We start from the raw sequence: 61,607 nt of genomic DNA on the forward strand, positions 1-61,607 counted from the left end.
TTACTGTATAATATCCCAGCAGTGTCACCTCTCCAGTCATCACCAGACCCCTCCATTACTGTATAATGTTCCAGCATTCCCAGCAGTGTCACCTCTTCAGTCATCACCAGACCCCTCCATTACTGTATAATGTCCCAGCAGTGTCACCTCTCCAGTCATCACCAGACCCCTCCATTACTGTATAATGTCCCAGCAGTGTCACCTCTCCAGTCATCACCAGACCCCTCCATTACTGTATAATGTCCCAGCAGTGTCACCTCTCCAGTCATCACCAGACCCCTCCATTACTGTATAATGTCCCATCAGTGTCACCTCTCCAGTCATCACCAGACCCCTCCATTACTGTATAATGTCCCAGCAGTGTCACCTCTCCAGTCATCACCAGACCCCTCCATTACTGTATAATGTCCCAGCAGTGTCACCTCTACAGACATTACCAGACCCCTCCATTACTGTATAATGTCCCAGCAGTGTCACCTCTCCAGTCATCACCAGACCCCTCCATTACTGTATAATGTCCCAGCAGTGTCACCTCTCCAGTCATCACCAGACTCCTCCATTACTGTAAAATGTCCCAGCAGTGTCACCTCTCCAGTCATCACCAGACCCCTCCATTACTGTATAATGTCCCAGCAGTGTCACCTCTCCAGTCATCACCAGACCCCTCCATTACTGTATAATATCCCAGCAGTGTCACCTCTCCAGTCATCACCAGACCCCTCCATTACTGTATAATGTCCCAGCAGTGTCACCTCTGCAGTCATCACCAGACCCCTCCATTACTGTATAATGTCCCAGCATTCCCAGCAGTGTCACCTCTCCAGTCATCACCAGACCCCTCCATTACTGTATAATGTCCAGCAGTGTCACCTCTCCAGTCATCACCAGACCCCTCCATTACTGTATAATGTCCCAGCAGTGTCACCTGTCCAGTCATCACCAGACCCCTCCATTACTGTATAATGTCCCAGCAGTGTCACCTCTCCAGTCATCACCAGACCCCTCCATTACTGTATAATATCCCAGCAGTGTCACCTCTCCAGTCATCACCAGACCCCTCCATTACTGTATAATGTCCCAGCAGTGTCACCTCTCCAGTCAGCACCAGACCCCTCCATTACTGTATAATGTCCCAGCATTCCGAGCAGTATCACCTCTCCGGTCATCACCAGACTCCTCCATTACTGTATAATGTCCCAGCAGTGTCACCTCTCCAGTCATCACCAGACCCCTCCATTACTGTATAATGTCCCAGCAGTGTCACCTCTCCAGTCATCACCAGACCCCTCCATTACTGTATAATGTCCCAGCAGGGTCACCTCTCCAGTCAGCAGCTCCATCATCTTGATCGTTGATGAGTTCTCGGATCTTCTGTTCATCCATTTCCTCATGTATCAGGGAGTGAGGTGGGGGCCCCGGGATTTGGCTCAGGGTTCTTCCCCATCCTTCACACACAGGGGCCCGACAGCGCCCACTAGAGAACTTCTTCACTACTGTGTAATCCTGTGTATGGAGAGACACATTAATATCACTACATACATTCCCAGAATCCCTCACCTCTCCAGTCATATCCATCTGTTATTACATAGATAAGAATGAGGTCATGTGACATCACTCCCAGAATCCCTCACCTCTCCAGTCATATCCATCTGTTATTACATAGATAGGAATGAGGTCATGTGACATCACTCCCAGAATCCCTCACCTCTCCAGTCATATCCATCTGTTATTACATAGATAAGAATGAGGTCATGTGACATCACTCCCAGAATCCCTCACCTCTCCAGTCATATCCATCTGTTATTACATAGATAAGAATGAGGTCATGTGACATCACTCCCAGAATCCCTCACCTCTCCAGTCATATCCATCTGTTATTACATAGATAAAAATGAGGTCATGTGACATCACTCCCAGAATCCCTCACCTCTCCAGTAAGCCGGAAGAGTATCTGTAGGGTGAGGTTTATGATCCTGTCGGCCATCTTGTTCCTGTCTCTCTCCATGGTTGATGGGTCATCCAGGAGAATTCTCTTATATAGAAGATATCAGCAGAGGATCCTGGATTGGAGAAACCTGAAGGGAAGAAGAGGAGACGATGATAAACCGCACCAGATTCTATGGAGAAATAAAATCCATTTCCTGGAGATAATCTGGGGAAACATCTGAGGAGACATTATAGTTACAATCATGGAGGCTGTAAACCTAGTCAGTGGATCCATCATAGTCTGGGGTGGAGTCATGGGAGATGGACAAAAAAAAAATTAGACAGCAATCCAACACTGTTTAGTTCTTACTGACGTGTCTATGGGGGTAGGTTTTTGGATTTTTAACTATATTTTTTCCTGGGAGCTGGAACTTTCACTTTCTATTTCCTGCATTCTATACAGGATCCGGCCCGTTGTCTTCTCCGAGCTCCAGGAACAGGACCTCACTTTCTCTGTTGGACGGTGATCACATGTGGGATGAGAAGGGATTAATGGACTTTTTCGATTAAAATCAATATTGGTAATCGCTGTCGACGATTTCCTTTACCGATAAATCGCGCATCGATTAGTTGTTTCAGAAATCCTCAAAAGTAGAGCGCAGCATACCACGGTGACATCATCATTACGGATGACCATTCGGGCCGTACGGCTGGGCTTATGATCTAGAAGAAATGCCAAATCAGGGTTAATGACTATTTCCCGGTTTCGGAAGGCGTCTCCACTCCCCCCTCAATGTCCTCTATCTCACCAGGATACAGAGTACGATCATAATCCTGGAGTTACGGGAGACGGTCGGGTGATGACTTTCATCAGGACTTGATCATTGGATATAACGGTCATATTGGGTAAACGGCGCTGACATCTGTCCTGTATTATAACAGCGTTTACCACATTGTCCTCCTCAGTTATTGACGCGGTCACATGACACATTTCTGCGCTTTTCATACTTGGATTCACATAAAGCGTTGGTGGGATCATAGGTGAATGGATCCGCGTCACACTGGGAATTATTGTCCCGGAATGTTACGTAATTGTCCAGAAATGGGGCAGAAAGCCAATCGGGTCTCCAGGGTTGGTACGACACTATGTCGGGAGTTTGAATCCTGACGTGGATGTTGTCCCTCCAGGTGCCCACGTTATGGATCCTTCTAATCTGGAACACATTGTTTTTGGTAACGAAGGGAGGTGGGGAGATCCACCAGGACCACAGTGGCGGCCATCTTAGATTAATATCTGGAGGCCGCTCAGGATCGTAGCCTCCAAAAGAAGTGTCCGATACCGGAGGAAGAAGACTGATCAGGTGACAGGATGGGCGGGGAGGTGACCTGCAGCCCTTCACCATCCAGACATCCTCTGGGGGGCAGTATAGGCAGGAGATCAGGTAAATGAGTGCTGGCCAGTACAGAGCTTCCACAGAGCTTTGATTATGAGATCTAAAGGGTTAATGATGATGACCAAAACTAGTGGTGAGTGCTGGCGGCTTATAGCTCCTGAGCTCACCTCAAAGTCCTATAGAGGGTGCAGAGTGTTATTATATACTGTGTCCTTAAGGGGTTAATAATAAACATCCCCAATAATCCTGAAAGGGAGAGAACACACATACCTGTATCTGTAGAGGAGACGCGTGCTTACAGGACCTGCGATGATGTCACCGTCATGTGATCAGTCACATGGAGGAGGAGGAGTCACATGATCAGGGGCTGCAGCTCTAGGCTCATCTGCTCAGTGTATGCAGGACTCTGCTGTCACATGACCATTATCACAGGTCCTTCAATCACAATCTTTTCTATACAGGCTGTGGAGGTGTCTGTATTCTTAGAGCACCGAACCGCCCACTCCTGTCACATGATCCTCCCCACAGGTCCTTCAGCCACAGTCACATCTATACTGCTAAATTTTCCTCCAAATGTACTGGTCACATGATTATGACATCATCACAGGACCTACACCTCCAGCATGTAGCAGATACAGAGCAGGTCCTGGTGGGGCAGTCACTGCTGTTGTGTTGTGTGTGGAGATCTCTCAGAGCAGCAGCCCCTGATCATGTGACTCCTCCTCCTCCATGTGACTGATCACATGACGGTGACATCATCGCAGGTCCTGTAAGCACACGGCTCCTCTACAGATACAGGTATGTGTGTGCGGTCACCATCAGATCAGGATTATTGGGGATGATTATTATTAACCCTTAAGGACACGATGTATATTTACATTCTGTGCCCCATATGGGACTTTGAGGTGAGCTCAGGAGCTATAAGCAGCCAGGACTAATGACGCTCATTGCCATTAACCCTTTAGATTCCATGATCAAAGTCGATTGCAGGATCTAAAATGAGTAAAATGCAGTTGTTGGGGGGCGGAGTCTAGATCAGCTGAGATGATGGCCGGAGGGCCCCTTACCGTGCTCTGTGCTCAGTTCGGTGCTCTAAGAATACAGACACCTCCACAGCCTGTATAAGCCGAGCACCGATAACACTGATCACTATGGCAGAGCGTTATTCAGGGTTTGTAATAGAAGCCCCTCCCCTAATAAGTTTATATCCCATTTTTGTAATAAAATAATGTAGGTGGGCGTGGCTTAGACATGGCGCTGTACGGTTGTTTTTCTAGGGAGCGCCGTGCCGACCAGCGGTTGTTTCCTGATTTCCTGCCTATACTGCCCCCCAGGGGATGTCTGGATGGTGAAGGTATCAGGTCACTTACCCGCCCATCCTGTCACCTGATCAGTCTCTTTTCTCAGGGTATCAGCCACTTCTTCCATACAGGACTATGTAAGCATCAGGTTTTTTAAGTTTCTCCCGCACCCTTATTATTACTTAAGACAGTGTTTCCAATCCAGCGTGCCTCCAGCTGTTGTAACACTACAACTCCCAGCATGCCCTGACAGCCAAATGCTGTAACAGCTGGAGGCACCCTGCTTGGGAAACACTGACTCCGGTGGTGGCCCAGACCCTGCGTGTGTAACGGTATATGATGCTCGGCCTCTGCTGCAGGTAATAGCAGGTTCTTCCGGGGGGACATATCACAATTCACATAAAATCCTGATGTAATTGTGATGTATATTGTGCCCCCTAGTGGACACATTTCAGTATTCTTCATTGGACAATGTCATATTGAATCCCTCTATTCTTCTCCCTGCTCTGATGAAGACGTTCTGAATACACCGCAGCCTCAGAGATTAGGAGAAATGGATTCACAACGTCTTCAGCAGAGCAGGGAGAGCGACCTCAGAAGACCTGGAGGACCAGAGCGCCACCACTGGACGGGAGAGGGGAGTGCGCTCTAGTCTCTTATTTTACAGCCCTCGGACAATGGATTTTGTTTTATAGAGAAATCTGAAAACTCCTATAATGTCTCCTCAGATGTTTCCCCAGATTATCTCCAGGAAATGGATTTTATTTCTCCATAGAATCTGGTGCGGTTTATCATCGTCTCCTCTTCTTCCCTTCAGGTTTCTCCAATCCAGGATCCTCTGCTGATATCTTCTATATAAGAGAATTCTCCTGGATGACCCATCAACCATGGAGAGAGACAGGAACAAGATGGCCGACAGGATCATAAACCTCACCCTACAGATACTCTTCCGGCTTACTGGAGAGGTGAGGGATTCTGGGAGTGATGTCACATGACCTCATTCTTATCTATGCAATAACAGATGGATATGACTGGAGAGGTGAGGGATTCTGGGAGTGATGTCACATGACCTCATTCTTATCTATGTAATAACAGATGGATATGACTGGAGAGGTGAGGGATTCTGGGAGTAATGTCACATGACCTCATTCTTATCTATGTAATAACAGATGGATATGACTGGAGAGGTGAGGGATTCTGTGAGTGATGTCACATGACCTCATTCTTATCTATATAATAACAGATGGATATGACTGGAGAGGTGAGGGATTCTGGGAGTGATGTCACATGACCTCATTCTTATCTATATAATAACAGATGGATATGACTGGAAATGTGAGGGATTCTGGGAGTGATGTCACATGACCTCATTCTTATCTATGTAATAACAGATGGATATGACTGGAGAGGTGAGGGATTCTGGGAATGTATGTAGTGATATTAATGTGTCTCTCCATACACAGGATTACACAGTAGTGAAGAAGTCTTCTAGTGGAAGAACCCTGAGCCCAATACCGGGGCCCCCACCTCACTCCCTAATACATGAGGAAATGGATGAACAGAAGATCCTAGAACTCATCAACAAGATGATGGAGCTGCTGACTGGAGAGGTGACCCTGCTGGGACATTATACAGTAATGGAGGGGTCTGGTGATGACTGGAGAGGTGACACTGCTGGGACATTATACAGTAATGGAGGGGTCTGATGATGACTGGAGAGGTGACACTGCTGGACATTATACAGTAATGGAGGAGTCTGGTGATGACTGGAGAGGTGACACTGCTGGACATTATACAGTAATGGAGGAGTCTGGTGATGACTGGAGAGGTGACACTGCTGGGACATTATACAGTAATGGAAGGGTCTGGTGATGACTGGAGAGGTGACACTGCTGGGACATTATACAGTAATGGAGGGGTCTGGTGATGACTGGAGAGGTGACACTGCTGGGACATTATACAGTAATGGAGGGGTCTGGTGATGACTGGAGAGGTGACACTGCTGGGAATGCTGGGACATTATACAGTAATGGAGGGGTCTGGTGATGACTGGAGAGGTGACACTGCTGGGACATTATACAGTAATGGAGGGGTCTGGTGATGACTGGAGAGGTGACACTGCTGGGACATTATACAGTAATGGAGGGGTCTGGTGATGACTGGAGAGGTGACACTGCTGGGACATTATACAGTAATGGAGGGGTCTGGTGATGACTGGAGAGGTGACACTGCTGGGACATTATACAGTAATGGAGGGGTCTGGTGATGACTGGAGAGGTGACACTGCTGGGACATTATACAGTAATGGAGGGGTCTGGTGATCACTGGAGAGGTGACACTGCTGGGAATGCTGGGACATTATACAGTAATGGAGGGGTCTGGTGATGACTGGAGAGGTGACAATGCTGGGACATTATACAGTAATGGAGGGGTCTGGTGATGACTGGAGAGGTGACACTGCTGGGACATTATACAGTAATGGAGGGGTCTGGTGATGACTGGAGAGGTGACCCTGCTGGGATATTATACAGTAATGGAGGGGTCTGGTGATGACTGGAGAGGTGACACTGCTGGGACATTATACAGTAATGGAGGGGTCTGGTGATGACTGGAAAGGTGACACTGCTGGGAATGCTGGGACATTATACAGTAATGGAGGGATCTGGTGATGACTGGAGAGGTGACACTGCTGGGACATTATACAGTAATGGAGGGGTCTGGTGATGACTGGAGAGGTGACACTGCTGGGAATGCTGGGACATTATACAGTAATGGAGGGGTCTGGTGATGACTGGAGAGGTGACACTGCTGGGACATTATACAGTAATGGAGGGGTCTGGTGATGACTAGAGGTGACACTGCTGGGAATGCTGGGACATTATACAGTAACACCACTGGAGGGGTCGGGGTGATGACTGTATCATTGTGTGTCAGGTTCCTATAAGGTGTCAGGACGTGGCGGTCTATTTCTCCATGGAGGAGTGGGAGTATGTAGAAAGACACAAGGATCAGTACAAGGATCAGGTCATGATGGAGGATCAGCAGCCCCTCACATCACCAGGTAATAGACATGACTATATACACACGTCCTCTCATTATTTGTATGTAAAGAATGAATTCAGTCTCTGTATGTGTTCCCTACAGTCAGATCCAGTAAGAGAACAGCACCAGAGAGGTGTCCCCGTCCTCTTCTTCCACAGGATGATCAGGTAGATGGAGATATTCCCTATGATCTGTAGAAGGGCTGTGAAGCTCTTGTCGTCAGTCCCCTCACCCTCCATGACTCCTCATCTATAACATTCCACGTGACTTCTCCTACTGTCTGATGACTTTTACAATATTTCTTCCACATCTTATGAATCAGGGAGAAGATCTGAACAATATTAATGCTCCAGAGACAGATATGGGCGGTGATCAGCAGTATAAGGAGAACATTGCTACAGAGAAAGATCTGAACAATATTAATGCTACAGACATAAAGGAAGAAGAAGAGACAGATGTGAGCGGCGATGAGCAGTATAAGGAGAACATTCCTACAGGGAAAGATCTGATCTATATTAATGCTACAGACATAAAGAAAGAAGAAGAGACAGATGTGAGCGGCGATGAGCAGTATAAGGAGAACATTCGTACAGGGAAAGATCTGATCTATATTAATGCTACAGACATAAAGGAAGAAGAAGAGGCAGATGTGAGCGGTAATGAGCAGCATAAAGATGACATTCCTACAAGTAACCTCTCAGGTGAGTATTGCCTACTAAATGCAGAGAAGAGTCACGGCCGGGTGCACAAAGTACCAGTGTGGGGGAGAGGGTGATTGGACCTCTAAACACCAGAAATGCCCAGCAAAACAGTTTAAGGCCTGCGGTCATTAGTGAATGCGGTATTTAAACATTTAAATGAAAACTGGCACTGGAGTGATGTTCCATGTCGGTCTTTACCGGCAGATCGCTATCTCCGCCCATACTTCCTCACCCGACCTATTATGTAAATGTATGTCAATGGTCACGAACGAGTTAGGGGAGGACCCAATAGTAGAATTTCAAGAAGAATTGTCATTTATTAGGGAAAGTTGAAGGGTCGGGTGTTTATTACCTCAAAACATTGAAAATATTAGAGAGTAAAAAAAATACCTTTAACCCCTTATAATGCAAAAACAACAATTTCCGCCTCCTAATTTTCCTGTAAACACGATTATCAGATCCGACCGTGGTGGTGGTGTGGGGGGGGGGGGGGGTACACAGGGAGAGTGAGCCCTAAACTGACCCTAAAAAGCAAACACTCTCCCTGCCTACTTGCCCATCTATTCTAAACGATGGATCGACAACTGGGCGCTGGTCCCTTCCTGCGCTAAAGTGCAGTGGCTAAAAAACACATAATAATACACAGTCGGTCACTAGCCAGAAACCTTTCAGGAACATGGAACACTATAAATACTGGACTCAGATAACTAACATAAACAGATAAAGTTCAGAGGACACAGATCAGACAGTAAGCACAGAGGACACTATAGACCAATGGTAAAGCACAGAGGAAACACTAATCAAGTGACCATGAACTCTATGAACAGTGCATGTACTAACAAACTCTAAAGGTCATATCAACCAAACAGGATACAAATATAGGACACTGTTCACACTGGACACAGATAACCTACAAACAGATTAGGTACAGAACACAAGACTGGGAAACGGATGAGTCTGCACAAACTCCAGGAACAAACAGGAATTATAACTCAATCTCTTAGATAACCTCCAGTAGACACAGGAATGTCTTGATACCAGAACGCAATCTCCCCAAGTCCGCCATGGAGCACGGAGATCTCTTGTCCTAATTTTCAATTCCCCGGATACCCCATGAAAAGGTAACAGGGATGTCTTGTTACAATAACTCAGAAAACGGATACAAGAAAACACACAGTGTGACACAGCTACTTAGCAGAAAGGACTAATCCTAAAAACCGACTAATCAAACACAGATTAAAATCTACTATGAGCATGCTACATAACCATGGCTAAAACCCAGAACATATCAAAGATAAATACAAAGTGCATGCTTTGGCGAAAATAGTAGATTTAAAGACTCAAACAAAGGGTGTTTCACCAACAGCTTCACAGCAGCATGTCAATCACCATCATGTCCGAACTATTAAAATATAATGTTAATGATCCCGTACGGTTAACGGCGTGAACGAAAAAAAAAAAAAAAGTCCAAAATTCCTACTTTTTTAATACATTTTATTAAAAAAAATTATAAAAAATGTATTAAAAGTTTTTTATATGCAAATGTGGTATCAAAAAAAAGTACAGATCATGGCGCAAAAAATGAGCCCCCATACCGCCACTTATACGGAAAAATAAAAAAGTTAGGGGTCATCAAAATAAAGTGATTATAAACGTACTAATTTGGTTAAAAAGTTTGTGATTTTTTTTTAAGCGCAACAATAATATAAAAGTATATAATAATGGGTATCATTTTAATCGTATTGACCCTCAGAATAAAGAACACACGTAATTTTTACCAGAAATTGTACGGCTTGAAAAGAAAACCTTCCAAAATTAGCAAAATTGCGTTTTTCGTTTTAATTTCCCCACAAAAATAGTGTTTTTTGGTTGCGCCATACATTTTATGATATAATGAGTTATGTCACTACAAAGGAGAACTGGTCGCGCAAAAAAGGAGGAAAAAATGAAAACGTAAAAATTCAATTGTCTGAGTCCTTAAGGCCAAAATGGGCTGAGTCCTTAAGGGGTTAAAGGGGTACTCCAGTGGAAAACAATTTTTTTTTTTTTTTAATCAACTGGTGTCAGAAAGTTAAACAGATTTGTAAATTACTTCTATTTAAAAATCTTAATCCTTCCAGTTCTTATCAGCTGCTGTATACTACAGAGGAAGTTGTTGTTCTTTCCAATCTGACTACAGTGCTCTCTGCTGACACCTCTGTCCATGACAGGAACTGTCCAGAGCAGGAGCAAACCCCCATAGCAAACCTATTCTTTCTGGACAGTTCCTGATATGGGCAGAGGTGTCAGCAGAGAGCACTGTAATCAGACAGAAAAGAACAACTCAACTTCCTCTGTAGTGTACAGCAGCGGATAAGTACTGGAAGGATTAAGATATTTTAAGAGAAGCAATTTTGAAATCTGTTTAACTTTCTTGAGCCAGTTGTTAGGGAAATAAAATAATAAAATCTTAACAATATATATATATCTGGGAAAAGATGAGGCATTCATCATTGTAAGTGAAGCATTTGTGCCAAAATAGCGCCAAATATAGACGGAACAAAGGGTAAACACAATGATAAACGCCGTCCAAAATCCTTCCCCAAAAGAGAAGCGTCCAAAACAGGGACAGTAACAAAAGGCCGACTACATAGGACAAAATAAACTGTAGGGAGGTGGTTTACTGGAGCTTTATATCCCCTATGGGAGCCTCCTATAAAGGGGTACTCCACCCACAGACCTCTTATCCCCTATCCTTTGGATCGAGGGATTCTGCATTCTTAACAGTACGTTTATACCGCTGGGTTATGGCGGCCGGAGACATCACAGCACGGCCCCTCCCATAGACATGAATGGAGGGGGCGTGGTGTGACGAAGGGGCGTGGCGTCTCTGGACGCCCAAACCCAGCGTTCTAACCCCAGCGGTGGGACCCCCGCGACCAGACATCTTACCCCCGATCCTTTGGGTAGAGGATAAGATTTCTGTGGGTGGAGTAACACTTTAATTATTCTAAGGTCCTGCTAGTACACAGGGGCGGAGTTACCCCATCATTGTACTAGGTAATAGGGAACCTATATTATTTGTGCATTAACTATTTAGTATCTGGAGGACGGTGAGAAGGTTCCATGATGTCACATGCTGCACTTATAATGTTCTACTAAAAAGACTATAAATATGGGCGCAGTTATTAATATAATCTGTGTTATTCTCTGCAGATTCTTGTAGCAGGAGATCAGAGGAGAATCTTATATCTTCAGATTATAAAGCAGATGATGATATCACACAAGATACATATGAAGAACATTCCATTATCCCAGATACACCCTCAGCCCTTCACAGCCAAGATCTGTCATCTCATCCTTATATACAGGTCCTGTCTTCTCAGTCATCACAGGATGTTCAGCAAAATAAAGGTCACAGAAGGGGTGTTGGACATCAAAAAGATTGTGCAAGGGGGAAGCAATATTCATGTTCAGTATGTGGGAAATGTTTTATCTATAAATCATATCTTGTTAAACATCAAAGAACTCACACAGGAGAGAAACCATTTTCATGTTCAGAATGTGGAAAATGTTATACTCATCAGCCAAGTCTTATTAGGCATCTAAGAACTCACACAGGGGAGAAGCCATTTTCATGTTCAGAATGTGAGAAATGTTTTGCTTGGAAATCAGATCTTGTGCAGCATCAAAAAATTCACACAGGAGAGAAACCATTTGTATGTTCAGAATGTGGAAAATGTTTTACTCAGCAATCAAATCTTTTCAAACATCACAGAACTCACACAAGGGACAAGCCATTTTCATGCCCAGAATGTGGGAAATGTTTTTTTAGTAACTCGCAGGTTGTTAAACACCAGAGAACTCACTCAGAGGAGAAGCCTTTTTCATGTTCATAATGTGGAAAAGGTTTTACTCAAAAATCATATCTTGTTGAACTTCATTTCCTCGTTCAGTATGTGGAAAATGTTTTATGTGGAAATCGGATCTTGTTGAACATCAAAGAACTCACACAGGAGAGAAGCCATTTCCATGTTCAGAATGTGGGAAATGTTTTACTCGGAAAGCAGAGCTCACACTGGAAAGTAACCTTCCATCTTGTGAAATAGAACAAATACTTCAACCATTGCAGTCAGAGTCACAAGAGAGAGCAATAAACTAACATTGAAAAAGTATAATTATAAAAAAAATACTCAACCAGGTACTAGAATATTCTACCTTAATGTATATAAACTGGTCCCAAACCTTGTTACAAATATTAAATAAAAATTTGCTTTTGAATATTAGTTTCTTCTCCATCCAATGGTTCTATTCCATGGGGAGCTGCTGCTGATTCCTGATCTCAATAAGGTGGTCATGGCAGTGTGTAAGGCAATGTTTCCCAACAAGGGTGCCTCATAGTGATGGATGTTTACAGTGGGGAATCCACCATGGAGGGGGTGGGGTGTGACGGCACGATAGGGCGTGGAGTTACATCACATCTCCCGCCGCGGGAACCTAACATATTAGCCCTCGTTTACTATGAGTGTCGGGTTTATCTCTGAGTGTTTCTAGATTTACTCCATGTATTTTTCTCCCTGATTTACTAATGTGTCGCACGGGAAAATTGATTGTGTTGCCTGGTAAATTGTATATTTTCCCCCGGCACAGCACAATCATAGACACGCCGCAGCGCATGTGTGTGTGTGTATGTGTATATATATATATATATATATATATATATATATATATATATATACACACCGTATTTATCGGGGTATACCACGCACCGGCCTATAACACGCACCCTCATTTTACCAAGGATATTTGGGTAAAAAAGTTTTTTCCCCAAATATCCTTGGTAAAATGAGGGTGCGTGTGTGTGCGTGTATACCCCGATACACTGTTTCTGACCTCACAGAAGCCCCCAGGAAAGGCAGGGTGAGAGAGGCTGTCACTACCCGCTTCTCTTCTTACCTGTTGCCGGGGTCGGGTCCGCGCTGCTTAAGGCCTCCAGTGTGCGTCCCCTGCGTCGTTGCTATGCACTGCGCGGTGCAATGACGAGTGACGTCATTGCGTCTCGCAGTGCATAGCAACGACGCAGGGGACGCACACCGGAGGTCTGAAGCAGCGCGGACCCGACCCCGGCAACAGGTAATTATACAACCGGGGATGGGGGAGGCAACAGGGCAGCGGCGCCGGCAATGGGTGCCGCTGCCCCTTTTCTCCCCCTGTCTGTTGGCGCCACTGCCCCATTGCCGCCACCGCTTCTCTCCCCCTGGCTATCGGCGCCGGCAATGGGGCGCCTGCACCGATAGCCAGGGGGAGAGAACGGGCAGCGGCACCGATAGCCAGGGGGAGAGAAGGGCCGGCAGCAGGGCTCTAAACCCCAGGACAGGCAGGGGCAGAGAAGCCGGCAGCGATGGCAGGTCTTTGCACCTGCAAAGCCGCTGCAGTTCATTGATTTAAAGCGCATGCTTTAAATCATTGAACTGCAGCGGCTTATCGGCGTATAACAGACTTTAGGCTAAAAATTTTAGCCTAAAAAGTGTGTGTTATACGCCGATAAATACGGTATATACATATACAGTATATATCCCCCCCCGGTGCTATCCTATATATATGCCGCCCGCAGCACATGTGTATATATATAAATGCCCCCCGCACAGCGCAATCATATACACACCGCAGCGCATGTAGATATATATTACATATGCTCTCCGCACAGCGCAATCATATACACACCGCAGCACATGTAGATCTATATTATATATATGCTCTCCGCACAGCGCAATCATATACACACCGCAGCGCATGTAGATATATATAATATATGCTCTCCGCACAGCGCAATCATATACACACCGCAGCGCATGTAGATCTATATTATATATATGCTCTCCGCACAGCGCAATCATATACACACCGCAGCGCATGTAGATATATATAATATATGCTCTCCGCACAGCGCAATCATATACACACCGCAGCGCATGTAGATATATATTACATATGCTCTCCGCACAGCGCAATCATATACACACCGCAGCGCATGTAGATATATATTACATATGCTCTCCGCACAGCGCAATCATATACACACCGCAGCGCATGTAGATATATATTACATATGCTCTCCGCACAGCGCAATCATATACACACCGCAGCGCATGTAGATATATATAATATATGCTCTCCGCACAGCGCAATCATATACACACCGCAGCGCATGTAGATATATATAATATATGCTCTCCGCACAGCGCAATCATATACACACCGCAGCGCATGTAGATATATATATGATTGCGCTGTGCGGAGAGCATATATTATATATATCTACATGCGCTGCGGTGTGTATATGATTGCGCTGTGCGGAGAGCATATATTATATATATCTACATGCGCTGCGGTGTGTATATGATTGCGCTGTGCGGAGAGCATATATATAATATAGATCTACATGTGCTGCGGTGTGTATATGATTGCGCTGTGCGGAGAGCATATATTATATATATCTACATGCGCTGCGGTGTGTATATGATTGCGCTGTGCGGAGAGCATATATTATATATATCTACATGCGCTGCGGTGTGTATATGATTGCGCTGTGCGGAGAGCATATATATAATATAGATCTACATGTGCTGCGGTGTGTATATGATTGCGCTGTGCGGAGAGCATATATATAATATAGATCTACATGTGCTGCGGTGTGTATATGATTGCGCTGTGCGGAGAGCATATATATAATATATATATCTACATGCGCTGCGGTGTGTATATGATTGCGCTGTGCGGAGAGCATATATTATATATATCTACATGCGCTGCGGTGTGTATATGATTGCGCTGTGCGGAGAGCATATATTATATATATCTACATGCGCTGCGGTGTGTATAATATATGCTCTCCGCACAGCGCAATCATATACACACCGCAGCGCATGTAGATATATATAATATATGCTCCCCGCACAGCGCAATCATATACACACCGCAGCGCATGTAGATATATATTACATATGCTCTCCGCACAGCGCAATCATATACACACCGCAGCGCATGTAGATATATATATTATATATATGCTCTCCGCACAGCACAATCATATACACACCGCAGCACATGTAGATCTATATTATATATATGCTCTCCGCACAGCGCAATCATATACACACCGCAGCGCATGTAGATATATATTACATATGCTCTCCGCACAGCGCAATGATATACACACCGCAGCGCATGTAGATATATATATTATATATATGCTCTCCGCACAGCGCAATCATATACACACCGCAGCACATGTAGATATATATAATATATGCTCTCCGCACAGCGCAATCATATACACACCGCAGCGCATGTAGATATATATAATATATGCTCTCCGCACAGCGCAATCATATACACACCGCAGCACATGTAGATCTATATTATATATATGCTCTCCGCACAGCGCAATCATATACACACCGCAGCGCATGTAGATATATATAATATATGCTCTCCGCACAGCGCAATCATATACACACCGCAGCGCATGTAGATCTATATTATATATATGCTCTCCGCACAGCGCAATCATATACACACCGCAGCGCATGTAGATATATATAATATATGCTCTCCGCACAGCGCAATCATATACACACCGCAGCGCATGTAGATATATATAATATATGCTCTCCGCACAGCGCAATCATATACACACCGCAGCGCATGTAGATATATATAATATATGCTCTCCGCACAGCGCAATCATATACACACCGCAGCGCATGTAGATATATATAATATATGCTCTCCGCACAGCGCAATCATATACACACCGCAGCGCATGTAGATATATATAATATATGCTCTCCGCACAGCGCAATCATATACACACCGCAGCGCATGTAGATATATATAATATATGCTCTCCGCACAGCGCAATCATATACACACCGCAGCACATGTAGATATATATAATATATGCTCTCCGCACAGCGCAATCATATACACACCGCAGCGCATGTAGATATATATTATATATACATGCTCTCCGCACAGCGTATATACACATATGCCTCTGAAGCGCTATCAATGACTATTGCTTGTGAGTGACAGCACTTCAGAGGCATGTGTATAGAAGCGAAGTGGGGAGCAGACATATAGCGTTATCTGGTCCCCACTTCGCTTCTATACACAATCCTCCTGAGTACAAACACCACAGCTGCCCCATCACCTCCCCCATCCCCGGTGTTATAATTACCTGTTCCCGAGGTCCACGATCCTTCTGGCTCCGGCACTGTCACTGTGCGCACTGACGGTGACGTCGCGTTGGGGACGTCGCGTTGGGGACGTCGCTCATCATTGCACAGCGCACAGCAACAGCACCGGAGCCAGAAGGATCGCGGACCTCGGGAACAGGTAATTATAACACCGGGGATGGGGGAGGTGATGGGGCAGCTGTGGTGTTTGTACTCAGGAGGTGTATAGAAGAGAAGTGGGGACCAGATAACGCTATATGTCTGCTCCCCACTTCGCTTCTATACACATGCCTCTGAAGCGCTATCACTCATGTTAAAGAAATCAATGAATTTCTACCACTTTTCTTATTTTTAATATTAAGTTAATGCTTAAGAGGAAATGAAACAATTACATTTTTGTTTGTCATGAATAGTTGTTTTCTTACAAAATATATTCTGCTTACGTGTGTGTAAAATACTCATGTCATCACGCCCTACCAAGGAGCATCTGGAGTCAAGATAAAGAAGATGAATGCGCACATACTTTCTTTGTCTCCGGATTGGCTGAACTATGGACAAATGACATTATATATAGTTACATAGTTACATAGTTAGTATGGTTGAAAAAAGACAAACGTCCATCAAGTCCAACCAGGGAATTGAAGGGAAGGGTGTAAGGGGATAAGGGGAAGGGATGTAGTTTTATAATTCTGCATAAGCATTAATGTTATTTTGTTCCAGGAATGTATCTAACCCTGTTTTAAAGCTGTTAATTGTTCCTGCTGTGACCAGTTCCTGAGGTAGACCGTTCCATAAATTCACAGTCCTCACAGTAAAGAAGGCGTGTCGCCCCTTTAGACTAAACCTTTTCTTCTCCAGACGGAGGGAGTGCCCCCTCGTCCTTTGGGGGGGTTTAACCTGGAACAGTTTTTCTCCATATTTTTTGTATGGGCCATTAATATACTTATATACGTTTATCATATCCCCCCTTAAACGTCTCTTCTCAAGACTAAACAATTGTAACTCCTTTAATCGCTCCTCATAGCTAAGATGTCCCAGGCCCCATAGTAGTTTAGTCGCGCGTCTCTGCACCCTTTCCAACTCTGCAGTGTCCCTTTTATGGACAGGTGCCCAAAACTGAACAGCATATTCCAGGTAAGGCCGTACCAATGATTTATAAAGGGGGAGTATTATGTCCCTGTCCCTTGAGTCCATGCCTCTTTTTATACATGACAATATCCTGCCGGCTTTGGAAGCAGCAGCCTGACATTGTGCTATTCTGTAGTCTGTGATCTACAAGTCACCCAGATCCTTCTCTACCAGTGACTCTGACAGTTTAATCCCCCCTAAGACATACGACGCTGCAGGTTATTAGTATACACAGCCCCCCTAAGACATACAATGCTGCAGGTTATTAGTACCCAGATGCATAACTTTACATTTATCCACATAGAACCTCATTTGCCAAGTGGATGCCCAGACACTTAGTCTATCCAAGTCATCTTGTAACCTATACACATCCTCTATAGACTGTACCGTGCTACAAAGCTTGGTGTCATCTGCAAAGATAGAAACAGAGCTGTTATTACCATCCTCTATATACACAGCCCCCCTCTATATACACAGCCCCCCTCTATATACACAGCCCCCCCTCTATATACACAGCCCCCCCTCTATATACACAGCCCCCCCACTATATACACATCCTCTATAGACTGTACCGTGCTACAAAGCTTGGTGTCATCTGCAAAGATAGAAACAGAGCTGTTAATACCATCCTCTATATCATTAATAAATAAATTATACAACAGCGGGCCCAGTACTGAACCTTGGGGTACACCACTAATAACCGGGGACCAATCAGAGTACGAATCATTGACCACCACTCTCTGGGTTCGATCCATGAGCCAGTGTTCAATCCAGTTACAAACTAAAGTTTCCAAGCCCAAGGACCTTAACTTACCTGTCAGACGTCTATGAGGGACAGTATCAAATGCTTTAGCAAAATCCAGAAACACTATATCCACAGCCATTCCTCTGTATACACAGCCCCCCCCTCTATATACACAGCCCCCCCTCTATATACACAGCCCCCCCCTCTATATCCACAGCCCCCCCTCTATATACACAGCCATTCCTCTGTCAAGGCTTCTACTCACCTCTTCATAAAAGCAAATTAGATTGGTTTGACAACTTCTATCCTTAGTAAACCCATGCTGGCTATCACTTATAATACTATTATCCCCTATGTATTCCTGTATGTAATCCCTTATAAGTCCTTCAAACAATTTACCCACAATGCACGTTAGACTTACCGGTCTATAATTGCCTGGCGAAGACCTAGAGCCCTTTTTGAAGATTGGCACCACATTCGCCCTGCGCCAGTCCCTTGGCACAATACCAGACACCAGAGAATCTCTAAATATCATGAACAAGGGTATAGATATTACTGAACTTACCTCTCTAAGAACTCTTGGGTGTAGTCCATCCGGCCCTGGGGATTTGCTTACATTTACTTTACTTAACTTACCTTGTACCATCTCTACATTAAGCCAGTTCAGTACATTATATGATGTGTTACCAGCACTGACCTGTACATGATGTGTTACCAGCACTGACCTGTACATGATGTGTTACCAGCACTGACCTGGCCAATGTCAGCTCCTTTTTCCATAGTGTATACAGAACTAAAGAACCCATTCATTAGCTCCGCCTTCTCTTGATCGCCCGTGACAACCTCCCCATTATCATTATTAAGGGGTCCTACATGCTCTGTCCTTGTTTTTTTTGTATTTATATATCTAAAAAAATATTTTGGATTAGTTTTGCTTTCTTTGGCCACCTGTCTCTCATTTAGAATTTTTGCTGTTTTTATTACCTTTTTACAGATTTTATTAACCTCTTTGTACTGTTTAAATGTTATAGCTGACCCATCAGATTTGTATTTTTTGAAGGCTATTTTTTTGTTGTTTATTGCTCTTTTAACCTAATTTGTCAGCCATGTAGGATTTAGTTTTAATCGTTTATATTTGTTCCCCTTTGGTATATATTTAGCTGTATAGTTATTTAGAGTTGATTTAAAGATGTCCCATTTACCTTCTGTATCAGTATTTGAGAACACCTCCCCCCAGTCTATGTCCTGTAGTGCAGATCTCAGCCCAGGGAAATTTGCCTTTTTAAAGTTATATGTTTTTGCCTTCCCCGCCTGTCTTTGTTTTCTACATTTTAAGTGAAAAGTAACTATATTGTGGTCGCTATTACCAAGGTTTTCCCGCACAGTTACATTACCAATCAGCTCTGCGTTGTTGGAAATGATCAGATCCAACAAGGCATCACTTCTTGTTGGGTCCTCCACAAACTGGCCCATAAAATTATCCTGCAATAAATTTAGGAATTGTCGCCCCTTTGTAGTTTTAGCCAACCCCGGACCCCAATCTATATCTGGATAGTTAAAATCTCCCATTATTACCACTGTACCTGCCCGGGCGGCCCTCTCTATTTGTTTATGAAGCCGAACTTCTATCTCTTCAGTGATATTAGGGGGTCTGTAGATTACCCCAAATATTATTTTTTCAGTATTTCCCTCCTTTTGTAATTCTACCCACAGTGATTCCACCTCCTCAGAATCATCACCCACTATGGCATCATTCACACTGACTTTCATACCACTTCTTACATACAGACAGACTCCACCACCTTTTCTGTTCATTCTATCCTTGCGAAACAATGTAAACCCCTGCAGATTGACAGCCCAGTCATGCGAGGAGTCCAGCCATGTCTCAGTGACCCCAACTATATCACCAGCCATGTCTCAGTGACCCCAACTATATCACCAGCCATGTCTCAGTGACCCCAACTATATCACCAGCCATGTCTCAGTGACCCCAACTATATCAACATGTTCCTCCAGTATCAAGGCCTCAAGTTCCCCCATTTTATTTGCTAGGCTTCTGGCATTTGTGAACATACACTTTACATTTCCAAGTTTTACACATATAGTCTCACTAATGGGATTTTCAGAGTTATTGGGGTTAATGTTGTTATTTGAGTTATAAGGGTTAATTGTACTATTTAAGTTATTGGGGCTAATGGGATTTTTTGAGTTATTGCGTCTAACGTTGTTATTTAAGTTATTGGGGCTAACGGTATTTTTTGAGTTAATGGGGCTTATTGTAGTTATTGAGTTATTGGGGCTAATGGAATTTTTTGAATTATTGGGATTACAATTTTTCGGGCTACGTTTATTTTTACAGCTGGTTTGTAACGCATGGATCTCCTTATCCACTGCTCTTAACCTCCCCCCACAGGACTCCTCTCCACCCACCATTATGTCCTGACCCCTCTCTAACCTATCCATCCCACTGTCTGCTTTCTTTGCTTTATTATCCTCCCCCCACTCACCTAGTTTAAATACTCAACCACCCCTTCCAGGATTCTCTCCCCCAGCACAGCAGACCCCCTTCCATTCAGGTGCAAATTATCCGTAGAATAGAGTTTGTACCCCAATGAAAAGTCAGCCCAGTGCTCTAAAAACCCAAACCCTTCCCCCTCACACCACGACTTAAGCCATGCATTTAACTCCCTAAGCTCCCGCTGTCTTTCCTGCGATGCGCATGGCACAGGAAGTATTCCAGAGAACACAACCTTAGAGGTCCTTCCCTTCAGCTTGGCACCTAGTTTCTTGTAATTATTCTTCAAGGACCTCCACCTACCATGTATTCTGTCGTTGGTTCCCACATGGACCACGACAGCTGGGTCATCCCCAGCCCCCCCTAGTAATTTGTCCACCCTTTCCACCACATGCCGAACCCTGGCACCAGGGAGACAGCAAACCATTCGGTTGAGGTGGTCTTGGCGACAAATTATTCTATCCGTCTTCCTGATTATAGAATCCCCTACCACAACTAACTGGCTTGGCCTACCTGTGTTACCATCCCCCACACTACTAGTTGAGCTGTTCCCCCGGCTGTTAGGGAGACCAGTATCCACTAGGGTTGCCATCTCTGATACTGAGGCCCTCGCATCATCGCCCAACTTGGCAATTTTACTTGGGAGATCAGAAGCAGAAGTGACCTTCCTTTTCCTTGCCCCCTTTCCAGTCCCTCTAACTACATTAACCCAGCTCCCTACTTGGGCGTCCTGGCTAGTTTCTCCAACCTCCATTTCTACCCCACTAACTGCTTGCTCTGTAAGATTGTCAATCGCCCTCAATGTTGCATTTTGCTCCTCTAGATCTCTAATAAGAGCTTCCAGGTGGGCAACATGCTGACATTTGTCACAGCGGTATTCACCCTGAAGCTGCTGCTCCAGAGATGTATACATGTGGCACAATGTGCACTGAAGAAAACCTCCAATCCTGCTGTCCATATCCTTGGTGACAAACAGCTGTTATTAACTATTAAGAAAAACTACTTTTATCAAGGGAGTGTAATACTTAGTTACAACTCCTGCTTTTTAAACTTCTGCTTATAAAACTTCTCAAATGTAACACTTAATAATACAACACTTTAGAATACAGACCCAGCTTCAGCTAGACTCAGTCAGAGCAGGGCTCACAGAGTTTTCCAGTTAGTTTTATACACCTGAGAGCAGTTAATCAATTAACCCCTCCCCCAGGTGTGCTACAGACAGGAGGAAAAAAAAAAAAAAGCAAGGGCTATGCAACCGCTGGAGACACCCTGTTTGGAAAACAATGATCCACAGTATACTCAGCACATGAACTTCTGCTTATAAAACTTCTCAAATGTAACACTTAATAATACCACACTTTAGAATACAGACCCAGCTTCAGCTAGACTCAGTCAGAGCAGGGCTCACAGAGTTTCCCAGTTAGTTTTATACACCTGAGAGCAGTTAATCAATTAACCCCTCCCCCAGGTGTGCTACAGACAGGAGGAAAAAAAAAAAGCAAGGGCTATGCAACCGCTGGAGACACCCTGTTTGGAAAACAATGATCCACAGTATACTTAGCACATGAACTTCTGCTTATAAAACTTCTCAGATGTAACACTTAATAATACAACACTTTAGAATACAGACCCAGCTTCAGTGAGACTCAGTCAGAGTAAAGGAGAAATTTCAAAATCTTCATTTTTTCCACTAGCATGTTCTTGTAGACCCAGTTTTTTTATTTTTACAAGGGGTAAAAGGAGAAAAATCTTCCTAAAATTTGTAACCCAATTTCTCTCGAGTAAGGAAATACCTCATATGTATACGTGAAGTGTTCTGTGGGTGCACTAGAGGGCTCAGAAGGGAAGGAGCGAAGGGAATTTTGGAGAGGGAATTCTTCTGAAATGGTTTTGGGGGGGGCATGTCACATTTAGGAAGCCCCTATGGTGCCAGAACAGCAAGAAAACCCACACATGGCATACTATTTTGGAAACTACACTCCTCAGGGAACATAACAAGGGGTCCAGTGAGTCTTAACACCCCACAGGTGTTTGACGACTTTTCGTTAAAGTTGGACGTGTACATGAATTTATTTATTTTTATAACTAAAATGCATTTTTTTCCTCAAATTTTACATTTCTACAAGGGGTAATAGGAGAAATGCCCCCCAAAATTTGTAACCCCATTTCTTCTGAGTATGGAAATACCCCATGTGTGGACTAAAAGTGCTCTGCTGGCGCATTACAATGCACAGAAGAGAAGAGAAGCGCCATTGAGCTTATGGAGAGAGAATTTGGTTGGAATAGAAGTCGGGGGCCTTGTGCATTTACACAGCCCCCCGTGGTGCCAGAACAGTGTTCCAAAAATCTGTCCGACACCTGTGAGGCGTAAATGCTCACTGTACCCCTTATTACATTCCGTGAGGGGTGTAGTTTCCAAAATGGGGTCACATGTGGAGGGGTCCATTGTTCTGGCACTATGGGGGGGGGGGGGGGGGGTTTGTAAACACACGTGGCCTTGAATTCCGGACAAGTTTTCTCTCCAAAATCCCAATGGCGCTGCTATTCTTCTGAGCATTGTAGTTCGCCCGCAGAACACTTTCCATCCACATATGGGGTATGTTCTTACTAAGAAGAAATGGGATTACAATTTTTGGGGGGCTTTTTTTCTATTTTCCCTTGTGAAAATGAAAAATTTAGGGTAACACCAGCAAAGTTTTTTCTTCATTTTCCCATCAAACTTTAACGTAAATTCTTCAAACACCTGTGGGGTGTTAAAGCTCACTATACCCCTTGTTACGTTCCGTGAGGGGTGTAGTTTGCAAAATGGGGTCACATGTGGGTATTTATTTTATTGCATTTATGTCAGAACCGCTGTAAAATCAGCCACCCCTGTGCAAATCACCAATTTAGGCCTCAAATTTTCATAGTGCGCTCTCACTCCTGAGCCTTATTGTGCGCCCGCAGAGCATTTTACGCCCACATATGGGGTATTTCCGTACTCAGGAGAAATTGTGTTACAAATTTTGGGGTTCTTTTTTTTCCTTTTAATGTTAGTGTAAAAATGTTTTATTTTTTTTTACACTAACAGGCTGGTGTAGCCCCCAACTTTTCCTTTTCATAAGGGGTAAAAGGAGAAAAAGACCCCCACAATTTGTAGTGCAATTTCTCCCGAGTACGGAAATACCCCATATGTGGCCCTAAATTGTTTCCTTGAAATACGACAGAGCTCCGAAGTGAGAGAGCGCCATGCGCATTTGAGGACTAAATTAGGGATTGCATAGGGGTGGACATAGGGGTATTCTATGCCAGTGATTCCCAAACAGGTTGCCTCCAGCTGTTGCTAAACTCCCAGCATGCCTGAACAGTCAGTGACTGTCTGGAAATGCTGGGCGTTGTTGTTTTGCAACAGCTGGAGGCTCTGTTTTGGAAACACTGCCGTACGATATGTTTTTTTATTTTTATTGGGGGGACAGTGTAAGGGGGTGTATATGTTGTGTTTTACCCTTTATTATGTGTAAGTGTAGTGTTGTGTTGTGTTTTTAGGGAACATTCGCACTGACAGGTTTACAGTGTGTTTCCCGCTAGGAGTTTGCGCCGCGGCAGAAAATTTGCCACAGCTCAAACTTGAAGCAGGAAACTTACTGTAAACCTGCCCATGTGAATGTACCCTGTACAATCACATGGGGGGGGGGGGGGGGCGCAAACCTCCAGCTGTTTCAAAACTACTTTTGCAACAGCTGGAGGCACACTGGTTGGAAAACCTTCAGTTAGGTTCTGTTACCTAATTCAGTATTTTCCAACCAGGGTGCCTCCAACTGTTGCAAAACTACAACTCCCAGCATGTACTGATTGCCGAAGGGCATGCTGGGAGATGTAGTTATGCAACAGGTGGAGGTACGCAACTACCACTCCCAGCATGCCGAGACAGCTGTTTGGGCACGCAGGGATTTGCAGTTTTGCGACATCTGGAGGGCTACAGTTTTGCACACTGATCTCCAAACTGTGGCCCTCCAGATGTTGCAAAACTACAAATCCCAGCATGCCCAGACAGCAATTGGCTGTCTGGGCATGCTGGGAGATGTAGTTTTGCAACAGCTGGAGGCAAACAACTACAATTCCTAGCATGCCCAGACAGCCGTTTGCAGCCGGGCATGCTGGGAGTTGTAGTTTTGCAACATCTGGAGAACCACTGTTTGGAGCCCACTTGGTAGTGGTCTCCAAACTGTGATCCTCCAGATCTTGCAAATCTACAACTCTGGGCATGCCCAGATAGGCATTGGCTGTCTGAGCATGCTGGGAGTTGTAGTTTTGCAACATCTGAAGGATCACAGTTTGGCGACCACTACACAGTGGTCACAGTGGTATTAAAAAATCTTAATCCTTTCAATAGTTATTAGCTTCTGAAGTTTTCTGTCTAACTGCTCAATGATGATGTCACGTCCCGGGAGCTGTGCATGATGGGAGAATATCCCCATAGGAACTGCACAGCTCCCGGGACGTGAGTCATCAGAAAGCAGTTAGACAGAAAACAGCAACTCAACTTCAGAAGCTAATAACTATTGGAAGGATTAAGATTTTTTAATCGAAGTAATTTACAAATCTGTTTCACTTTCCGGAGCCAGTTGATATATAAAAGAAAGTTTTGGCCTGGAATACCCCTTTAATCCTTTGCAGTACTTATTAGCTGCTGAATACTACTGAGGAAATTCTTTTCTTTTTGGAATGCTCTCTGATGACATCACGAGCACAGTTCTCTCTGCTGACGTTATAATAATAATAATAATAAGTCTTTATTTATTGTTGTCCTTAGTGGGATTTGAACCCAAGTCCCCTGCACTGCAAGGCAGCAGTGCTAACCACTGAGCCACCATGCTGCCCTTAGCATACATCTGCTATGCACAGTTGCTAAAACGGACAGAGATGTCAGCAGAGAGCACTGTGCTCGTGATGTCATCAGTGTTCCAAAAAGAAAGGAATTTCCTCTGTAGCATTCAGCAGCTAATAAGTACTGGAAGGATTAAGATTTTTTAATAGAAGTAATTTACAAATATGTTTAACTTTCGTGCTCCAGTTGATTTAAAAGAAAAAAGGTTTTCACCGGAGTACCCCTTTAAGATTTTTTAATAGAAGTAATTTACAAATATGTTTAACTTTCCGGAGCCAGTTGATTTAAAAGAAAAAAAGATTTCACCGGAGTACCCCTTTAAAGACCCCCATTATTATCACCTCATTCTGATTTGCTGCCATGTTTATTTGCCTCAGTAATTGATCTTCTGGCTCTTCCATTATATTTGTGGTTTATAACAAACCCCTATCAGAATTTATTATTTTTATCTCCATATATTTCTACCCATAATGACTCCACATTATCGTTTCCCTCCCATATATATCCTCCCGCAGTGCGGCCCTCAGACTGGACTTTACATAAAGACAGACTCCTCCCCCTTTCCATTTTGTCCGATCCTTCCTGAATAGACTATAACCCTGTATGTTACCGCCCAGTCACAGCGATCGTCCAACCAAGTCCCTGTTATACCCACTATGTCATAATTTTCCTCAGACATAGTTACATAGTTAGTACGGTCGTAAAAAAACATATGTCCATCAAGTTCAACCAGGGAATTAAGGGGTAGGGGTGTGGCGCGATATTGGGGAAGGGATGAGATTTTATATTTCTTCATAAGCATTAATGTTATTTTGTTCCAGGAATGTATCTAATCCTGTTTTAAAGCTGTTAATTGTTGCTGCTGTGACCAGTTCCTGAGGTAGACCGTTCCATAAATTCACAGTCCTCACGGTAAAGAAGGCGTGCCGCCCCTTTAGACTAAACCTTTTCTTCTCCAGACGGAGGGAGCGCCCCCTCGTCCTTTGGGGGGGGTTTAACCTGGAACAGTTTTTCTCCATATTTTTTGTATGGGCCATTTATATACTTATATACGTTTATCATATCCCCCCTTAAATGTCTCTTCTCAAGACTAAACAAATGTAAGTCTTTTAGCCGTTCCTCATAGCTGAGACGTTCCATGCCCCATATTAGTTTAGTCGCGCGTCTCTGTACCCTTTCCAGCTCCGCAGTGTCCCTTTTATGGACCGGTGACTAAAACTGAACAGCATATTCCAGGTGAGGCCGTACCAATGCTTTATAAAGGGGGAGTATTATGTCCCTGTCCCTTGAGTCCATGCCTCTTTTTATACATGACAATATCCTGCCGGCTTTGGAAGCAGCAGCCTGACATTGTGCTATTCTGTAGTCTGTGATCTACAAGTCACCCAGATCCTTCTCTACCAGTGACTCTGCCAGTTTAATCCCCCCTAAGACATACGATGCATGCAAGTTATTAGTATACACAGCCCCCCTCTATATACACAGCCCCCCCTCTATATACACAGCCCCCCTCTATATACACAGCCCCCCTAAGACATACGATGCTGCAGGTTATTAGTACCCAGATGCATAACTTTACATTTATCCACATTGAACCTCATTTGCCAAGTGGATGCCCAGACACTTAGTCTATCCAAGTCATCTTGTAACCTATACACATCCTCTATATACACAGCCCCACCTCTATATACACAGCCCCCCCTCTATATACACATCCTCTATAGACTGTACCGTGCTACAAAGCTCGGTGTCATCTGCAAAGATAGAAACAGAGCTGTTATTACCATCCTCTATATACACAGCCCCCCCTCTATATACACAGCCCCCCCTCTATATACACAGCCCCCCCCCCCCACTATATACACCTCCTCTATAGACTGTACCGTGCTACGAAGCTTGGTGTCATCTGCAAAGATAGAAACAGAGCTGTTAATACCATCCTCTATATCATTGATAAATAAATTAAACAGCAGCGGGCCCAGTACTGAACCTTGGGGTACACCACTAATAACCGGGGACCAATCAGAGTACAAATCATTGACCACCACTCTCTGGGTACGATCCATGAGCCAGTGTTCAATCCAGTTACAAACTAAAGTTTCCAACCCAAAGACCTTAACTTACCTGTCAGACGTCTATGAGACGATTAGCAAAATCCCAAAACACTATGGGGGACATTTATCAATGTTTGCTTATGTATTCCTTTTTTTAGTTTGTTTTTTCTTACAATTTTTTTGCTTATGTGCAACTTATTTATCAACTGCTTTCAGCCTGTTGATAAATTTCTTTCATGTAAGCAATTTTTCTTTTTTTGCTTTGGTAGTGGCTTTTTCTGCTCCAGGTCTGGGCTGGAGTAAATTTAGTAGTTTTTTTCATGTTATTGCTTAGGACACATCACAATCAAAAAGTCGCAGAAAAAAGAGAGTAGTCGCAAGTGCGACTTTTTTGCGACAATTTTAAGCAAAAAGAAACTACTAAATGCTTTGATAAATTTCCCCCTTTATCCACAGCCATTCCTCTGTCAAGGCTTCTACTCACCTCTTCATAAAAGCAAATTAGATTGGTGACAACTTCTATCCTTAGTAAACCCATGCTGGCTATCACTTATAATACTAATAACCCCTAAGTATTCCTGTATGCACTAAAAGAAGGACATTGTCTTCACTAACTACGCTGATAGACATCTTATCCCCTATCCAAAGGATAAGGGATAAGATGTCTGATCACGGGGGTCCCACTGCTGAGGCCCTCTGCGATCTCCCGATCTAAACAAACACCGTGTTCCTGCAGCAGTGGTCATGATTTCACACCACGCCCCCTCCCATAGACATGAATGGAAGTGGCGTGGCGTGACATCATGAGGGGCGTTGCTGTAATGTCACGATCACGAACAAAATATTCAGAACGCTGGAGCACCAGAGTACCCCTTTAATGGGGAACTGGGAGGAGCATGGCCTATGGCTGGAAATGTGAGAGAATATGTGTTATTCAGCCATGTTGTTCCAGGCGCCATGAGCGTTAAATGAACAAATGACGTCTAACAAGTCCTTTCCTTGAACGGAGAGCGCACAGCTGGCTTCAGCCCCTCAGAGAGCTGGGAACCAACCATAGAGCCACCTGGTTAATTCTTCTCCGCACTTCATCCGAATACAACTTGTTCTTCCCTCTATAACCGAAGGAAGGACCCTGTGTAGAGTAGGAGACCCCACTAATCTAACACCTATAGGATCAGAATGTCCTAGAAGCCAGAAGATAGAAGTGATTTTATATGTCTAATCTGCTCATGTCCTGTTACCTTGTAGCCATATATGAGACTCTTTACCTCCCATGTAAAATTATAGAGATGACATCGCTGGATCGGTGACTACGTTATAGAAAAACTTTTTTATCCTATGTCTCTTATTAACAAAAGATTTTAAAAAAGTAACAAAGCATTGTTTTTTTTATTTAAATTTATTTTTATCACATCATATATAACAATAATTACATTCTATGTTAATACCCCATAACATCCCATCCCCCCCCCCCCCCCCCCGGCCACATAAAGAGAGACCGGTCTTTTCCCTTCCCTAGCGGATCCTTACAATTAATAATCTAGCATAAAAGAGGAGTTTCGGAGGGGCGTGTCCTGCTATGGTACGAGCAAGACGCTGAGGTACAGAGCTCCGTCACCCAGGCCGTCATATTGGGGGATATCGCCACTATAAATGGTCGGCAGGAGATCAGGAAAGAGGGGACACTCCGCCAAGACACCCAAGCACACAGGGACCCCGATCCGGAACTTCTTCGGCCCACTGAGAGACCTGCAGGAGCCACCGCAGAAGATGCCGGCCCAGTCCAAGATGGCGCGGGACCAGCAGGGCTCTACTACTCCCGCCCACTCCCCTCCAGCCACGAGGCAACGCACAGCGGGGACCGGAGCGGCGCCACATGGGACCCCGCTCCCGGCACTACTGGACTTACCGACCAGAGCCCCTCGCGGCCCAACACAACCTTCACTGCCACCGGGGACTGTGGAGACCGGGCTCCGGGTGACGCGGCAACTGCCGGAAGAGACGCGTGGAGATGCGCAATGTACTTCACAAACGCACCTCATGGACTGCCTCATAGAGGATGCCTGCGGGCAGCCGGGGACCCACGCTGGAGCTGCGCCCCGAACATCTTGGACGGAGGTGAGTGCTGGAGGGGTCCTGAGCACGCCACCACCCCAGGCCCTGTCTCCTATGCTCTCTACTGCCATGGAGGGATGCAGGGCTCCCTCTCCATCCCCTAGCATCCCCTCCATATTCAGAAGCCAAGAGGGACCCCCCTCACCATCCTCCCCTCTCAACCCTCCAGAAGGAGAAGGGGCGCATGATCTACCTACCCAGGATGACCCCCACTTTATCCAGGGATCTCCCACTGCATCCCCACCCTGGCTGTCGCCCTCCCTGGCCCATAATCTGACTGCCATGACTGGGGACCTGGCCTCTGAAGGGCCTCCACAGAGGGGACAAGGTATGCAGAGCCAGGGGTCTCGTCAAGTGCCTGCTGGCTCCCCAGAGTACATGAATATTGCTTCCACCCTCCCACCACCTGCCCAAGCGGTGGCTCTCCTTAAGGGGCACCCCGAATTACAAGCACTGCTGGCACTGCTACCCACGAAAGCAGATATGTCTGCGTTGGCTTCAGATCTCAAATTTGCCTGGCGCCAGGACTTGCAACCTGTTAAACGCGATGTAGCAGACATGCAGGGTAGGATTAGAGCTCTGGAGGACTTTAAAGACTCTGTTACTGTCTCACTAAAGGACATGCAAACTGCTCTGAATGCTCAAACTTCCACACACCACGCCTTTGCGGATCACTTAGACGACATTGAGAACAGAAACCGGAGAAATAATGTTCGTATACGGGGCCTTCCTGAGGCTACCAGAACGCCTGACCTGCATGCCACGGTTACCGGGATTTTCAACCTGATACTGGGACACCCACCAACTACTCATATTGAAATTGACAGAGTCCATCGGGCTCTTAGGGCTCCCAGCACGGACCCTTCTCGACCGCGAGACGTTATCTGCCGTATCCACAAATACACAATAAAGGAGCAACTTATGCAGAAAGTGCGCCTACAAGGGGACATAGACTTTGATGGAGCTATCCTACAAATTTATCCTGACCTGTCCCGCCGCACACTGAGGCAGAGGGCCCTACTACGCCCGTTGCTGAGACACCTGCAGGAACGTAACATCCCGTATAGATGGGGATTCCCGTTTGCCTTATATGCCACCTCTGGAAACCAGACAGCCTCCTTACGTCACCCGGGAGACCTCTCTCCCTTCCTGACTGCATTGGGACTCCCACCTTTGGCGCTACCTGAATGGATCGCCTACCTGAGGGACCCTTATGCCCCCCCCCAACCTTGAGACCTTCACAACGCCCCCAGAACCGGCGCCTGGCTGATGGGGAACCGCTCCCTCAAAGACGCCGGCCTACCAGATCGGAGTCGAGGGGAATGGAACTGTGATTGAATGGAACTGTGATTAAGTTTCGCATCAACGACCAATACTGTCTCCGAGCCTGCTGTTGACCGCTTGTATACCCTCCAGTGGCCCACCTGATTTTCTGCCGGCCCTATCAATGACTATACTCCTGTCATAATCTAGTTCCCACCCACTCTCCCTTCCTCCCCCCCCTTCCTCTCAACCACCTCTTCCTACCCCCCCCTCCCTCTCTACCACCTCTTCCTCCACCCCACCCTCTCCATCACCTCTTCCTTCTCCCCCCCCTCCCTCTATACCACCTATTCCTTCCCCCCGCCCTCTCCACCATTCCCTCTCCGCCCCCCACTCCTTCCTCTTCTTGCCCCCTCCCCCCTTACACCTTTCCCCCTGCCCTCTCCTCCATTTCCCCTCAACCCCCCACTCCCCCACCTCCCCATCAGTAGCATTTCTCCTACGAGCTGCTGCTGCTCCCCCCTTATCTTGAGTTTAGGCGGTGGTATCACAAACTGCCGCCGCCTTTGTTTAGCAGTTGTAGAGGCCTGGGATTGACGGACCCAGCCGATAGTTCTAGTTATTTCCTGATTTCGTTGGGCGTTTATAGAACTTGCTCTGATACTTTCACATCGTACCCTTCCCCCCACTAGGGTAGGTGTAGTTTACATACACCAGATACGCAGACGTCTAGTGCTGCAGGTAGATTTATTTGCAAGTACACTTGCTTTTTCTTTTACAGATCTTGTATTTCTATTTATTTTTCCTTTTCCTAACTTTCTCTATTTCCCTTGTGTGTCTTTTTGCCCCCCGATCTAGGACTTGGGACTTGCCGCTGACCCCTGCACTCCGAACCCCCTCCTCCGGACTCAGTGACTACGAGCATCATGTCGGACGTTAAGGTAACCACTTTAAATGTCCAGGGTTTTAATACCCCGGAAAAGAGGTCCCAAATTCTATACCACTTACACAAAAACCACACAAAAATGTTATGTCTCCAGGAGACTCACTTTAAGACAGGCCATATGCCAGATCGCCTGGGTCGATACTTCACCACCTGGTTCCATAGTACAAACTCTGAGTCTCGCTCGAAGGGGGTTTCGATTGGTTTCCATCGTTCCCTACCCTTCTCGGTCCTGGACGTCAGAACCGACCCTGAAGCCAGATTTCTGTTTGTTAAGGGGACGGTTTTGGAGCAGGTGGTGACTGTAGCGACGATTTATGCCCCTAACTCACTGCAAATCTCATTCCTCACACGTACGCTAGAGGAATTGTCCTCATTCACACAGGGCATGTTGATATTGGGGGGCGACTTGAATTTAGCTATACAACCCCTGCTGGACACCTCCGCGCAGCGCTCTGCTGTCTCCTATAGACAACTTAGTACACTCAGGAAACTTTTGCACTCCATGCAGCTGTGCGATGTGTGGAGGCTCCAGCACGCCACTGATCGAGACTATACATACTACTCTAGCCCCCACAACATTTACAGCCGACTGGACTACATATTCCTCCCTCACTTTTACTTACCCAGAGTGACATCGTCTCAAATTGGGAACTTATTCCTATCTGACCACGCACTGGTTCACTGCACAATATTCTTCCCCACCCTCACCAGACCGCAATATAACTGGAGATTAAACGAATCTCTACTTCTTGATACGCTCTGTCTGTCCGATCTCAAAACCACCATAGCACATTTCAGAACTGATCACGTTTCTGATGATACGCCACTCCCCACCCAATGGGAAGCACTTAAATGTGTGTTGCGGGGTGTGCTGATCAGACATGGCTCCCGCCTCAAAAAGGAGAGATCGGAGAGACTGCGGCGTCTTCTCGAAACATTGTCTTCCCTGGAGGCACAACACAAGCGGTCTCTACAGGAATCCTCTTTACGTGCCCTCATCAAAACCCGCCACGACATCTGTACCCTCCTTAACGATGGTTACAAGTACTACCGACAGCACTGCTCGAAGACTTTCTATGAGTGGGGAAACAAACCTGGGAGATTCCTGGCCAGGGCACTGAGAGACAAGAGAGCTGCGCTCTATATCCCGTCAATCACCACGTCCCAGACTGGGAGGTCCTTCCTTAGGAAGGATATCCTTGCCGCATTTGAGTCTTATTATACCAATCTCTATAATCTCCCATCGCCCGCCGACACCCTATCATCGACCTCACCCCACCTCTGCCTGACTGACTATATTACCGATACAGCCCTCCCCAGACTGTCTGAGGAGGACATTGAGCTCTTGGAGGCCCCGTTTGGGGAGGAGGAGCTGGCCACGGTGATTAAGAACCAGTCATCGGGGAAAAGCCCCGGTCCAGATGGATTCACGGCCAAGTTTTACAAGTCCCTGGGGGATGACCTGCTCCCCCTCCTGCACGGGGCGTTCAATGCTATCTCCCTCAAATCTAATTTCCCGCGAGACGCCCTGAATGCCCATATTGCAGTGATACCTAAGGAGGGCAAGGACCCCAATTTGTGTGCCAGTTACCGCCCCATCTCCTTGTTGAACGTTGACACCAAACTATTTGCCAAGCTGTTGGCGAATCGCCTGACCACTGTTCTTGGTCCCCTAGTCCACCCTGACCAATCTGTCTTTGTTAAATCGAGGGAAACCAGGGACAATACTGTCAGAGCATACTCTATCATACACCAGGCCAAGACATCTAGCCAATCATTAATGTTGCTGTCACTTGACGCCGAAAAGGCATTTGACAGGGTGGACTGGGGGTTCATGAATGCTGTCCTCGTGCAGATAGGACTGGGCCCTTCAATGCTGGGACGAATTTTGGCCCTATATAATAGCCCCCAGGCGAGGGTGCGAATTAACGGCTCCCTTTCATCTCCCATTCCAATCCGGAACGGTACGAGACAGGGGTGCCCTCTCTCCCCCTTGCTTTATGTTCTGTGCATGGAACACCTGCTGATTGCCCTAAGATCGAACCCTGCGATTACCGGGTTTCGACAGGGGGTGGAGAGTCACACCTGCTCTGCGTTCGCGGATGATTTGCTCCTTTACGTCGCGGACCCTCTGGTCTCCCTGCCAGCTATATTGCGGACCATAGAGACGTACTCTCACTTTAGTAACCATAAAATCAACCTGACCAAAAGTGTTGCCCTCAATGTGACCCTCCCTGAGGAGTTGGTGACTCGACTTAAGGAAGCCCACCCTTTCAGATGGTCCTCCACATCCATTACCTATCTGGGTGTCCAGGTGCCCGCGAATCTATCGGATTGTTACGCCCTTAACTTTCAGCCTTTGCTGTCTACGATTGAGGGGGACTTGCGGAGATGGGCGAGGGATACCTTTTCGTGGTTGGGTAGAGCGAACATCCTTAAAATGAATGTTCTCCCGAGACTCCTCTACCTATTCCAGACTGTGCCTGTCACCCTCCCCCCCGCATTCTTTAAAAAGATAAACAAGCTGTTTAGGGACTTTATCTGGGCAAACAGGCCATCAAGGATAGCCAGGCAAGTCTTAATGAGAAGTAAGCAGGCGGGGGGCCAGGCGGTCCCGGACAGTCAGGCCTATTATGTTGCAGCCACTCTGGTGAGATTTCTAGACCTCTTTCACGGTCACGCGTCCAAGAGATGGGTGGGATCCGAGTTGGGGACTGGCAAACAACTGGCCGCCTTCCCCTGGTTGCCCCCAGATGCCCTGTCCTGGGAATACATCCGCACTCTGCCCTGGGTGTTGAGGGAGCTGGTCACGACCTATAGGCGCTATATAACGAAGACTGAGCTAATTGTACCAGGTGGACCCCTGACCCCGGTCACTGGCAACCCCCTCTTCACTCCTGGTTTACACCGTACTGACTTTTTAGGGATGACAGGACGAGGGTTCCTCCCGATTAACACCTTCTTGGACGGTACGAGACTGAAACCCTATGAGACACTGGTCCCTGAACGCTCCCGTACACCGCTAGTCCAGATGCAATACCTACAATTAGATCATTTTATCCGGACCATGGGACAGACCCTGTTCCTGGCAAGACCACTCTCGCCTTTGGAACAGATGTGCGTCTCTGACTCTGCGCCCCTCAGGCCTGTATCACAAATTTATCGCTTATTTATGGATAGGGCTGAGCAATCGCCTCCAAGGTATGTGGGGGCGTGGGAGTCGGAGCTACACACGACCTTTGCTCCCTCGGACTGGACGACTGCTTTTACCATGTGTCACCGACTGTCAGTATCATGTAGGGCGCAGGAGACTAACTTTAAATTACTATCCCGGTGGTACAGGGTTCCTTCTACTCTACACCGCATGTACCCCACTGTACCGGACTTATGTTGGCGTTGCGGCGCACCTGGTGGAACAATGACCCATATTTGGTGGTCGTGCCCCTCATTGACCCGTTTCTGGGAGGTGGTGGTTGCCCGCATCGCCTCCATTACTGGTGTGACTTACATGAACCACCCAAAAGCCCTCCTACTTTCCATACTACCCGCCACTAGGAGAACCCCCTCTAGGGCACTGGCACACTTCCTCCTCATGGCTGCGAGAACTGTCATACCCAGACATTGGAAAGACCCTTGCCCCCCGACCATTTCTGAATGGTACAGGGAGATACTCTTCTTGTGCCGTATGGAGGAACTGATGGCAGACTCCTCAGGTAGACAGGAGAAATACACTACGATTTGGCTTCCCTGGCTCACTTTTGTTAACTCACCCTTCTACGCGGCGGATGATGGTATCTGAGGGGGGTGAGGTAGCCCTCTCGTGGACCGGGGCCGGAGTGTTGGGGTGGTGGCTGCGCCCTTGAGTAGAGATTCAAGTGAGTACCCAAGTTCTGATGTTTCTCCTTCCTCCTCTTCTAACCCTCCATACTTCTCCCCTTGTCGTCTTTCCCAGCTCTTTTCCTTTACCCCTTTAATTTATTTTATTTAATTTTATTTTTTTTTCTCTGTTTTCTCGTATCACTGACCTTTATCTCTTCCTAAACACATGAGGATATAGAGACATGTTTATTGAAAGTTTAACTACTTGTTTGATCTAGTGCAACCTGTTAGTATACACGGCATTGTATATTGCCCTCAGATGACATTCCTTTCCTATTGATACTTTGTACCAGATGTCCATTGCCTTATCTTTTTCATGCTGTTTTTCCTATTGATTCGACTGCTGAGGATTCTCATTGAGTACTCTACCAATGCTCTTTGATACTGTTTGTTTATTGCTCATTTAATAAAATTCTTCTGAATGGAAGAAAAAAAAAAAAGAGGAGTTTCAAGCAAAGTTCTGAATTCTTATTTATTTCCGTATTATCTCCCAAAATAGCTACCTCAAATTTAAATGCTATATCTATCCCCAATCTCTTTTTAAGTTCTTCATATCTCCTTTCCCAATATTTCTGAATTTTTCTGCACGCCCAAATAATATGGGTGTAATCCGCCTCATTTAGCTGGCATCTTGGGCATTCTGCGTCAAGCCTATACCCAAATCTCACCAAGTCAACCGGAGCCAGGTGAGTTTTCCACAAAATGTTCCACTGGATAAAACTGTGATCCCTATTAATTGAAACCCTATTAACATTCTTAAACACTAAAAATCTTCATTTTTACAGTGAAATTGTTTCATCCACCTCCCTTCTACTCTATGTAAATTCTCTTTGTTTATTTCCACCAATAAGTTTTTGTATATTTGGGTCATATCTTTTTTATTATAGAACCCATTCCCCAAAAATTCAATAATATTATGTGAATCAACCTGAAATAGTGTTTTATCTACAGTGCATTTATACACGTGATATATTTGATAATATCTGAATCTATAGGATTCCATCTTACTTTTAATTGTACAAAAGTGCACGTTTTCCCTTTCACAAAAATGTGTTCAATTAATCTTACCCCGACCTTAATCCGAGAACCACTATCTTGAAATTCATTAAATTCCTTCAACCTAGGGTTAAACCACACCGGTGTAAACCTAAGATTATTTTTTATATGACAAATTCTTTTAAGATTAACCCATATTTTCCTAAATAATTTGCATTGCGTGATAGTAACAAATCATCGTTACACCACAATAATATTCATATTGCTGCAATAATACAGAAATTACAGACTCTAAATAATAAACTCTTTAGAAAAAAAAAAAAGGAAAGATAGAAATAGATAGGAAAAGAAACAGATAAACCTGACGTCTAGCATAAAACGTAATAACCAATTAGTTAATGAAAAGGTTCTCAAGGAATTGCTCAAGAAATTTTGCCATGAAACAGGTTTCTAAAATTTTGAACTGGGAACTTTTTTTGCGCCGATGGTTGGAGGGGGGTAGAAGATCTCTAGTATATCGGAATAAGCGTCTAGTCACCAATAGTAGGTGTGTGATTCAGCAAGTTGAGATAGAACAGAAATCTCAAGAAGTAACCGCAAGTTGAACCATTTCCAGAGTAAAATTAATCTCTTTTTGTTGTAACCAAGAAAATACCGTATATATACAGGAGTATAAGCCAAAGCCCCTAATTTTACCACAAAAACCAGGGGAAAAAACAATTCAAGTATAAGCCTATCATCACCCACTGCAACAAACACCCATCCCTTTTCCTGTCATCATCCATCCCTCTCTTATCGTCTAATCACCTCCCCAGTTGTAGCTCTCGGTGGCGGCAGGTCTTTTCTTGTTGCCTGGAAAGGGACAGGTCCGTGACGTCAGGGGAATCCCTGCATGGCGGTGACCCTACCCCAGCATCACTAGTCAGGGGCCGGATAGATGGACCAGATCAGCTCACTTTTCCCACTGGTATGTGGACGGTCCCTGTGAAGACAGTCCCTATCATGGATGAGTCCGAGGCTGGACCGAAGAAGGGGGGCCTCCCGGTGAAGATGGACAACCCAGACCACCACCATCTGTATGCCTGGACTGATGTCAGTACTAATTTTTTTTTCCACTCAAGTTTAAGCCAAGGGGGGGAATTGTCACCATGAAAAAATGTGCTTATACTCGAGTATATACAGTAATAGAAATATCTTCCCACCAGAAAGATAAAATTTTCAAGCAAGACCCCTGTATATGTAAAAGAGTCCACAACTTACTCCCACACCTCCAACATTGAGAAGATTCTGGAATACCATGTGGCAAAAGGAGAGGAGGAGTACCAAACCCCCGACAATATAACTTATGTAACGGAGCTGGATGTGGATCCTCTAACCTTTGTGGCTGATGACTCTGACCGTATCGGAAGTGGAGTCTAAGGTGCTCCTGGTCTTCACCAGAGCCAGTCGCAAGGCAGGATGGGCTTGCTGTTCGCTACCCCCGACACGGCTTGACCACACAGGTAGCTGGGCAAGGCGAGGTACAGGAGGATAAGGCAGTAGCGTAGTCAACATAGCAGAAGGTCATGGCAGGTGGCAAAGTTGCGGAGTCAAATAATGTAGTGGAAGGTCTGGATGCACGGGCAAGGCAAACAGGCTATAGGGAACGCTTAATCTCAGGCTAGGGGCACTGAAGATCCGGCAGGGAAGTGTGGGAGGTGCAGGGACTTTATAAGATAGTGTCAGGTGCAAACAGTAATTATGAGCCTACTGGCCTTTTAAATTTCAGAGCTCCAGCGCATGCGTGCCCTAGGAGACGGGGATGCATGTGTCAGAGCTGAAACACAGCAGAGGAGGCGGCAGTTGTACAGAGTAAGTGACGGGCTGGGACTCGCATGCGGGCGCGTCCCGCAATGCGAATCCCAGCCCCGCCGACAGCCGGGGACAAGTGAACACTGCGCTGGCGGCTGGTGCAGGCGGCTGGGCGCGGGACTTAACTTATATAAACTCTCCTGTATACGAATACAGGAGGAGAAGCCACGTGAGCGCTAGAGATAAATCCGCACTGTTCTTCAGAGAGTTGGATATTCAGCTCCTCTTCTCATATAAGATGCATTTTGGTTACTATTAGGAGCAGAAGAAATCAGATAAGAATAAAGCTTAGATATTATTATTATTTAGGGAATAAATACAATCTCTCTAACCAATTTCAGGGACGTATGTTAGTATAACGCTTAAAACATTGGAGAGTAAAGATAAATTTACTTATAAAACCCCAGAAAGCCTGAGATTCCTCTATGGCCAAAGTCTTAGTAGAAGAATATAAATCTCGTAACGTAAAAGAATGTAAACGTTCCCACAAAGGGGAAGAGGGAAAATGTGTTTAGTAATAACCATAGGGAATAAAGAAAGTGGGGTTAGGGGGGAAGGGAAATCAGAATCAGTCGTAGAGCAGTCTCGTAATACCGACAAAGTTATATATAAAAGAGGAAAGAACTAGAGAGGCCAAGGAGGAGTGCGGGGGCCACAAAATGGGCCCTATAGAAGGAGGGACTGAGGAGAATTCCATATCCACATGAGGAGGAATATAAAGGGGAGGATGAGAAAAAGAAGAGCGAACGAGCTCTAATAATCCAGACGAAGGAAAAGCTTTATAATAAGTGTGTAAATCCGGAAACACAAAACCGCCGTCTAATGTCTTCAGGGTGAGCGTCTATACGGGACACGTGGTCTCTTCTGAATCATAACAAAATTACTAAATAACCATCGGATAGAAGAAAAATAACAATTCCGTACTATGATAGGGACGGACTGTAAAATATAAAATATTATTGGTAAATATAAGATTTAAGAACCTTTTTCCTTCCAATCCACGACATATATGGGAATTTACGAGCGTGTAACTGGGTCTTCAATCCGTGTAATAATGGCGCAAAGTGTGAAGTAAAGAGATCTTGTACCAGATGTGATCAGATCTCTAGGGATTTTATACCCCGGGGAGGACAAAGAAAAGGAAAAGAATTACACCGATGTTTACTGAACCCGGGGGACGCTGAGATATTGACGACTTCTCATATAGAAAAATGGATTCTATGATCTGAGACCGAAAATAGACGTCAAGACGGGAAACGCTCGTCTAGGGTTTGTGATAAATAAAAGTATCTGCAGCGTCTTATGTTCAGAAGAGACGATCTTCAAGGGAGACGCGCGGATCCTGTCTGATGCCTTGAATTAAAGTCTCTATAATCATAATGAGAAGGGGGCGGGGACAACACTGACGCGTTACATTCCCTATATACAACCTCAGGGACAATATTACATTTATTATAAGTCCAGTGTGCGGAGATGAATATAAGAATAATAAATCATATAAGAAAGAAAACTTTTATTAACAATTGGGAACAAGTTTGGAGATGCAGTATATGATATATGTATAAATGTCAGATATCCTATGTACATGGTTAATATATAGATGTGTTATCTGCATCATTTATTGCTCTGAATTGGCTTCTCTCCTGCGTGAGTTCTTTTATGATTAACAAGACTTGATTGCTGAGTAAAACATTTCCCACATTCTGCACATGGAAATGGCTTCTCCCCTGTGTGAGTTCGTTTATGTTCACCAAGAATTGATTTCTTAGCAAAACATTTTCCACACTCTGCACATGAGAATGGCTTCTCCCCTGTGTGAGTTCTTTGATGATAAACAAGATTTGCTTTCTCAGTATAACATTTACCACATTCTGTACATGAAAATGGCTTCTCTCCTGTGTGAGTTATTTGATGTTTATAAAGAGTTGATTTGTGAGTAAAACATTTCCCACATTCTGAACATGAAAATGGCTTCTCTCCTGTGTGAGTTATTTGATGTCTAACAAGACTTGATTTAAAAGTAAAACATTTCCCACATTCTGAACATGAAAACGGCTTCTCTTCTGTGTGAGTTCTTTGATGTTGAACAAGACCTGAATTAGAAGTAAAACATTTTGCACATTCTGAGCATGAAAATGGCTTATCTCCTGTGTGAGTTCTTTGATGTACAACAAGATCGAATTTAGAAGTATAACATTTCCAACATTCTGAACATGAATATGGTTTATATACTGTATGAGCTTGCTGATGTCCAACACCCCTTCTATGACTTTTATTTTGCTGAACATCCTGTGATGAGTGAGAAGACAGGACCTGTATATAAGGATGAGATGACAGATCTTGGCTGTGAAGGGCTGAGGTTGTATCTGGGATAATGGAATGTTCTTCATATGTATCTTGTGTGATATCATCATCTGCTTTATAATCTGAAGATATAAGATTCTCCTCTGATCTCCTGCTACAAGAATCTGCAGAGAATAACACAGATTTTATTATTAGTATTAACCCCTTAACAACCCTTAAGGACAACCCTTATTAACCCCTTAACAATCCTTAAGCTTTTGTGTTTCCATTCTTTTCTCCTCTCCTCATAGCCATAACTTATTTTTCCATCTACACTGTGTTTGAGAGCAGTTTTTTAGTGGGACCGATCTTCCACTGTATTAACACCCTTCATTTACTGTGCATTAAAATATAAGTCCATTCAATCACAGCGATATCTAATTTGCATAGTTTTTGTTACACTTTACAACTTTTTAAAAATAATTACAACAAAACCAAAAAAACTTATTTTGAAAAATGTACATTTTTAAAAACATCTTTAGATTTTTTTTTTTATACACTTTTTGGTCCCTCTGTAGGACTTGTATGAGCAGTCATTGGATTGCTCATACAGATCAGTACAGTATTTACTGCATTGATCCATTAGAGCCGACCATAGACAGGCTGTATCAATAGCAGAGTCCTGGCAGTGACAGAGTCCTAGCAATCATGTTATGTGCCCTAAAATTGACTTGTTCTCCTCATAGATCAGGTTGGTACGATCGGTATGTATAACGTAGTGTTATCTTTTACTCCATTTTTTTTATTTAAACTTATTTTACTGAAAAGTGAGTAAAGAGACGTACAGTGTAAGTACAGACCATGGAAGTCTATGACAAAATCCCATTCAGCACAGCATGATGTATACAGAGTGAGGACAGCTGCATAACACAGTCACTGACTACAGACACAATACAACCTAAACCGGGAACTAGAGCCTGCGCAGAACTCGTTGTTCAATCCCACTCCTGCCCGCTTCCGATGATTTTTTTGACCAATTTACCCATGCCTGTAGGGTGTTTGCTCCACTCCTGCTAAAATGCCTGTCCAATCCCGCCCGCTAACATAGGAATGTACAGACACTAGGGTGCAATGCTCTGCACATACTCCCCATGTAAACTTTCCATTTCTATGCAGAGCACTTTTCAGTAAAAATGACACCTTAGCCGGTGGCAGGGGGAGGAGACTATTGGGAGGGGCACTCTGAGTGTGAGACCCGCAGCCATAGTGCCTGACTGCCCGTACGCAGCAGCCTCCTGACCATCTGCGTATTTGGAGTTGGGTCCCGTGGGATCCCAATCCCAGTGTATCCCTCTACCGGGAATTTTAAAGGTGTACTCCGCCCACAGGATACAAAGGATAGGGGATAAGATGTCTGATGGTGGGGGTCCTACCACTGGGGACCGCCGCGATCTCTGTGCAGCACCCGACATTCCCTAAAGTTTTTTTCAGAATGTTTGGTTTGGGCGGCCGGAGATGTGACATCATGCCACGCCCCCTCCCATAGACATGAATGGAGGGGGCGTGACATAACATCACATCCCGGCCACCCAAACTCGGCACTGTTAACATACTGTTTAGAATGCCGGGTGTTGCACGGAGATCACAGCTGCAGGACCCCCGTGATCAGACATCTTATCCTTTGGGTAGGGGATAAGGTGTCTGTGGGCGGAGTAACATGTGGTGGCGCAGTATGGGAGTTATTACCAAGTACCCTTGCTGTCCTGTCGGGCAACCTCCCCTCAGTGTCCCCTGGGCCCCCCCTTGCACCTGCCCCCCTCCCCCCCCCCCCAATGAACATATGTTTACCATGTATTATACTGTGTAATGTGTGAAGAAAGCATTGTCACTTTAGGAAAGGTTAAAAGGGGTTATCGGTTATCCAGGAAAAAACTTTTATATATATATCAACTGGCTCCAGAAAGTTAAACAGATTTATAAATTACTTCTATTAATAAATCTTTTTTTTTTTTTTAGTAGTTTTATATTATGTATACAAACACAGAGAAACAAACATAAAAATTCTATTATAATACAAGTCTTCCTTAGTTAAAGGAAGCAACCAGTATACCTCACTATAAATATAATATGTAAAGAAGAAGAAAAGAGGAAAAAAAAAAATCTATTAAAAAATCTTAATCCTTTCAGTACTTATGAGCTTCTGAAGTTAAGGTTGTTCTTTTCTGTCTAAGAGCTCTCTAATGACACGTGTCTCGGGAACCGCCCAGTTTAGAAGCAAATCCCCATAGCAAACCTCTTCTTAACTGGGCGTTTCCCGAGACACGTGTCATCAGAGAGCACTTAGACAGAAAAGAACAACCTTAACTTCAGAAGCTCATAAGTACTGAAAGGATTAAGATTTTTTAATAGAAGTAATTTACAAATCTGTTTAACTTTCTGGAGCCAGTTGATATATATATAAAAAAAAGGTTTTTTCCTTGAATACCCCTTTAACATGTGAGTTATCATTTGATTGTTACCCAGGAGGTATCAGTGACCATGTGACCAATGGGACCTCCCCTATAAAAGCCCTGGGAGGAGCTAGCGCTCCCTCTCTCTTCCTGCTGAGGTCCAGTGAAGTGGAGCCTAGGAGGGTGTTCAGAGTCATAGGAGCCTCAAGTCCAGTCTGCAGCCACAAGATACAAACCTACAAGTAACCACAGTCACAGTATTGTCAGTCACCAGTCAAGTCTGTCACAGTCATCATTTGTCTAGTCAAAGTGGCCTGCACTAAAATGTCCACAGCTACTACAAGTCCCAGCAAGCCCTTCAGGTCTCTGAAATCCCTGGTCACCTCCTCTGGCCCTGGCTGAACTGTATAGACTTTTCCACCTGTCTAACCTCAGTAAAGCTACTGTTGTCCGTATCTTGGCGTCAGATTCCTTATTGCCCCCCGTGCCTCGCCCAGGATCCAGCGACATACCTTCGGGTGGTATTGAGGATAAACCATACCCTGGCGTCACAAACACAAGGGGTTAATGCCATCTGCCCCTAGGATAGTTCCATCTGCCCTATATCACACCCCCATACCACAAACACTTTAAACTTGAGCAGGTAACACCTCCTGAGCCACCACGGATAGGGTAGGACCCTAGACTGAGCTGGAAAGAATTCCCTCCCTTGGGCAGAGGGACCCCCCACACTACCCACCAGAAAAGGAAGAAAGGAAGGAGAAAGACAGAAGAGGAAAGGGTTAAAGAGAGGAGCCAACTACTATATATACTGATCCTATAGAGATGATAACAGTATATAGATAGAGCTGGAGGGGAGGTGTATAACTATGATATATACTGATCCCTTAGAGATAGCAGCAGTATACAGATAGAGCTGGGAGAGGAGGTTTCTGGGAGCTTCCAGGATAATCTGATATGTGATGATGTCATCCTGTAGTTCATAGGGAGTCAGCTGACCTAGGACTGACCACTTAGCCTGACACATTAAACTCTGATTTTCTGTGGGTCAGACTTATCATCACATGACCCAGTTACAGTAATTAAAGGGGTTCTCCGGTGCTTAGACTTCTTATACCCTATCCAAATGATAGGGGATAAGATGCCTGATCGCGGGGGTCCCGTCGCTGGGGACCCCTGTGATCTTGCACGCCACAACCCAGTTAAAATCAGTCCCCGGAGCGTGTTCGCTCCGGGTCTGATTACTGGCGATCACAGGGACGACGGCGTGTGACGTAACGCCTGCGCCCCCATGTGACATCATGCTCCGCCCCTCAATGCAAGCCTACGGGAGGGGGCGTGATAGAGAACACGCTCCAGGGGCTGATTTTAACTGGGGTGCGGCGTGCAAGATCACGGGGGTCACCAGCGACGGGACCCCCGCGCGATCAGGCATCTTATCCCCTATCCTTTGGATAGGGGATAAGATGTCTAAGCGCCGGAGAACCCCTTTAACTAACAGAAAAGTTAAAGGAGTAAGCTCAGGGCATATTTAAGAATATATATATATTTAAAAGAATAAAACATTTTTTTAAACTAGTCATAAAAAATATGTAAATTGGGAATCGTTTAAATCGTACTGACCTAAGAATCAAATTAGCAAAAGTGCATTTTCTTTTCAGTTTCACCTCACAAATAATTATTTTTTCCAGTTTTATATAATATTTTATGGAAATGAAGGATTTCATTATCACGAACAGTGGATCCGGCAAAATACATGTCTGTGTCTATTAACGGGGGAGGAAAAAATTAAAGATGCAAAAATTATAATTATCTACATCATTAACCTGTTAAGTACCAAGGGAATACCTGTATGCCCCGAGTCCGCTCCCTTTCTATAATGCGGGGCCACAGCCGGGAACAGTAACTAATAGCGCGCGGCACTGATCGCGGTGCCACAAACTATTAACCCTTTAGACGAGGCGTTCAAAGTTGATTGCCACATCTGAAGTGAAACTAAACTACCACCGGCTAGCTCAGTGGGCTGTTCGGGACCGCCGTAGTAAAATCGCGGCATCCCGAACAGCTGTAGGATACGAGGAGGGTCCCCCTACCTGCCTCCTGGTGCCGATCGCTGAATGACTGCTCAGTGCCTGAGATCCGGGCATGAGCAGTCAAGCAGCAGAATCATTGATCAATGTTATCCTATGGGATAACAAAGATCAATGTAAAAGATCAGTGTGTGCAGTGTTATAGTCCCTATGGGATAACAATGATCACTGTAAAATATCAGTGTGCGCAGTCTTATAGTCTCCTATGGGATAACAATGATCAGTATAAGAGATCAGTGTGTGCAGTGTTATAGTCTCCTATGGGATAACAATGATCAGTATAAGAGATCAGTGTGTGCAGTGTTATAGTCTCCTATGGGATAACAGTGATCAATGTAAAAGATCAATGTGTGCAGTGTTATAGTCCCCTATGGGATAACAATGATCAGTGTAAAAGATCAGTGTGTGCAGTGTTATAGTCTCCTATGGGAGCTATAACATTGCAAAAAAAAAGTGGAAAAAAAAAAGTAAATAAAGGTCATTTAACCCCTTCCATAATAAAAATTTGAATCGCCCCTTTTCCCATAAAAAAAAGTGTAAATAAAAACAAACATATGTGATATCGCCGTGTGCGGAAACATCCAAATTATAAAAATATATCATTAATTAAACCGCACGGTCAATGGCGTAAGCGCAAGAAAATTCTAAAGTCAAAAATAGCGTATTTTTGTTCACTTTTTATATCATGAAGAAATTTATAAAAAGCGAACAAAAAGTCCAATCAATACAAATGGTACCGCTAAAAACTTCAGATCACGGCGCAAAAGATAAGCCATCATACCGCCCTGTACGCGGAAAAATAAAAATGTTATAGGGGTCAGAAGATGACAATTTTAAACGTATAAATTTTCCTGCATGTAGTTATGATTTTTTCCAGAAGTACGACAAAATCAAATTGGGTGGTCTTTGAACTGTTGCCTTTAAATAGCCAGGACCCAGCAGGGAAGGGGCTGGCTGACTGAAAGGTAGCCAGGGAAATAAGTAGCTGCTCATTAATATCAGCTGAGGTTTTGCTGTTTGAGAAACCAGCAGTGGAGCAAAGGCAAGAGCCCTCACAGTACCCACCTGTAAACAAACCCTCCACATACGGGAGCAACATATTTGTGAAGGGATTAAGCATGAAAGGCAGGAGCACGTACATCTATAGCTGGAACCCAGGACCATTCCTCTGGTCCATAGCCTTTCCAGTGGATTAGATACTGGAGGCCGCCCCTGGACATATGGGAGTCAAGGATACTGCAGACCTCATAATCCCACCCCGTCAAGGAGGTAGTGAGGTGTAGAGAACAACAACTTTAACCCTTTAAAGGACTAAAAAAAAATTCATTTTTGCTATTTAAATTTTCTTCCTTATTGTTATTGATTTAAAATAAGTAATGTCATTACAAAGTACAATTGTTGATGCAAAAAACAAGCCCTTATATGGGTCTATAGGGGGGAAATTACGTGTTATGATTTTTAGAAGATAAAAATCATAACAAGTTTAATTTCCCCCCTATAGACCCATATAAGGGCTTGTTTTTTGCATCAACAATTGTAGTTTGTAATGACATTACTTATTTTAAAACATAATTGGCTGCAAAACAAAAAAAATAAAATTATTTGTGGGGTGAAATACAAAAAACGCAATTTTGCAAATTTTTAGGGCTTCCGTTTCTACGCATTGCAATTTTCGGTAAAAATGACATCTTATCTTTTTTGGACAACATATCTTTATATCTTTATTCTGTAGGTCCATACAGTTACATGGATACACAATTTATGTAGGTTTTATTTATTTTACTACTTTAAAAAAATTATAACTACATGCACCATGTAAAATTGTCATCTTTTGACCCCTATAACTTTTATTTTTCCGTGTACGGGGCGGTTTTTGCGCCGTGGTCTGTAGTTTTTATCGGTACCATTTTTGTTTTGATGGGACTTTTTGATGGCTTTTTGTTAATATTTTTATGGTATATGAACTTTTTTTTAGCCCTCACAGGGAGCTACAACATGCAATCTTTTGATTGCATACACTGATCAATGCTATGCCATAGCATTAATCAGTGTTATCAGTGCTCTGCTGCTCCAACCTGCTAAGCAGGCATGAACCAGTAGATCACCAATCGGACGACGAGGAGGTAGGTGAGGACCCTCCCGCCGTCCAGTAAGCTGATCGGGACATCACAATTTTGTCGCAATAGTCCAGAGCAGCTCAGCTGAGCTGCAGCGGAACTTTTGGTTTCGTTTTAGACGCTGTGATCAACTTTGATCGTGGCGTCTAAAGTGTTGATGCCGGGCATCGGCACGATTGGCCGTGCCCGGCATTAACCTTGGGTCCTGGCTGCTGATAGCAGTCGGGACCCATGGGGTTTGAAGCGTTCAATGCTCGGGAGAACGGTTTAGACCCCGGTAATGGGACTCAGGACGTACAGGTACGCCCTGAGTCCTTTAGTGGTTAAGAATAAAATGTGGAAGACCTTGGAAGTCCGCATGGAGGGCACAAGGTTAAGTCCATAGGAAACCGGGTTAACCTGTCAAAGTACGTGGTAGGGCCCAATATACAGGGGAGCCATTTTTTTGGGTAGAAGTGCAGGGAATCAAGTAGTGGGGGAACAACCATACCCTCTCCCCGATCTTCAAGGAGGGTGTCACTAATTGCCTTACAGTCAGTCTGGAGCTTCTGCTACATGGACCTCTAGAGCGATCCTTGGATTTTAGTATATGTGCTGTCGAGGCAACTTCAATAAGATTCTGCTGCACTGTGCACATGATGGAATGTCCAGATTAGACTTGTCCAGATAGACTTGTGTATTCTTTCTGCAGATTCCGCTCGGAAATACATTACAGTTTATGAGACGCCGCATTTCTGAGCGGTCCTATCGGCTATCGGAGCATTCTAATCTGCGGAATGTCGCCCGTGTTTTCTGGGAGTTTTTTCTGCACTTTTTCAGCCATTTGAACCCGGCCTTAGTGTTCTTAGTGCCAAAGAGAAAGGAGACCACATAATAAAATGGGGAGAAGAAGAAGAGAGCCCACCTAGCCTGTCCTAGAGATAAACATTTGTTTATTTGTTTGTTTTTAACCTCTCTTGCTCTGGACAGTTCCTGACACGGACAGAGGTGTCAGCAGAGAGCACTGTGGTCAGACTGAAAAGAACTACACAACTTTCTCTGCAGCATACAGCAGCTGATAAGTACTGGAAGGCTAAAGATGATTTTGAATAACTTTTAGCACCAGTTGATTAAACATTTTTTTCCATCGGAGTCCATAAAAAAGTTATTACAACCGGTAACTGAGCAGAATCTGTTACTGCTCTCTGCATTAAGTGGTTACTACTCACCTAGGCGGTTACCTGTAGGAATGTCCTCCATATACTGCTCATCACCGCTCACATCTGTATCTTGTTTTATGTCTGTAGTATTAATATAGATCAGATCTATCCCTGTAGGAATGTCTTCCTTATACTGCTCATCACTGCTCACATCTGTCTCTTCTTCTTCCTTTATGTCTGTAGCATTAATATAGATTAGATCTTTCTCTGTTTGAATGTTCGCCTTATACTGCTCATCACCACTCAAATCTGTCTTTTCTTCTTCCCTTATGTCTGTAGCATTAATATAGATGATCTCTTTCCCTGTAGGAATGTCCTCCTTATACTGCTCATCACCGCTCACATCTGTCTCTGGAGCATTAATATTGTTCGGATCTTCACCCTAAATCATAAGATGTGGAAGAAATATAGTAAAAGTCATCAGACAGTAGGAGAAGTCACGTGGGATGTTATAGATGAGCAAGAGATGAGGAGTCATGGAGGGTGAGGGGACTGACCACAAGAGCTTCACAGCCCTTCTACAGATCATAGGGAATATCTCCATCTACCTGATCATCCTGTGGAAGAAGAGGACGGGGACACCTCTCTGGTGCTGTTCTCTTACTGGATCTGACTGTAGGGAACACATACAGAGACTGAATTCATTCTTTACATACAAATAATGAGAGGACGTGTGTATATAGTCATGTCTATTACCTGGTGATGTGAGGGGCTGCTGATCCTCCATCATGACCTGATCCTTGTACTGATCCTTGTGTCCTTCTACATACTCCCACTCCTCCATGGAGAAATAGACCGCCACGTCCTGACACCTTATAGGAACCTGACACATAATGATACAGACATCACCCCGACCCCTCCAGTGGTGTTACTGTATAATGTCCCAGCAGTGTCACCTCTCCAGTCATCACCAGACCCCTCCATTACTGTATAATGTCCCAGCAGTGTCACCTCTCCAGTCATCACCAGACCCCTACATTACTGTATAATGTCCCAGCATTCCCAGCGGTGTCACCTCTCCAGTCATCACCAGACCCCTCCATTACTGTATAATGTCCCAGCAGTGTCACCTCTCCAGTCATCACCAGACCCCTCCATTACTGTATAATGTCCCAGCAGTGTCACCTCTCCAGTCATCACCAGACCCCTCCATTACTGTATAATGTCCCAGCATTCCCAGCAGTGTCACCTCTCCAGTCATCACCAGACCCCTCCATTACTGTATAATGTCCCAGCATTCTCAGCAGTGTCACCTCTCCAGTCATCACCAGACCCCTCCATTACTGTATAATGTCCCAGCAGTGTCACCTCTCCAGTCATCACCAGACCCCTCCATTACTGTATAATGTCCCAGCAGTGTCACCTTTCCAGTCATCACCAGACCCCTCCATTACTGTATAATGTCCCAGCAGTGTCACCTCTCCAGTCATCACCAGATCCCTCCATTACTGTATAATGTCCCAGCAGTGTCACCTCTCCAGTCATCACCAGACCCCTCCATTACTGTATAATGTCCCAGCAGTGTCACCTCTCCAGTCATCACCAGACCCCTCCATTACTGTATAATGTCCCAGCATTCCCAGCAGTGTCACCTCTCCAGTCATCACCAGACCCCTCCATTACTGTATAATGTCCCAGAAGTGTCACCTCTCCAGTCATCACCAGATCCCTCCATTACTGTATAATATCCCAGCAGTGTCACCTCTCCAGTCATCACCAGACCCCTCCATTACTGTATAATGTCCCAGCAGTGTCACCTCTCCAGTCTTCACCAGACCCCTCCATTACTGTATAATGTCCCAGCAGTGTCACCTCTCCAGTCATCGCCAGACCCCTCCATTACTGTATAATGTCCCAGCAGTGTCACCTCTCCAGTCATCACCAGACCCCTCCATTACTGTATAATGTACCAGCAGTGTCACCTCTCCAGTCATCACCAGACCCCTCCATTACTGTATAATGTCCCAGGAGGGTCACCTCTCCAGTCATCACCAGACCCCTCCATTACTGTATAATGTCCCAGCAGTGTCACCTCTCCAGTCTTCACCAGACCCCTCCATTACTGTATAATGTCCCAGCAGTGTCACCTCTCCAGTCATCACCAGACCCCTCCATTACTGTATAATGTCCCAGCAGTGTCACCTCTCCAGTCATCACCAGACCCCTCCATTACTGTATAATGTCCCAGCATTCTCAGCAGTGTCACCTCTCCAGTCATCACCAGACCCCTCCATTACTGTATAATGTCCCAGCAGTGTCACCTCTCCAGTCATCACCAGACCCCTCCATTACTGTATAATGTCCCAGCAGTGTCACCTCTCCAGTCATCACCAGACCCCTCCATTACTGTATAATGTCCCAGCAGTGTCACCTCTCCAGTCATCACCAGACCCCTCCATTACTGTATAATGTCCCAGCAGTGTCACCTCTCCAGTCATCACCAGACCCTCCATTACTGTATAATGTCCCAGCAGTGTCACCTCTCCAGTCATCACCAGACCCCTCCATTACTGTATAATGTCCCAGCATTCCCAGCAGTGTCACGTCTCCAGTCATCACCAGACCCCTCCATTACTGTATAATGTCCCAGCGTTCCCAGCAGTGTCACCTCTCCAGTCATCACCAGACCCATCCATTACTGTATAATGTCCCAGCATTCCCAGCAGGGTCACCTCTCCAGTCATCACCAGACCCCTCCATTACTGTATAATGTCCCAGCAGTGTCAACTCTCCAGTCATCACCAGACCCCTCCATTACTGTATAATGTCCCAGCAGTGTCACCTCTCCAGTCATCACCAGACCCCTCCATTACTGTATAATGTCCCAGCAGTGTCACCTCTCCAGTCATCACCAGACCCCTCCATTACTGTATAATATCCCAGCAGTGTCACCTCTCCAGTCATCACCAGACCCCTCCATTACTGTATAATGTCCCAGCAGTGTCACCTCTCCAGTCATCACCAGACCCCTCCATTACTGTATAATGTCCCAGCAGGGTCACCTCTCCAGTCATCTCCAGACCCCTCCATTACTGTATAATGTCCCAGCAGTGTCACCTCTCCAGTCATCACCAGACCCCTCCATTACTGTATAATGTCCCAGCAGTGTCACCTCTCCAGTCATCACCAGACCCCTCCATTACTGTATAATGTCCCAGCAGTGTCACCTCTCCAGTCATCACCAGACCCCTCCATTACTGTATAATGTCCCAGCAGTGTCACCTCTCCAGTCATCACCAGACCCCTCCATTACTGTATAATGTCCCAGCAGTGTCACCTCTCCAGTCATCACCAGACCCCTCCATTACTGTATAATGTCCCAGCAGTGTCACCTCTCCAGTCATCACCAGACCCCTCCATTACTGTATAATGTCCCAGCAGTGTCACCTCTCCAGTCATCACCAGACCCCTCCATTACTGTATAATGTCCCAGCAGTGTCACCTCTCCAGTCATCACCAGACCCCTCCATTACTGTATAATATCCCAGCAGTGTCACCTCTCCAGTCATCACCAGACCCCTCCATTACTGTATAATGTCCCAGCAGTGTCACCTCTCCAGTCATCACCAGACCCCTCCATTACTGTATAATGTCCCAGCAGGGTCACCTCTCCAGTCATCTCCAGACCCCTCCATTACTGTATAATGTCCCAGCAGTGTCATCTCTCCAGTCATCACCAGACCCCTCCATTACTGTATAATGTCCCAGCAGTGTCACCTCTCCAGTCATCACCAGACTCCTCCATTACTGTATAATGTCCCCGCAGTGTCACCTCTCCAGTCATCACCAGACCCCTCCATTACGGTATAATGTCCCAGCAGGGTCACCTCTCCAGTCATAACCAAACCCCTCCATTACTGTATAATGTCCCAGCAGTGTCACCTCTCCAGTCATCACCAGACCCCTCCATTACTGTATAATGTCCCAGCAGGGTCACCTCTCCAGTCAGCAGCTCTATCATCTTGTTGATGAGTTCTAGAATCTTCTGTTCATCCATTTCCTCATGTATCATGGAGTGAGGTGGGAGCCCTGGGATTGGGCTCAGGGTTCTTCCCCGACAGCACCCACTAGAGGACTTCTTCACTACTATGTAATTCTGTGTACGAAGAGACACATTAATATCACATTCCCATACATTCCCAGAATCCCTCACCTCTCCAATCATATCCATCTGTTATTCTATAGATAAGAATGAGGTCATGTGACATCACTCCCAGAATCCCTCACCTCTCCAGTCATATCCATCTGTTGTTACATAGATAAGAATGAGGTCATGTGACATCACTCCCAGAATCTCTCACCTCTTCAGTCATATCCATCTGTTATTACATAGATAAGAATGAGGTCATGTGACATCACTCCCAGAATCCCTCACCTCTCCAGTCATATCCATCTGTTATTACACAGATAAGAATGAGGTCATGTGACATCACTACCAGAATCCCTATCCTCTCCGGTCATATCCATCTGTTATTACATAGATAAGAATGAGGTCATGTGACATCACTCCCAGAATCCCTCACCTCTCCAGTAAGCCGGAAGAGTATCTGTAGGGTGAGGTTTATGATTCTGTCGGCCATCTTGTTCCTGTCTCTCTCCATGGTTGATGGGTCATCCAGGAGAATTCTCTTATACAGAAGATATCAGCAGAGGATCCTGGATTGGAGAAACCTGAAGGGAAGAAGAAGAGGAGACGATGATAAACCGCACCAGATTCTATGGAGAAATAAAATCCATTTCCTGGAGATAATCTGGGGAAACATCTGAGGAGACATTATAGTCACAATCATGGAGGCTGTAAACCTAGTCAGGGGATCCATCATAGTCTGGGGCGGAGTCATGGGGGATGGGTAGAATATGGAGACAGGAATCCAATGCTGTCTAGTTCTTACTGATGTGTCTATGGGGGGGGGGGTTAGGTTTTTGGCTTTTTAACTATATTTTTTCCTGGGAGCTGGAACTTTTGCTTTCTCTTTCCTGCATTCTACACAGGATCCGGCCCGTTGCCTTCTCCGAGCTCCAGGAACAGGACCTCACTTTCTCTGTTGGACGGTGATCACATGGGGGATGAGAAGGGATTAATGGACATTTTCGATTAAAATCAATATTGGTAATCGCTGTCAATGATTTGCTTTACTGATAAATCGCGCACCGATTAGTTGTTTCAGAAATCCTCAAAAGTAGAGCGCAGCATACCACGGTGACATCATCATTACAGATGACCATTGGGGCCGTACGGCTGGGCTTATGATCTAGAAGAAATGCCAAGTCAGGGTTAATGACAATCTCCCAGTTTCGGAAGGCGTCTCCACTCCCCCTCAATGTCCTCTATCTCACCAGGATACAGAGCACGATCATAATCCTGGAGTTACGGGAGACGGTCGGGCGATGACTTTCATCAGGACTTGATCATTGGATATAACGGTCATATTGGGTAAACGGCGCTGACATCTGTCCTGTATTATAACAGCGTTTACCACATTCTCCTCCTCAGTTATTGACGCGGTCACATGACACATTTCTGCGCTTTTCGTACTCGGATTCACATAAAGCGTTGGTGGGATCATAGGTGAATGGATCCGTGTCACACTGGGAATTATTGTCCCGGAATGTTACGTAATTGTCCAGAAATGGGGCAGAAAGCCAATCTGGTCTCCAGGGTTGGTACGACACTATGTCGGGAGTTTGAATCCTGACGTGGATGTTGTCCCTCCAGGTACCCACGTTATGGACCCTTTTCATCTGGAACACATTGTTTTTGGTAACGAAGGGAGGTGGGGAGATCCACCAGGACCACAGTGGCGGCCATCTTAGATTGATATCTGGAGGCGGCTCAGGATCGTAACCTCCAAAAGAAGTGTCCGATACCCGGAGGAAGGAGACTGATCAGGTGACAGGATGGGCGGGGAGGTGACCTGCAGCCCTTCACCATCCAGACATCCTCTGGGGGGCAGTATAGGCAGGAGATCAGGTAAATGAGTGCTGGCCGGCACAGAGCTTCCACAGAGCTTTGATTATGAGAGCTAAAGGGTTAATGATGATGACCAAAACTAGTGGTGAGTGCTGGCTGCTTATAGCTCCTGAACTCACCTCAAAGTCCTATAGAGGGTGCAGAGTGTTATTATATACTGTGTCCTTAAGGGGTTAATAATAAACAACCCCAATAATCCTGAGTTGATGGTGACCGCACATACATACCTGTATCTATAGAGGAACCGTGTGCTTACAGGACCTGCGATGATGTCACCGTCATGTGATCAGTCACATGGAGGAGGAGGAGGAGTCACATGATCATGGGCTGCTGCTCTAGGCTCATCTGCTCAGTGTATACAGGACTCTGCTGTTACATGATCATTATCACAGGTCCTTCAATCACAATCTCTTCTATCCTGCACTGTTGAACTCCGCCCACTCCTGTCACATGATCCTCCCCACAGGTCCTTTAGCCTTAGTCGCATCTATACTGCAAAACTTTACCCCCAAATGTACTGGTCACATGATTGTGACATCATCACAGGTCCTACACCTCCTGCATGTAGCAGATACAGAGCAGGTCCTGGTGGGGCAGTCACTGCTGTTGTGTTGTGTGAGGAGATCTCTCAGAGCAGCAGCCCCTGATCATGTGACTCCTCCTCCTCCATGTGACTGATCACATGACGGTGACATCATCGCAGGTCCTGTAAGCACACGGCTCCTCTACAGATACAGGTATGTGTGTGCGGTCACCATCAGATCAGGATTATTGGGGATGTTTATTATTAACCCTTAAGGACACGATGTATATTTACATTCTGTGCCCCATATGGGACTTTGAGGTGAGCTCAGGAGCTATAAGCAGCCAGGACTCACCACTAATGACGCTCATCACCATTAACCCTTTAGATTCCATGATCAAAGTCGATTGCAGGATCTAAAATGAGTAAAATGCAGTTGTTGGGGGGCGGAGTCTAGATCAGCTGAGATGACGGCCGGAGGGCCCCTTACCGTGCTCTGTGCTCAGATCGGTGCTCTAAGTATACAGACACCTCCACAGCCTGTATAAGCCGAGCACCGATAACACTGATCACTATGGCAGAGCGTTATTCAGGGTTTGTAATAGAAGCCCCTCCCCTAATAAGTTTATATCCCATTTTTGTAATAAAATAATGTAGGTGGGCGTGGCTTAGACATGGCGCTGTGCGGTTGTTTTTCTAGGGAGCGCTGTGCCGGCCAGCGGTTGTTTGCCTGATTTCCTGCCTATACTGCCCCCCAGGGATGTCTGGATGGTGAAGGTATCAGGTCACTTACCCGCCCATCCTGTCACCTGGTCAGTCTCTTTTCTCCGGGTATCAGCCACTTCTTCCATACAGGACTATGTAAGCATCAGGTTTTTTATGTTTCTCCCGCGCCCCTATTATTACTTAAGACAGTGTTTCCAAACCAGCGTGCCTCCAGCTGTTGTGAAACTACAACTCCCAGCATGCCCTGACAGCCAAATGCTGTAACAGCTGGAGCCACCCTGCTTGGGAAACACTGACTCCGGTGGTGGCCCAGACCCTGCGTGTGTAACGGTATATGATGCTCGGCCTCTGCTGCAGGTAATAGCAGGTTCTTCCGGGGGGACATATCACAATTCACATAAAATCCTGATGTAATTGTGATGTATATTGTGCCCCCTAGTGGACACATTTCAGTATTCTTCATTGGACAATGTCATATTGAATCCCTCTATTCTTCTCCCTGCTCTGATGAAGACGTTCTGAATACACCGCATCCTCAGAGATTAGGAGAAATGGATTTACAACGTCTTCAGCAGAGCAGGGAGAGCGACCTCAGAAGACCTGGAGGACCAGAGCGCCACCACTGGACGGGAGAGGGGAGTGCGCTCTAGTCTCTTATTTTACAGCCCTCGGACAATGGATTTTTTCTTAAAGAGAAATCTGAAAACTCTTATAATGTCTCCTCATCTAGTGACTGGAGAGGTGACACTACTGGGACATTATACAGTAATGGAGGGGTCTGGTGATGACTGGAGAGGTGACACTGCTGGGACATTATACAGTAATGGAGGGGTCTGGTGATGACTGGAGAGGTGACACTGCTGGGACATTAAACAGTAATGGAGGGGTCTGGTGATGACTGGAGAGGTTACACTGCTGGGACATTATACAGTAATGGAGGGGTCTGGTGATGACTGGAGAGGTGACACTGCTGGGACATTATACAGTAATGGAGGGGTCTGGTGATGACTGAAGAGGTGACACTGCTGGGACATTATACAGTAATGGAGGGGTCTGGTGATGACTGGAGAGGTGACACTGCTGGGACATTATACAGTAATGGAGGGGTCTGGTGATGACTGGAGAGGTGACACTGCTGGGACATTATACAGTAATGGAGGGGTCTGGTGATGACTGGAGAGGTGACACTGCTGGGATATTATACAGTAATGGAGGGGTCTGATGATGACTGGAGAGGTGACACTGCTGGGACATTATACAATAATGGAGGGGTCTGGTGATGACTGGAGAGGTGACACTGCTGGGACATTATACAGTAATGGAGGGTCTGGTGATGACTAGAGAGGTGACACTGCTGGGACATTATACAGTAATGGAGGGGTCTGGTGATGACTGGAGAGGTGACACTGCTGGTGAATTATACAGTAATGGAGGGGTCTGGTGATGACTGGAGAGGTGACACTGCTGGGACATTATACAGTAATGGAGGGGTCTGGTGATGACTGGAGAGGTGACACTGCTGGGACATTATACAGTAATGGAGGGGTCTGGTGATGACTGGAGAGGTGACCCTGCTGGGACATTATACAGTAATGGAGGGGTCTGGTGATGACTGGAGAGGTGACACTGCTGGGAATGCTGGGACATTATACATTAATGGAGGGGTCTGGTGATGACTGGAGAGGTGACACTGCTGGGAATGCTGGGACATTATACAGTAATGGAGGGGTCTGGTGATGACTGGAGAGGTGACACTGCTGGGAATGCTGGGACATTATACAGTAATGGAGGGGTCTGGTGATGACTGGAGAGGTGACACTGCTGGGACATTATACAGTAATGGAGGGGTCTGGTGATGACTGGAGAGGTGACATTGCTGGGAATGCTGGGACATTATACAGTAATGGAGGGGTCTGGTGATGACTGGAGAGGTGACACTGCTGGGAATGCTGGGACATTATACAGTAACACCACTGGAGGGGTCGGGGTGATGACTGTATCATTATGTGTCAGGTTCCTATAAGGTGTCAGGACGTGGCGGTCTATTTCTCCATGGAGGAGTGGGAGTATGTAGAAGGACACAAGGATCAGTGTACAAGGATCAGGTCATGATGGAGGATCAGCAGCCCCTCACATCAGCAGGTAATAGACATGACTATATACACACGTCCTCTCATTATTTGTATGTAAAGAATGAATTCAGTCTCTGTATGTGTTCCCTACAGTCAGATCCAGTAAGAGAACAGCACCAGAGAGGTGTCCCCGTCCTCTTCTTCCACAGGATGATCAGGTAGATGGAGATATTCCCTATGATCTGTAGAAGGGCTGTGAAGCTCTTGTGATCAGTCCCCTCACCCTCCATGACTCCTCATCTCCTGCTCATCTATAACATCCCATGTGACTTCTCCTACTGTCTGATGACTTTTACAATATTTCTTCCATATCTTATGAATCAGGGAGAAGATCCAAACAATATTAATGCTCCAGAGACAGATTTGAGCGATGATGAGCAGTATAAGGAGGAGATTCCTACAGAGAAAGATCTAATCTATATTATTGCTCCAGAGACAGAAGTGAGCGGTGATGAGCAGTATAAGGAGGACATTCCTACAGATAAAGATATGATCTATATTAATGCTACAGACATAAAGGAAGAAGAAGAAACAGATGTGAGCGGTGATGAGCAGTATAAAGAGGACATTCCTACAGAGAAAGACATGATCTATATTAATGCTACAGACATAAAGGAAGAAGAAGAGACAGATGTGAGCCGTGATGAGCAGTATAAGGAGGACATTCCCACAGAGAAAGACCTGATCTATATTAATGCTACAGACATAAAGGAAGAAGAAGAGACAGATGTGAGCCGTGATGAGCAGTATAAGGAGGACATTCCTACAGAGAAAGATCTGATCTATATTAATGCTACAGACATAAAGGAAGAAGAAGAAACAGATGTGAGCGGTGATGAGCAGTATAAAGAGGACATTCCTACAGAGAAAGACCTGATCTATATTAATGCTACAGACATAAAGGAAGAAGAAGAGACAGATGTGAGCCCTGATGAGCAGTATAAGGAGGACATTCTCACAGAGAAAGACCTGATCTATATTAATGCTACAGACATAAAGGAAGAAGAAGAGACAGATATGAGCGGCGATGAGCAGTGTAAGGAGGACATTCCTTCAGGTAACCACCCAGGTGAGTAGTAATCACTAAATGCAGAGAACAGTCACAGATTCTTCTTGTTCACTGGCTGCAGTTATTCTTGGGGGATGTAATGGTGTAACTAGAGGTTTTTTGGGGCTCCAAGGCAAATCTTAGACCACAGGCCCTTCTGTGCGCTCTTACTATAGATTCTACACCTTTTATGCCCCCACACTATTACTTTGCCCCACAGACTGTTCTGTATCTTCTGTTCACCCCTCCCCCCCTACCAGGACCCCCAGAGGAGCCCCCCTGCAGCCATGATCATTACACCCCTGGATGGAAACATTGCTGCTCAGTAGAGACTAGGAGGAAGAGACCTAGATGCCGGACGATCAGTCATGGACCCTATGGGAAGGACATTTCAGCTAAAGCCATGTCAGCAAAGTGAATGTACAGGATATAAAGCTTGAAAATAAGAACAAGTCTTAGCAGTTTAGGCTTCTGGTCGGTAGAGTCTAGTCAGGTGATCAGGTTGGTCTCATTAGGTGAACTGCAGTGATCAGACTCCACCTCTCGGGAAATGTAGGCAGGATGAGAAAACCATTTATGTTCTGTGGCTTAAAGGGGTACTCTGAAGGGGGGGGGAAAAAGTCCAAATCAACTGATGCCAGAAAGTTATACAGGTACACAAAACAAGAAAAAGGGCTACCACAGTAATGTACTGCACACCCAAAAAGAATAAATGGAAGTTAATAATACTACAAACACATCAAGTTTATTAAATCTCCATCACATACAAAAAAACAAGCTAAAAACCACATAAAAGATGTCCTGTGAAAGGGACACCAAGACAAAACACTGGAGGGGGCCAGACGCTCTCCCTCCTGGAGCATGGATGAAAACAGTACAATAAATACAAGTGACCATAGACAGGGAATAGGTAAACACACATATACATGAATAATTGTACAAAAACTCCCTAAGATCCCCAGCTGCCGACTAATACAAACATATTACACCAAGTAGCTAAAGTAGTTCTAGGCAGATACTAGCAGAGTGAATATAAAGTGCATCCAAATGGAGTATAAGAAAAGACCTGTGTCCTAATGGCAAATGCATCAGAAAATTTGGGGTATGAAATGGTCCATGCTCCACCGAGCCCCAAGCGTTCCGTTGCTAAGGGCAACTTCCCACCTTATGTGTAGAAATGAGCCACAGCTGGTGGACCGCAATGCACTCCGTCCCTCCCCCATGCTCTCATTGGAGGAAGTCCGGCGTCAGTAAGTACTTCCTGTCAGGTCATGTGGCCCTGAAATCCTAACTTTATTAGAATAATGAATGAAAACCACATATATGAAGAACCAAGAATAATACATTTAGCCCTTCAGAAACAAGAAAAAGTCTAAAGGAAAAGAAGCATCTATGTTCTAACCGTGTCACGTGTCCGGAAGTGTTCACCACTTGTAGTGCTGCCGACGAGTGTCCAATACACTACACATGCGCTACGACTAGTATGGATTCTCATTAAAAAATACACTGTGCGCATGCGTTAGAACTTGTATAGATTCCAAGTTGATGGTCCACAATGCGCAGACGCTAATTCACCGGTCTCTGTGTCTGCGGGATACCACCGGCACCCATGGTGACCCAATGATACCGTGCACGTGCAGTACCGCCGATAGAATACACATATGTGGAGGATCGCGGAGTCGCGCAGTCTGGGCACAGTGTATTTTTTTTATGGGAATCCATACTAGTCGTAGCGCATGTGTAGTGTATTGGACACTCGTCGGCAGCACTACAAGTGGTGAACACTTCCGGAAACGTGACACGGTTAGAACATAGATGCTTCTTTTCCTTTAGACTTTTTCTTGTTTCTGAAGGGCTAAATGTATTATTCTTGGTTCTTCATATATGTGGTTTTCATTCATTATTCTAATAAAGTTATTATTTCAGGGCCACATGACCTGACAGGAAGTACTTACTGACGCCAGACTTCCTCCAATGAGAGCATGGGGGAGGGACGGCGTGCATTGCGGTCCACCAGCTGTGGCTCATTTCTACACATAAGGTGGGAAGTTGCTCTTAGCAACGGAACGCGTGGGACTCGGTGGAGCATGGACCATTTCATACCCCAAATTTTCTGATGCATTTGC

At 45.2% G+C, this 61,607-nt stretch overlaps 3 protein-coding genes across 6 annotated transcripts; 2 read left to right on the plus strand and 1 right to left on the minus strand.

Moving 5' to 3' along the window:
• The first annotated feature begins 6,112 nt into the window (after positions 1-6,112).
• Positions 6,113-12,586, plus strand: LOC130316570 (oocyte zinc finger protein XlCOF7.1-like). The gene is made up of 5 exons (XM_056552795.1): positions 6,113-6,231; positions 7,556-7,682; positions 7,766-7,830; positions 7,986-8,364; positions 11,560-12,586. Exons 1-5 carry the CDS (start codon positions 6,172-6,174, stop codon positions 12,240-12,242), a joined length of 1,314 nt encoding a protein of 437 aa, XP_056408770.1. The 5' UTR covers positions 6,113-6,171; the 3' UTR covers positions 12,243-12,586.
• Positions 12,587-36,537: 23,951 nt separating this feature from the next.
• LOC130316569 (oocyte zinc finger protein XlCOF8.4-like) lies at positions 36,538-55,348 on the minus strand. 3 transcript variants are annotated; one of them, XM_056552794.1, is made up of 7 exons: positions 55,280-55,348; positions 53,605-53,752; positions 53,019-53,177; positions 49,778-49,904; positions 49,630-49,694; positions 49,103-49,463; positions 36,538-41,410 (listed from the first exon to the last, which is right to left on the minus strand). In XM_056552794.1, the coding sequence occupies exons 2-7, from the start codon at positions 53,680-53,682 to the stop codon at positions 40,557-40,559; spliced, it is 1,644 nt and encodes a 547-aa protein (XP_056408769.1). In that variant the 5' UTR covers positions 53,683-53,752; positions 55,280-55,348; the 3' UTR covers positions 36,538-40,556. The 3 variants fall into 3 exon arrangements, with proteins under 3 accessions (XP_056408769.1, XP_056408767.1, XP_056408768.1); XM_056552792.1 differs by having other exon boundaries at positions 49,091-49,463; XM_056552793.1 differs by lacking the exon at positions 55,280-55,348 and adding an exon at positions 54,234-54,255 and having other exon boundaries at positions 49,091-49,463.
• Positions 55,349-55,661: 313 nt separating this feature from the next.
• Positions 55,662-59,539, plus strand: LOC130316572 (gelsolin-related protein of 125 kDa-like). 2 transcript variants are annotated; one of them, XM_056552796.1, is made up of 4 exons: positions 55,662-55,789; positions 58,315-58,443; positions 58,527-58,591; positions 58,758-59,539. In XM_056552796.1, exons 2-4 carry the CDS (start codon positions 58,410-58,412, stop codon positions 59,508-59,510), a joined length of 852 nt encoding a protein of 283 aa, XP_056408771.1. In that variant the 5' UTR covers positions 55,662-55,789; positions 58,315-58,409; the 3' UTR covers positions 59,511-59,539. The 2 variants fall into 2 exon arrangements, with proteins under 2 accessions (XP_056408771.1, XP_056408772.1); XM_056552797.1 differs by lacking the exon at positions 55,662-55,789 and having other exon boundaries at positions 58,228-58,443.
• Positions 59,540-61,607: the final 2,068 nt, after the last annotated feature.

This window comes from Hyla sarda, unplaced genomic scaffold (assembly GCF_029499605.1).
Source record: "Hyla sarda isolate aHylSar1 unplaced genomic scaffold, aHylSar1.hap1 scaffold_1937, whole genome shotgun sequence".
Lineage (NCBI taxonomy): Eukaryota > Metazoa > Chordata > Amphibia > Anura > Hylidae > Hyla > Hyla sarda.

Excerpts from the sequence above, each read along its gene's own strand:
- LOC130316570 (XM_056552795.1), top strand. The coding sequence starts at position 6,172 with ATGGATGAACAGAAGATCCTAGAACTCATCAACAAGATGATGGAGCTG. Across the intron at positions 6,232-7,555 it reads TGGAGCTGCTGACTGGAGAG|GTTCCTATAAGGTGTCAGGA; the intron begins GTGACCCTGCTG and ends ATTGTGTGTCAG. Across the intron at positions 8,365-11,559 it reads TCCTACAAGTAACCTCTCAG|ATTCTTGTAGCAGGAGATCA; the intron begins GTGAGTATTGCC and ends TATTCTCTGCAG.
- LOC130316569 (XM_056552792.1), bottom strand. The coding sequence starts at position 53,682 with ATGGAGAGAGACAGGAACAAGATGGCCGACAGAATCATAAACCTCACC. Across the intron at positions 53,178-53,604 it reads TCTTCCGGCTTACTGGAGAG|AATTACATAGTAGTGAAGAA; the intron begins GTGAGGGATTCT and ends CTTCGTACACAG. Across the intron at positions 49,905-53,018 it reads TAGAGCTGCTGACTGGAGAG|GTTCCTATAAGGTGTCAGGA; the intron begins GTGACCCTGCTG and ends ATTATGTGTCAG.
- LOC130316572 (XM_056552796.1), top strand. The coding sequence starts at position 58,410 with ATGATGGAGGATCAGCAGCCCCTCACATCAGCAG. Across the intron at positions 58,444-58,526 it reads GCAGCCCCTCACATCAGCAG|TCAGATCCAGTAAGAGAACA; the intron begins GTAATAGACATG and ends TGTTCCCTACAG. Across the intron at positions 58,592-58,757 it reads TTCTTCCACAGGATGATCAG|GGAGAAGATCCAAACAATAT; the intron begins GTAGATGGAGAT and ends CTTATGAATCAG.